The 72,089-nt window shown below is 40.4% G+C and overlaps 4 protein-coding genes across 4 annotated transcripts; all 4 read left to right on the top strand.

Moving 5' to 3' along the window:
• Positions 1–26,616: 26,616 nt before the first annotated feature.
• On the top strand, positions 26,617–28,563 carry jun (Jun proto-oncogene, AP-1 transcription factor subunit). Its single transcript, XM_079639820.1, has one exon. It carries the CDS (start codon positions 26,963–26,965, stop codon positions 27,887–27,889), a length of 927 nt encoding a protein of 308 aa, XP_079495946.1. The 5' UTR covers positions 26,617–26,962; the 3' UTR covers positions 27,890–28,563.
• Positions 28,564–31,325: 2,762 nt separating this feature from the next.
• Positions 31,326–35,864, top strand: caiap (CARD- and ANK-containing Inflammasome Adaptor Protein; the record flags this gene model as incomplete). Its single annotated transcript, XM_079584672.1, has 2 exons — positions 31,326–32,723; positions 34,142–35,864. The coding sequence occupies 2 exons, from the start codon at positions 31,326–31,328 to the stop codon at positions 34,991–34,993; spliced, it is 2,250 nt and encodes a 749-aa protein (XP_079440798.1). The 3' UTR covers positions 34,994–35,864.
• A 168-nt stretch (positions 35,865–36,032) lies between these two features.
• On the top strand, positions 36,033–42,728 carry LOC306983876 (uncharacterized protein). Its single transcript, XM_079584673.1, has 5 exons — positions 36,033–36,188; positions 36,349–36,389; positions 36,490–36,564; positions 40,255–40,441; positions 41,689–42,728. The coding sequence occupies exons 1-5, from the start codon at positions 36,122–36,124 to the stop codon at positions 42,111–42,113; spliced, it is 795 nt and encodes a 264-aa protein (XP_079440799.1). The 5' UTR covers positions 36,033–36,121; the 3' UTR covers positions 42,114–42,728.
• Positions 42,729–48,742: 6,014 nt separating this feature from the next.
• faslg (Fas ligand (TNF superfamily, member 6)) lies at positions 48,743–51,523 on the top strand. The gene is made up of 4 exons (XM_079583907.1): positions 48,743–49,160; positions 50,156–50,201; positions 50,303–50,359; positions 50,761–51,523. Exons 1-4 carry the CDS (start codon positions 48,864–48,866, stop codon positions 51,159–51,161), a joined length of 801 nt encoding a protein of 266 aa, XP_079440033.1. The 5' UTR covers positions 48,743–48,863; the 3' UTR covers positions 51,162–51,523.
• Positions 51,524–72,089: the final 20,566 nt, after the last annotated feature.

Below are 72,089 nucleotides of genomic sequence, written 5' to 3'. Positions count from 1 at the left end.
CTCCGGCACCTAGTCCGTCTGGGCCTTCGGGTCAACTGGGAGAAGAGCAAACTTTGCCCCGTGCAGAGGATCTCTTTTCTCGGTATGGAAATCGACTCGGTCGCCATGTGCGCGCAGCTTACGAGCGAGCGCGCGCAGTCACTGCTGACTTGCCTGAGACAAATCCAGAGCAAGAGTGCGGTTCCACTGAAACTTTTTCAGAGGCTCCTGGGGCATATGGCATCTGCAGCCGCGGTAACGCCGCTCGGATTGCTTCATATGAGACCGCTTCAGCACTGGCTTCACGATCGAGTCCCGAGGTGGGCATGGCACCAGGGCAAGCTCCGAGTACCAGTTACTCCGACCTGCCGTCAGACCTTCTCCCCGTGGACGAACCTCAGCTTTCTACGGGCCGGAGTGCCCTTAGAACGAGTTTCCAGGCATGTTGTTGTGTCAACGGATGCCTCCTCCACGGGCTGGGGTGCCATGTGCAATGGACATGCTGCCGCGGGCTCCTGGACAGGACCCCACCGCCTATGGCATGTCAATTGCCTCGAGTTGCTGGCAGTACGTCTCGCTCTGCACCGCTTCCGGGCGCTGCTCAAGAACCAGCACGTACTAGTCCGATCAGACAATACCGCGACAGTAGCGTACATCAACCGACAAGGTGGTCTACGCTCCCGCCGTATGTCGCAACTCGCCCGCCACCTCCTCTTATGGAGTCAGAAGCATCTGAGGTCGCTTCGAGCCATTTATATTCCGGGAGACCTGAACTGTGCAGCCGACGAGCTCTCACGGCTTCAGCCTCTTCCTGGAGAATGGAGACTCCATCCCCAGGCGGTCCAGCTGATTTGGGATCAGTTCGGGGACGCACAGGTAGACCTGTTTGCCTCCCACGACTCGTCCCACTGCGCCCAGTTTTACTCCCTGACCGAGGGCACGCTCGGCACGGACGCTCTGGCGCACAGCTGGCCCCGGGGCCTCCGCAAATATGCGTTTCCCCCAGTGAGCCTTCTTGCACAGACCCTGTGCAAGATCAGGGAGGACGAGGAGCAGGTCATATTGGTTGCGCCGCACTGGCCCACCCGAACCTGGTTCTCCGAACTTGTACTCCTCGCGACAGCACCTCCCTGGCCAATTCCTCTGAGGAAGGACCTCCTTTCTCAGGGACGGGGCACCCTTTGGCACCCTCGTCCCGATCTCTGGAACCTCCACGTGTGGCTCCTGGACGGGACGAGGCAGGTTTGAGTACCCTACCACCAGCGGTGGTGGCTACCATCACTTCCGCTAGAGCGTCGTCCACTAGACATGCCTACGCGTTGAAGTGGAACCTCTTCGTCTCTTGGTGCTCTTCTCACTCAGAAGACCCCAGATCATGCCCGATCAGTGTCGTGCTTTCCTTCCTGCAGGATGGGTTGGAGCGAAGGCTGTCTCCCTCCACCCTGAAAGTATATGTTGCCGCTATCGCCGCACATCACGACGCAGTTGATGGTAAGTCCGTGGGAAAGCACGACCTGGTCATCAGGTTCCTGAGAGGAGCGAGGAGACTACAGCCTCCTCGCCCTCCTCTCGTTCCCTCTTGGGACCTCTCAGTGGTACTAACTGCCCTGCAGAGTGCTCCCTTTGAGCCTCTGCAATCAGTGGAGCTTAAGTTCCTGTCAATTAAGACAGCGCTCCTGGTTGCTCTGGCCTCCATCAAGAGGGTAGGGGACCTGCACGCATTTTCTGTAGACGAAGCGTGCCTGGAATTCGGGCCGGCCTTTTCTCACGTGATCCTGAGACCCCGGCCTGGATATGTGCCCAAGGTTCCCACCACTCCCTTCCGGGACCAGGTGGTGAACCTGCAAGCGCTGCCCCTGGAGGAGGCAGACCCAGCCTTGGCATTGCTCTGTCCAGTACGCGCCCTCCGTGCTTACGTAGACAGAACGCAATGTTTCAGGACCTCAGACCAGCTCTTTGTCTGTTATGGTGGGAAGCTGAAGGGAAGGGCTCTCTCCAAGCAAAGGTTGTCTCACTGGATAGTGGACGCCATTGCTTTGGCTTACCAGCAGCAAGGTCGACCGTGCCCCCTTGGTGTGACGGCCCACTCCACCCGGAGTGTGGCCTCCTCTTGGGCTCTAGCGCATGGCGCCTCGCTAACAGACATCTGCAGAGCTGCAGGCTGGGCGACACCCAACACATTCGCCAGATTCTACAATCTCCGAGTGGAGCCAGTGTCCTCCCGAGTACTCGCTTCAACCAGCCGGTGCTAGGACCCGCTCAGGTGTCTTCGCTTGCTCGCCATTCCACTCCACGGACTGGATACGTGCGATATTCTCCTCAGGTGAGCCTGATAAGCCCTGAGTTCCTCCAGCGCTGTTGACGTCAACGCCAGAGTTATGCCTCCGGCAGCTTTCGCGTTGGCTAGGTGCCACCATGTGCATGGTTCCCCCGCTGGGCGACCCCCACGTGTGTATTTCCACTGTAAGCCTCCTTCGAGCATGTGTCTTCCCTTGGCAAGCCAGTCTGCCACCCCTGGGGTTGAAATACTCCACCCTACGGGCTGGACACCCCAGTGTTATCCGTATGCACCCCCCTCCGGGTCATATGTGTTTTCTTAAGTCCCCCCCCTTCGGGCGGGCACTGATTGCATATTTCCACTGTGATATGCTTCCCAGTGTACCTTGGTATTCCTGTGTTAAGTAGGAGTCCTTCGTCCGTGCTAGTCTCACGACAGGGAGCTCAGACTTACGCAGGGCACTGGAAGACAGCCGAGGTGGCGTGATTGGACTGGGAACCCCATTCGTCGTCATTTCGACGTAACTCGAAGTGACTACGAAAGGGAACGTCTCGGTTACGGATGTAACCCTCGTTCCCTGAGTAGGGAACGGAGACGTTACGTCTTCCTGCCACTTCCGCTGTACCGCTGGAACAGCCTGAGTTCAGCTTGGCTCCTTCAGCGAAGAAACATATCTGCATGTTGCCGGCTCACTTCCTTATATACCCACACTGTGGGGCGGAGTTACGCTATGCAAATTCAGCAGACCCATGGCATTTGCTTGCCATTGGCTCGTTTTATTAATATTCGAAGAGGATAGGCTTCTAAGCGAACCCCATTCGTCGTCATTTCGACGTAACGTCTCCGTTCCCTACTCAGGGAACGAGGGTTACATCCGTAACCGAGACGATTTATGAGCAGAGAGTTATGCAAACCATAAGCGGCACTCCTGTCACTCAATGCAAAACTGCACAACAACAGCCCAGAGAAAGAAAAATGCAGGCAATGTTCACTGAGAGATGGCTTTGATTGAAGATAAACCTGTTACCTCCCTTGTGAAATAGAAATGCACCCTAGCATAAAAAGAGTACTTTAGAAGCAATATGATTTAAAACAGAACAATTTTGTGATTTTAACATGTAAATGAAGCATTCTGGTGAACTCAAAAACATTTGCTTTAATAAAAAAACACACATTCACTGACACTGGGCATTGACAAATGTAACAGTTCAATTCGGTTTCGATTCACAAGCTTGACATTTGATTTGATTAATTCGGGGACGATCAGATACGGATGACATCTTTATAAAAAAAAAATTCAGTACACTACAAGTGCACATTTAATTTAACAAAGCATACTTCTTTTTCATAAGAGCTGTTACACTGTCACAAAAGCTTCTGATGCATTACTCTATGATCATAAGTTAAATGATATGCTCATGAGCAAGCCCAAAGAGACTTTTTACCCACTCAGTTTGAGACAAAAATCCGCTGAAAAGATATCAAATCTGTTAACAGCTGTAAGTACAAAACTCTATGCCAAAAGCATTATCATATGATCTACAATATTTAATAAATTAACACATAAGGGATAGAGGAGGATGTATAGAATATGTTCAAATCTTGCAGAAAATCTGTGAAACTTCCGCATGAGTTTGAATGCTGTATTCAACATCATGTTCTCTTCCAGAAAGAGTCCAAGCTGAGATGTCTTTAATCATCTTTACATTGAAGGCACACACACACACACACACACACACACACACACACACACACACACACACACACACACACACACACACACACACACACACACACACACACACACACACACACACACACACACACACACACACACACACACACACACACACACACAACAACAACAACAACAACAACAAGGCAATTTCTATTTCCAACTGCTGTGCCAAGCTGCAGACAGGCTGGTCAATGCGGAGCCCTGCTGCACGAGGCCCACAGCGACATCAGAGCGGAGAGAGGCACAGATCACATCACTAATGCACCGCTTAATACAGTCTTAGAATAACACATACATATACACATGCCAAGTTCATCACCACACACACGGCCTGTCTTGCAGCTGAATAGACACTCAAGCCTTTAATGCCCAAGGGTGATGCCAGGGGCCACTGCAGAGCCACACCTGTCCCTCTCTGCCCCTTATCTATTGTGTTCAGATTAACCAGACAGACGGCAGACGGACTGTCTGCACATACTGTACGAGCACATATACACTGTGTACCAGTTTGTTTTAATGTTGACTCTTATAATGACCATGAACAGTTGTTTATTTATCCACAGCCCTTTTCTGACACTTAGGTTGTTGCCACACTGTAAAAAGTGATCGGTTGACTTAACTTAAAAAAGTGAGGAAACCCGTTGCCTTAAAATTAAGAAACAAATTTCATGTGTAATTGAAAAAAATAAGTTATGTGAACTTGACAATTCCACATAACTTAACTTTTTCAATTACGCATGAAGTTTACTTCATATTTTAAGACGTATGTATTCAAAGGGATAGTTCACCCTAAAATTTTAATTATTTCATCATATACTCGTGCCCCCTCATGTCCTTCCAAACCTGTATGGCTCGTTTTCTTTTAATTTTCGTTTAATTTTTTAACTTTCTGTCCAAACAAGGAAAGTCACTGCATGGGGTTTAAAACAATACTGGATTGAACCCTATTGACTTTAACTGTAGACATTTTCAAATAAAAATTCAAATAATGTTTTTTATATAAATGGTCTGGATGAAGAGTAAGCTTCCATTTAATGTTCTATGTGGACATATTTAAACATCAAAATGTAATACGGCAAGGGTGGGTATACATATTTCTGTGTATGTCTGAGCATGACAATAGTTACATAATGTCCAATAAGCCAGCCAAAATCACTCCTGTGCCACACACAATAGATGGATCACATCCAGATCAGGTCGCTGCTGGGTTTCCAAGACACAACAGCACATAGCAACACTGATGAAGTCAAATTCTGGAAGAAACGAGGATGTGTTAAATGATATAGCTAGAAAGTTAGCCACTAAAAATGTTCACATTATTCACAACTCGCAATAGTGCTTTAGTAGCAGCGGTTAAAGGCACTGTTCTTCAAAATAAGGTTTTATGTCAGTAAAAATGTTTCAATCTGCAAGGTTAATGGAGTTTGTTTGTTTCTATGAATATAAGAAAACTTTTCAATGTATTTCTGTGCTGCATGAACCAGCCTTGAATGCTCATTAACAAACGAAGGTCTATTTTTGCACTGCACTATATATCCTTTGCATTCATGTTGATAATGTATTCTGGGAGATTAGTTACTGGTCTTAGTCAAAAGAGTTTTGTGTTGGGTTTTCCCCCATCCAATTATGTCATCTGCCAGGTGAATATGAGAAAGAAATGGTACAGGACAAGATTTAATATTTAGGATTAGAGTTAAACACCACTATATGTACAATAGTAAAAACAACTAGTAGTAGCTATATGTGTTTTGTTTAGCTGTGGTTGCCATGATACAAAAATCTATAGGCCTATCTTTTTGTTTATGCCTGTTGCCTACACACAGAAAGACAAAGCTAAGGATTGTTCTTCTGAGAAAGAGGTGAGAGGAGATCATTGTACAAGACTGAGAACTCTTTCAGTGTTTATAGGGACGTCCTCAGCCAGTATGTGTGTCTGTGTGTTGAATAAAAGTGTGCTCCTCACCTCAACACTGTTTTCAAGTTCACTTCCAGGAGACAAAGGCACTATTCTGCTGAGGAGGAGAAAAGAAGGGGGAGTGGAGGAACGAAAGAGGGGCTGAAGAGAAAGACAGTGGAACTTTCCAAATCATTTGAGTTTGGTATTTTGTTAGAAGGTGTTACATAGCTCAAAATATTTGTTGTTTCAGTCAGCATGGCAACCAGTGCACAGGCCAGCAGTTTGATAATGAGACTTAACATTGAAACTGCTGCCTCAGATTCTTACCCGCATACAAACAAAGTGAGAGGTTTCGGGACTCTTCTCGCACTGTTTCTTTTTCTCTTGTTTTTTCGATTTCACTGATGGCATGCTCCCATGACAAATGTTGATTGACAACGTCTCTCAGGTGAAGCCAGTGACCAGAAACGGTAAAGAGAACAGAACAAACATCCGTCACTCAATTATTAATCCTCTCTCTCGCTCTCTCTCTCTCTCTCTGGCCAATGCACAGACACGCACCCATCGAAAAAGAGTCTAAAGCCATTGAACCATACAATTCAGTCTAATCATTTAAGGGGCAACACAGGGCAACTATTATTGTTATGGTTTTGCAATAACGCAAAAGATCAACCACAATCTCAGGCTGGAATATTACAAAGCTAAATTAAAGACACAGTTCACTCATAAAAAGAAAAGTCTGTCATCATATACTCACCTTGATGTTGTTCCGAAAGCTGTGTGACTTTCTTCCCCCTGTAGAACAGAGAAGGTCATTTTTGCAAGAATATCCCAGCCAAAGCTGAGCATGTTTGTCAAAAAATGACATATATGTGATCTATACTAGTTGTGCGCAATACTCAAAAGGTTTCTGAAGTCATATGATATCTTTGCTTGAGGAACAGATCAAAATGTAGCCTGGGAAAACCCAGACCACTTCCGGCAAATTTAGATTTGCTCTGCAAGTGGGTCTGGCAAAGAGCCCATTGAAACCCATTTCCAATCCGTCGAAATCGCGGCACCAATCAGAAACGTTGGGGCGGGATTTACACGATGACGACAGAGCAGAGACGGTGACTGACGCAGATTTTGCACATTACATGGATGCCGCCGTGGAACATCACAACATCACTCGTTCGAATCAGCTATCGCGTCTGTTTCAAGCGATTTAAAATTGTCATTTTCGTTAACAAACAGAGAATTGCTGAGAGTCTCGAGATGTTTCTTCGTCGCTCTGCATACGTCATGTCATTCATCGCTCTGATTGGTTTTAGATCTATCCGACGTCCGTTGGTGACGCCCCTGTGGAAATGAATTGTCTATGGAGCTTTGCCAGACCCTTACTCAGTTACAACTGAGAGTGGTCTGGGTTTTCCCAGGCTAATCAAAATGTGTAACTCACTGAAAATCTTGACATCTGCCCTATAGTTCTTCTTGGCAAATTTACAAGAGAATTAGCATTTATTAGCTATTTGTTCAGATCTTTGTAACGAATTGGTTGAAACCCTGGATGATTCTATGTGATTTGTTCAAAAATGAGACTGATATGATTCTCGAATTCAACTCACCGACTCCGTGATCTGACTGCACTGGATCACTGCTTCACTGCTCAGTGAAGGGGAAGATTATTCAACTTTTTTTAATTAAAAAAAAACAAGCCTGTTGCGACATATCTGCAAAATGATATTACGTTGTTTCTTGCACATTTCACAACACATTCAAAGAGAAATGTCTAGTGAGTGGCACTAAAACTCACTCAGATTAATCTGAAATTCTGGCAATGTATTATTACCAGAGTTTTGTACGTACAGTATTGCAGCAATGGAGAAGTTAAATGTTGAGTGATCATTAAAGGTCTATCACATTTTAAAGTAGCATACATCCTATATTAATCCCTAAACCAAACTGATAGTGTTAACAAAAGCAAACACGAGTTAAAAATGCATTTGCTGAAACAACCGTGCCATTTCAGCTTTCTTTTATCGTGACTTGTGTTTTTAATGGGACTCGCACCAAAGTGCTTCACATCGCAAGAGCAGTACCAGGTGAGCTAACAAGCAAGTTTACTATTTGAAAAGCAACACTTATGGAGATGATACACTGCAAAAAATGATTTTCTTACTTAGTTTTTTTTGTCTTGTTTCCAGTCCAAATATCTAAAAATTCAACAACAAAAAATCAAGATGCATTTACTAGAATCTAGACGGACCCTAGCAGTTGCCAAATTTATGAGGGTAGTCAACTCTCTGTTGACTTTCGAGCTGGAAAAACCAAACTCTATTCGGGCCAATCACATCGTGTATGAGTCGGTGGGCAGGCTTAACATAATGACGACAGAGTTGTGATGGTTCTGCATGAATTCCCTGCTACTTGAAAACAAAGAATGGCTGCTGCTGGCAAACAGCGGTCTTTTGAATTGGCTTTGGCCGCGACTCTGGAAGACTTGGAGATAAGCTTTATTTTTGAGAAAAGAACAAAGAACGGCACTTAAGTCATTCTTAAAAAGGGAAGATGTGTTCGGAGATTTGCAGACCAGATACGGCAAAAGTTTATATCAACTAGCTCCACTGGTGGGAAAACGCATGAGACTCACTCAACCACAACCGTACGTTGCTCTGGTTGGTTGTAAAGATATCCTATTGCTTGCAGAAGGAATTTGAAAGACAGCATTTATCCAGCCCCTTGGATTGAGCCATGCCAATGGTGAGTTCCCAGACCCAACATCTTGATGTGGGTCTGGCTTGCCAGGCTAGTAAAATGCCATAAGATGTCTTGTTTTCTGGGGGAAAAATCTAAATGAAGTGAGTTTTTGCTTAAAACAATCAACATTATCTGCCAATGAGGCAAGAAAAATAATCTTAATTTAAATAGAAACAATATTATTTTTCTCACCCCATTGGCAGATCATTTAGCTTGTTTTAGGCAAAAACTCACTTCTAGCTGTTTACTCATCTAGTAAATGCATTTTTATTTTTAGAATTTTTAGATATTCGGACTGGAAACAAGACAAAAATACTAAGTAAGAAAATCTTTGTTTGCAGTGCATGCAATGCAAATGTCAAAATGTATTAACATAACGTACAATATGGTAAAAGTGTTTTGAGGTCATAATATTGTGCAAGTAACCATGTAAAAAATCTCGGACCTTTACCATGACTGTTCCCTGCTGGTGGAATGATCTGCCTAACTCAACCAGAGCTGCTGAGTCAGTAGCCATTTTTAAGAAACTACTGAAGACATATCTTTTTTCGGCAGCACTTGATCCAGTAATACTAACACTTTCTCCTCTATTCTATCTTTAAAAAAATAATAATATTGCGTTAGATTGAACTGCGAAGGGTCATAGCACTTACATACTGTTGTCCCACTGCTAGTTTAATTGCTTCTATTGTTCTCATTTGTAAGTCGCTTTGGATAAAAGCGTCTGCTAAATGTATAAATGTAAATGTAAAAATAAGTCTTTATCAATCAATAAAACTTGTTGATATTTTACTGCCACTATAGTGTTCATTTCAGCTGGAAACTGCAGTGAATTATAGGTACGTTTTTGGAGGAAAAGAGAAACCAGTAAAATATTCAAAATAAATAATTAAAACTGTCACATACAAAGATTCACCCTATATTCGATTCTCATATCTAGAATAAGCTTAATTTTACATAAAAAAGAATAAGGGGGAAAAAAATAGAAATGGAGAGGTTGAGACAACAATAAAAAGGCAGAAACTTAGATCCGAGAGGTTCTTCTGTTGCTATGCATGCATGTGTTTATGTATGTTAGAAACAGATACAGTGAAACAGGCATGAAATCTGATCACAGATCAATACTCAGCTCTGCTCCACAGAGACCAGAGAACATCAGATAGTGGCTTGTGGGGTGGAGTGGAGGGTGTCTTAATGCACTCAGCTTGCATTGCAGGAGGTGCCCACAAATGCTCACCCAAGTTCTTAAAAGCAAGTTTTCTGCTTTGGCTGATTGCCAGAATTGGTGTAGAGGTCTACTTCTAATATTTGAAACGTAATCATAAATAAAAGCAAATGAAAAACGAGAGTAAAAAGCTAAAGGTGAAAAGACCTTTAAATCTTGCCTCTATATTCAATGTGACTCACGTCAATTCACCCATCATCTAAAGCAGATGACGGACCAAACATTGTACAAAGCCATTTGGGCTAATTACATCATTAATTATTCATTAGTACTTGACCAGATCGAAGGCAAACCAGAGCTGTACACATTAGACAGAATAGAGGCATGATTAGCTGTAATCATTGAATGCTTAGTGTCACAGTAAGATATGATGGTGGTCTTTTGTAGCAGCCCTCTAACCAAAATCAATTACATAAGTGGACACACAGCATGTGTGTGTGTGTGATGGATACGGTGGACGGTTGTGTTATCTGATCACTCAAATGCCAATAATCATCTGTGAAAAGAAGCAGCGTGTAGTAGAAATATGAGAAGAATATGGCTTTTAAAATTATACTTTAAAAAAACATGGATTCTTTGGCAGTTGGAAAATAAGACTTATCGTCCAGAGGAAATGTAGACACCAAACCGAAACATCTAAACATTAAACTAAATGAAAAAAAAAAAAAAAAGCAAACTGCAGACAAGTATTAATACAGTTTTTGCCGTTTAGAGGCTGATGACTGGGAACTGAAAGGTGGTGTGTCCCATAAGGGACCATTCACGAGCTAACACCATTGTGTCCTTGGGGAAGGCACTTAAACCCAGGCTGTCCCAAAGAGACTCTGCCTGTATTACACTCAACACAGGCTCATTGGAAAAACGTGCTGTGTGTCCTCTACCTAAAACTCCAAAAGTGTATGCACTGTACATGCAAATCAGCAGTTTCCAGATGAAATGTTTAAACAATAGTTAAACACCAACACATTTTAATCCTTTTCAGACAAATTATGATTACAATACTAAGTTATGACCTTAAATCAAGTTTACCATAGCACATCATTTGTAAATGAATGCATTTTGAGTTTATCACCAACTATTACCAACTTCATATGTTTGACTTTTCTAATGTAAACTAGCTCGCTGCATGTTTTATCTCTCATTTGCTTTAATTAACACTTCTGGTTAGATTTAGATTAGGGTTTAGTGTTGGTGGTACATTATTTTCAAAGTGGGATAGAGCATATACTTTTTAGCGCCACTGACTGAAAATTTTATTTCTGAATTGCTGCGATATGTACAAAAACTTTGCAATATTCATGATAATTTGTTTAAAAAAATGAACTAAACGTGCTTTAAGAGCCGCTCACTGAACACTTTGAAAGTGTAGCGAAACGTGCAAGAAGCAACATTATCTTATTTTTATTTTTTATTTTACTTTATGTCCAATACTAATAAGTAATGTTACGATGTAGTTGGGTTTAAATTTGTGTCTTATCACTTGCTTCATAAGTTTACAAAAATTTGGCTTAAATGTAAACACTTCCAATCTTGAACCAGACTTGCTTGTGATGTTCAGTTTATTTGAATTCTCAAATGTGTTTGGTCATTATAGATTACATATTGAAAAAAATATTCATATTCAAGTTTGGACTGGGTTCCAAAAACAGCAGTGTGAATGGAAAACGGACTGAAACTTAAGTGGATCAAAAAGAGACCCGAGTCCATTTCCAAGGTCCATTACTCACTTTTAGCTGCACTAAGTTGGTTTGACCACCCAATTCAGTTAGTTTGGTTTATGTGAAAGCTGTTTAACCCTTAAATGCATACATTTACTACCCTCCTTATTCATTTATTAGTATTCCACAATCAATTCATAATACAATTATAAAAGAATGCCTGTTTTCCCATTCATTTTTGTAAAAATTGTTTAGGGTCGCTAACGACCCGAGATGTGCAACAGTGCAAGTATATTTTTCTGCACAACAATAGTTGAATCTTTGATGACTGAATAAGTGCAATTCACCTTTATTCCACAAGGTGTTCATGTCTGATACACAATGATGAAGTGACGTTTCACTCATAGTTACCGCAGACAGAAAACAAAAGAATAGGAAGTATCATCAGCAAAACTTGAAACGGCTCAGAGATTTACTGCAGAGCAAGTGCTGAACACAATCAAATATTAGTGTCAATGTCACTTGATGGTGAATGTGATTAATATTGATTTTGAAGATGTTTAAAATGATAGTTTTGAAAATATGTTTGAGATCGTGAATATGAGCCAGATGCTGAATATGGGAAATAAGCTCTGATGAGGACAGTGATGATGGTATAAAACATCTGCTCAAACTGAACCCTTCCAAGCTTCAAAAGGTAACAAAATATGATTTATTTTATTCTTCTGTAATTGTTACTCTAATATCAGGAGAGTTTTATAATATCCCGACAGGTAGAGATCCATCCGTGTTAGATATAGATCCGGGTCGCTAAAGACCCGAATATGTAATAATGATGGCCAAAACATCCATGCATTTAAGGGTTAAAAAACGTGGTTGCAGATCTGCTTGAAAAAGAGATCGATAACAATATGAAAGCGTTAATCTGGGGCTGATATGATATATATTCACAATTGATAAGAAAGCAGTTATATGATCTCCATTTTGATTCCCAATTCATGTGAAAACAATCAAGCTGGGTTTTGTCTAGTTCGCATTACTTGCATCTTTTGGCAAATGCTGTTTTGAGCATGGTAAGTTTTGGTAGCAAAACCAAAGGGACAAACACATGAGTAAAAACATGAAGTGCAAAACGCTTTCCATTTCTAGCGCTTTCCCCTCTTGAGTCATTACAGTGGTAAACAGCTGCCATGGTGAAAGTCAAACGCAGCACGATACAGAGCCAAAGAAATACAATGTGAAAAGAAACATGAGGGAGATGGGCAGGGGGGAAGGGCGTATAATCGAACTTGTGCACAAACCAAGATATCGAAAGTGTGAAAACAGCCTGAAAGGGTCAGAGTTGGGTATTTTAAAGAAAACTTAAGTAAAAACACTAAACAATGACCCAATTTTTAGGCCACTGGTTTCTGGAAAATCCCATTGTAGATTATAAACTATTTAAAGCAGTCCTGAAAGTCTTACTCATCAAATGTTGTCTATATCGGTTTCTCCATCTTGGTTGCTCGCCAGACTGAGGACGTGCATTGTCACTCTTGTATCACAGAGAGATATAACCGAAACACTCTTCTTGGGTCATGCACTTACCCCTCACGTCTTAAAGCCTGTAAATGTTTCCCACCGAAACTGAGAAACACGAACACAGAGACACACAAGTGCGAGAGAGAGAGAGAGAGAGAGAGAGAGAGAGAGAGAGAGAGAGAGAGAGAGAGAGAGAGAGAGAGAGAGAGAGAGATTTTCGCTCCGAGGTGGGGGTCTGTCGAAGTTGCCTGCCACCATACGGGGTTAAATGGTGTGGAACAGGTTTGGCGCAGAGCGACACATTGTTGGGCACCTGTGCAAACAGCACAGCCCATCTGAGCTCAGTGAGTCGCTGCTGCCTAATAGCTATCGATCATTCTCCTTCAGCAGACACACACACACACACACACACCTCTGTTAGAGGCTCTGACACAGGCTGGCAGTTAAAAAAAATCAAACAGGCCCTCTGAATTATACAGGCAGGAGGGGGGACGCCAGTCTGTCAGATGTCAGAATTAGGCCCAAATGAGCGTCTGGATCTCAGCTGGACTTTTCCAGCGCAGTGGGCCTCTAGTCCAAAGAGAACAAGGTAATGGGACTGGGGAGGAGGTCAGGTTAAGAGAACATTCACCTGTAAGCAGACGAACTGGAAGGGGGCCAGTCGCAGAGGTCGTCAGATTTAGATTTGAGCGTTTGGCAGCCTCACAAAGCTCCACATTGTGGCCAAAAGAACCTGTTGAGTGTGTGCGCATTTTAAATAGGCCCGTTGAAGTTTAACATGCCGCAAACATAAAGGGTGTGGTGGATTTCACGTAAATACTAGTGGACACATTCGGTTTCGAGAGCGAAATTAGTAAGACGCATAACAGACCAACATACAGACATGTACACTCAGACATTACCCACTCTGGAGTAAATCTATGGCAAAAGATTAAATACAAAGATTAGACCTGTAATGCAAACTGAGATTTCCACTATTTTGGCAGTAACTGACAGATATATAGGCCACCAAACAAACCTGTTTTTTATTTATAGCGTTCAAAGGTTTGGGGTCAGTAAGATTTTTGAAATGTTTTTTTTTTTAACTGCCCATCACAGCTGTATTTATTTGATTGAAAATACAGTAATACTTTGAAATATTTTGTTACAATAAAACCTATTTTAATATATTTTAAAATGTGATTTATTCCTGTGATGGCCAGTCTTCAGTGTCACATGATCCTTCAGAAATCATTCTAATATGATGATTTGATGCTCAAGAAACGTCTCTTAATATTACTATCAATGTTGAAAACCGATGTGCTGCTTTTTTTTTGTGGAAACCTTTTTATAATTCTTTGATGAATTAAAACTTCAGAAGAACAGCATTTATTTGAAATCGTTTTTTTGTGTGTGTGTTTTTTTATCAATATAAAAGTCTTTACTGTCACTTTTGATCAACTGAATATCCCCATGCTGAAAAAACAAACAAATAGTTTTTTTTTTTAAATAATTATGTATATTCTTAAAGGGTTATTTCATTATTTCCGTTACCGGAAGCTAGTGATTACAGTATAGGAAGTTAGAATTAAGAAACATTTTCTTGCAAAAACGCATGGCTTCAGGAGGCCTTTATTAACCCCCTGGAGCGGTATGTATTTGGATGGATGGATGTGCATTTTTGGGCTTCAAAATCTAAGGTACCATTCCCATAAAGCTTGGAAGAGCCAGGATATTTTTTAATATTACTCCGATTGTGTTTTGCTGAAAGAAGAAAGTCATATACACCTAGGATGGCTTGTGGGTGAGTAAATCATGCGATCATTTTTGGGTGAACTATCCCTTTAAAACGTGATGTTCCAAACCTGCTTGACTTAGTTTCCCCAAAGAAGATATTTTAAAGAATGCCTTTCTTATGAAAGGCATAAGAAATGAACATTATGAACATAATATGTAGACATTATGTAGAAATGTCTACATAATGAAAGTCAATGTGGTCCAAACCAACAGACGAAATAAACATTTTAAACCTCTTTTGTATCCACAGAAGAAAGCCAGTCACAGGTTTGGAATGACATACGAGTGAGTATTGATGACATATTTTTATTATGCTTTCAATTAAAAATATATTCTTAAATCTGAGTATCTTACGTACAGCTTTTGCTTATGTAATAAATAAATGAATCTTATTTTAAGGATATTCAATTATTTTTGTACAGGACAAAAATACTAATTAGGAAAACAATTGCTGTGTTTGACAGGTACAGTGACGGGTCTATTGCCCTGACGTTTCCTTGAGATTCAGACGGGCATAAAGCATTTCCCAGCGTAAGTTACAGCTCACTGAACCGAAACAATCAACGAGAAACAGAATTCCACAGTGTAAACCTGAGCCTCGATTAATCAAGATGTTTTAACGACAGCGCTAATAAACTCAGAAAACGCACTCCCGCTCACCTCCTCCACGCCTCCGGGGAGACTTCGGGAATCACAGTCTGTTTTATAGCTTTATTAATTAAAAAAGCCTGCTGAGATAACTCTCAACATGTCATCAAACAGAGATGAACGGCAGCTTGCAGACGCTTCACATTGGCGTTTTTTCGCCCTGATGGAGAAGGGCGCATGCTGATGGATGAAAAGTCCTGCTGTCAGACTATATTGATAATGTAACACCCCTGTCTGTGGCTATAAAGAGACATGAAGGTGACAAGCTGTAGCGCATCCATCCAGGCGATTCACACACACGCCAATGACCAAATGATTTGACATTATATTTCAACCTTTTATGTCCCGCAATGAATCAGAGATAAAAGGCTGAGCTGACGTTTAAATCTGCTTTTTACAATATCTTACTGACATCGGAAATTAAAAGTAGAGGTCTCAAGAATCCATTTCAAGATCTAAAATACGATCGGGAACACATGTCCGTGTTTAAAACACTTAAAACACATGCACGTCAGATCATATTTTAACCAGCGCAGGGAAGTCTGCAGGGTCTATAAACTATGAAAAGAAATGTACTCTCGGTTCACTTGATTTTCATTTTAGTGCTTCAAAAAAAGTCACGATAAAATAACTCACAGAGCAATAAGATCACTCCACTGAGGTAATACTGACCTTTAGATGTGGCGATTCTGCTCCAGATCTTTCTAAAATGGCACCACCATTAATGCGCTATAATTGGCCTGTTTTAAAAGGGTCAGACGACTCGGAGCAGGGCCGCTTGTAAGTTATGCTTCAGGGGTATCATCAAACTCTGAAATAAAGCAAACAACATATAGAGGGAATTAAAAAGTCATTTATTGCTAATCTAGTACTTGGTTAACAATGTGAGCACATAATCAATGGCCAAATAAGTGTGGGTTCAAATGGGAATATTATTGTACTGGTCTTTATGTTGTTAATGTTAATGAGGCAGCTTTGGCATAACCGAGGTTTTTCCATCATTCCGGGACATTACAATCGGTTCAGGGTCACGTCCGTGGTTAGCACAAAGGTTTGTTTCAACTGGGTGGAGGTGGCACATGTCACTTTGTGCGACTGGGAACATTTGTCGCAAGTAGCATAAACAATGGAAGTACTTTGACAAACTGAATGAGAGTGAATTGAGGTGCTAATGCTTAATTCATTTTGGTTCATTTGAGCCCTCTTTGCCCAAGTCAATCAGTTTGTCATGGCTTAATGAACCTGTAGCTATGTCTGCGTGTGTGTGTGTGTGTGTGTGTGTGTGTGTGTGTGTGTGTGTGTGTGTGCCTACTTTACTATATTTTGGGGACAAATTTGTACCCAGAAGTGACGAAAACGTATGTGTATGTTACAGCTCTAACCCAAGGCAAGAGAAAAATGCATATGTCCTTTATAATCTTGCATCTTCTGCAGATCATTTGCTCTTAACTTTCTACCCACCCTCATATGCTGTGAAATGTGACCGTGTTTAAAATTGCGCTTGTGATTCTTAAAGAATTTATGATTCAGCCTAGTATTTACACAGGAAACATTCAAAATATTCAGTCAAATAATGCGTAGACAAATGCAAGCACATGCAGGCCAGTAAACTTGACCACCACAGTTACAGATTAAAGGAAGTGTAAACGTAGGGATGTTGGCTCTGCCTCATCTCCTGTCACTTGTTGATAGAGACGTGCTTGCGGAGAGCAGAGAGCTGGATTGGCACGTCCTTCTGCACTCAAAGGAGTGCTGTGAGACATGCTGAGAAACAGCTGTCCCGTCTCCTTCATAACAGTGCCTTTAATTATGTCTGACCTACAGAGAAAAGAAGAAACCCGCCACGACCTCAGCAAAGCACAGCGCAGTCACTTTCCCCAATAACACCAATTGACCATTTCATAATTCAAATGAACGAGGTGGAATGGCGAAAGAATATTAAGACTGGTACGATGTTTTCACAACTGCTTTCCTGTTATTATTTTTGAGTTGTTGATAAAACTATGAAGAAAAAACACACCGTCCACAAGGACGCAGCTGGTTGAGAAAACAACCCGTAGAGGAACCTGCCTTTTTTTTTCCTCTCCGTCAACAGCTGAAACAACAGCAGTTCTTGGAGGGAAAGCCTTTGTGTTATTGGTAATCATTCTGACACCCAGCCAAGCAAAAGAAACTGAGCCATGCGTCATAAGGTTCCAACCTACAACCTCTCAGCCTACACACACCAGCAGCAATCTCCCTCAGCGCAAGACCATGGGCCCACAAAGACCCTCTCTGGAGAATTGACTCGCTTTGACTAAAAAGAGTCATTGTTTCTATATAAAACCGGGCAGTTCTTAAGTGATTACCACCACAGTGTGCACATACACATACACACTTAACAAATAAAGGTTCCAAAAGATGAATATCACAGTGATGCCATAGAAGAACCATTTTGGACATCCCAAAGAACCTTTAAGTGAACAAAGCACTTTCTTAACCTAAAGAACCCCTTTTGGCCAATGGAAAGGTCCAAGGGCAAAGGTTCTACATAGAACCATCAATGCCAATAAAGAACCTGTATGAGGGAAAACTAGGGCTTAGAGTGTGTTATTGAGCAAAAAACCATGCAGTTGGGAGTTGGTGGAGCGTTCACGCTGTGTGACAGAAAACGCTCAGGAAGTTCACTCCTCTCACGTGGGCACTGGGTTTTCTGGAAAGAACAAACCAACACAATGGAGCTCCACTAAAACTGTTTTCAAGGCAACGGATTTCCTGCTCTGTAGTTGTAGTAAGGATAGCCATACAGAGATTGTATATGAGCGCGAGTGTGTGCACGAGCAGATAATGAAATTGATACAAGGCTAGAGCCGAACAACTAAAAAGACAAACACAACATTCGGTCTTATCAGAGTTAGCCTGAGCATAAACAGTCTCTGTTGATAGGGAAAAGAACACAGGATGGCGTAGGTGGCAAAAAGAAGAGGAGAAAGAGGAAGAGAGTCCATATTCTGCACAAATACAATGGCATGGGTCACACCCCCACTTCAGTTCAGCTGGGCTGCAGAGAAGAATATGAACAAGAGGAGAAAAAACAGAATGTGTTTCTCCAACATGAGGGTCAATGGCAAATAAGAGTGGGTTACACTTTATTTTAAGTTAGTAATATTAATTAACTACATATACTTACTAAATAGTTACGGTTAGGGTTAGTTACTTGTAAGTAGGCATAATTTACTGTTATTACTAGTAAGTACATGTACTGTAGTAACGTGTATCTTCGTCACCTTAAAAGTTAAAATAAAGTGTTACCTAAGAGTAAACCACAATGTTAAATGTAATAAATATATTTCCTTACACCTTGAATACATCTGTATACACACCTTAATCATAAACAAAATGGAAATAGAAATATATTTTTCAAAGTATTTTTTTACAGATATAATGAATTATTATATGAATAAATCAACTTTTTGAGGGTTTGCATCATATTACATTTTACAACTGGAACTAACCTTTCTTTGTAAAACAAAATGATCGTATTATTAAATTGTCTGATATTTTAAGAGCCTAACTGTTTTTTGTTTAGTTTTTTTTTCCTGCATGTTGGTTGCACCACATGACATAATATTAAAATATGAATAGGCTGTAAAATAGTTTGTAAAAATATGACTATTAAAAAAATATGAATAAGTCTCTGTTTAAATGAAAAGGAACACAGAATAATATATGAATGTTCATTAATACATGATAAAAAGCTGTGTAAATACAGAACTTAGGATTCAGACAACCTCAGTGAAACCACAAAAACCTGGACGTCACAAAATAACCACAAAAGCGCCTTCCGCACATGGCAGAGAAAGATGTTATCATGAACCACATTAGTGTCTCACACTGCTGCCAACTATGTGGTGGGCACGATGGCTGGTAAACTTAAGATGTGGGTCTGTGTGAGTATTTTTTCAGCCCCTGGTGAAGAAGTATAATAAATACCCCAAGCACATCAATCCCAAGATTTCCAACAACTGTCCACCATATGTCCGCCTGCAGAACAATAAATTACATTTTTCTTAAAGGCTCTGTGCTACCCTTAAACTCAACAGAAGCACTAAAAAAATGCAAGTATATTTAAAGGAGACATCAAACATAATGCATGTTATGGATCAATTAGATGATGTTTTCTATTTTGCCACTGAGGGATCCATCTTTGCGTGCAAGTTTCTGTTGTCAGGGAGTTGCTTCATTTAAAGCACTAAGTAACAACACTGAACATGGAGGTGTAGTATAGAGTTCGTCTTATCTCCCTCTCCACCTGTTCCAGTTTGTTCTATTTTTTCTTCTTCTAAGGAAATGGTTATGAATGAAAAGCCACATGCCTTCACAATCAGCCTGCTTTATCAATCTTTCATTCACTGTAATTCAAAATTACAGGAGTTTATGAATAGATGAATGAGATGTATCAATATTTCAGTTGGTTTAAATTTACAGTTATGAACAAACACGCATCTCAAAACATCTCGGCCTTTGTCCCAATGGAATGTGTTATGAAACACTAAAAACTGAATGAGAGCGAGGTAAGATAAAGACAAAAACTTGAGGAGAGGCTCGACAAAACAATCCCAGGTGAAAAAATGGCTTTCCGGAACTGGTTGAGATTATCAGTCTCTTATTAACTAACTTGAAAATACATAAGTGCTCTACAAAGACAAAATATAAAAAAAATTTGTCAATTGACAATCAGTATTACCAAAGCATGAAGGTAAGATCTTACGGATTTTTGAATGAGGCGCTCGTTTTAAAATCTTCCTGGTCTGACATCTGTTATGACATCCGCTTCAAACATTACAATGCTCATGATAACTTTCGTTAACTTTACAATAAGTAAATCCATTTCACCAGCCAATTACTCTTTGACAGCGATGCCATAGAAATATACAGTTACCGCCAAAAAAAAAAAAAATTCTAAATTCAAAATATGGCTGCGCTGGTGCATAAGGTCAATACTATTTGTAGTAGGAAAAGAGCAAATCATCAAGTCAATATTTTTATATTTCCTGAAATGTCTTGAGCGGTTGCTAAGGTGTTGCTAGGGTGCTCAACAGGGTTGTTTTAGTATCACTGATATACTATTATAGTTTTTTTTTATTAAGATTATTTTCATGGTTGTTTTATGTTTTCATTTTAGTTAGTAATTTTGTTGTGTTTTGTCATTTTTACAGGTTTATTTTTTTACATCTATATAGTTTTAAGTCTTAATTGTATTAAGTCTTAGTTTATTTAGATTTAGTTATTTTATTACTTAAAATAAAATAAAATAAATCTAAACTAAAGGAAAATGAGAAATGTTGCCATGGCAAATAGCTAGAAAATATTTTTTATATTTTTTATTATTTATAATAAAACTATTTTTTGTATATATATATATATTTATTTATTTATTTATTTTATTGATATTCTATTTTATTTCTGTTAATGATTCATTTAATTCGAGATTTAGTTTTTAGTTAAAGGACAAGTTCGGTATTTTACACTTAAAGCCCTGTTTACAGATCGTATCTGATGAAATAGAACGGTTAAGATTAAAATTTGGACACATGCTGCTGTCGCGAGAATTTTAGGTTTATTTAGCTTTTGTGGACCTATTTAGCCAAACGTGTCACACCCGTGATTCTTCCGTTGAGAGCTTGAATAATAGACACTCCAGCGGCGGAGTAATATCGTACCTCACACAGCACATTCAATACAAGTCATGGAGTTGGACAAAAACTACGATAAAACCTGTTGGAATGCATCTTTTTCAGCGATTTTTTTTGGAACCGTATCAGTGAACACCCCTGACCACTCGGTGAGTTTCACGTCTTTGTAAACGAAAATTTAATGTGTTTTAGGAAGGAATCTTCCAGTGCACATATACAACCATTGTGGGGGTGAGGGGGGAAAGCGATATAAACCTAAAATTCTCGCGACAGCAGCATCTGTCCAAAGTTTAATCTTAACCGTTCTATTTCATCAGATACGATCTGTAAACAGGGCTTTAAGTGTAAAATACCGAACTTGTCCTTTAACTATATCAAAAAGTCACCAGGTCCATCCTAAAATGTATATCCATACGATATTCAACCATGATAAGTAATAAAACACCTCAATTCAACATCGAGTATATTTACACGACAATGATGTACTAAAAATTAAAAAGATTTTCTGCTTATATTGTCAAAATGATCTCCGTTCACACGATCCACGAAAACAATTAAAAAACTGAATTCTGCTGCTAGGCCAGTAGTTGGCGATGCCACATTGTAAAGAAACACTACGCACAATAGACTGAACGCATAATACACATGCGGATGACGTCACCGTTTTCACAAATTTGCGTTTTTGTAGTTTACACTGAGACTATAATGGTAGCGCTTTCAAAAACTTGCACTTTGAATCACGTTTTCAAAAGTTTGCGTCTTCAGGCCTCGCAAAATGCTGTTGTCGTGTAAATGAACGGCCAAAAAGCATAAAAAGTTCTCAGTTTTAGGTAGAAAACGGTGTCATTTAAACGGCCCCCGCATCATTCGCGTCTTTAGCACAACTCCATTTATAACACAGTCCTGACTTTAATTATGAGCAATAATAAGGCAAGCATCACTAAAAAGTAGGCAGTGAGGTGATTACTGAGCAGTGATCCATAAAAGAGCCTATTCTCTTCCACATTAAAAAACACACTCTATGACCCCCACAGGGTTACCTGTCCTGTGTACTCTTTCTCTCTGTCCAGCTAGCGCCAGTACTCTGATTTACTCTGACTGGGAGACAGGAGACGGCCGTTAGGATGGCTGTGGAGTCCTGACAATAGGCTTGGATACGACAGGATTACTCTGTGACCCTTGACCAGCCCTCCATTAGGACCCTGGTGATTTCTAACCATGGGCTCGAGGGCAATGAACTACAGAACACTAATTACAGACACACAGTGACAGGCCTGGGACCACAATGGGCTTTTATGAGGGATTGGACAGACTGGCATTAAAACAGAGAAGGGTGCAGCGGGGCAGGGGACATGACCGGGCAGCTGTTCCTCAAGCTTCCCCTCGCCTCAGATATGATTCACAAACTCAAATGCACAGCAGCAACACTGCACATGATATTATAGTAGAAGTTCTCGGAGATCATTTTCACTAACGTCGAAAACTGGGATGTAAGATAGCCCCACTATGACGCCAAACAGAGCAAGCGATGTGATACGAGAGAGTCATAAAAAGTAGCACGGGTGATATAAAAACATTCAGTATTTCTGTCAGGACCACTATCGTCAACTATGATTGACAATTAGCATACAGTTTGGATTGGCGGTATGGTTCCGTTCTGGGCGAGAACTCCCTGCACATCCATGAAGCCTTGCATGGATAAGAGCAGGGAGAGCAGCAATAACTCCCCTTGGGGTAAACGGAACAGAACCAACATGAATGTATTGCAGATATCATTAATTCAAGATTTTAAGTACGACATAATTCGAGAATTTTGATTCAAGGGGAATCAGAATGCCAAATCCTGACTGACGAGAGGAGGAGCTGGGGATGGAGGAGGGTAATTTGTCCTGAGAAACGCGATAGCTGCTGATAATACTGAAGGAGCATATATATGTATACGGTGATAGGTGTCGTATTCCTATAGGTAGATGTGGATCAGCTGATAGTCAGCTGATGCGAGCTTGACTTACGTGACCTGCCAGAACTAACGCTATGCTTGATATTCGTCGATTCCATCTGTACAGTTTTTGCTTACGCCCAGTGACGTTATGTTTAGGATGGGGTTAGGGGAGAACTTTCATGCATACTTTTTTTTTTTTTCAAAACAATAATGTTTTTCGTACAATTCATATTGTACAGCTTCATAGAAAATCCCCACCTTCAGTGTAAAAAAAAGTACCTTACATTAGTTTAAAAGTACCTTACATTAAATTTCAACTTAAATTACATTAAACTGACTTGAAAATTTGTTGAATCCTATAACTTATAAAAAAAGGTTGAAAATGTATTAACTTATGTTGATGAGTTAAAGCAATGTAAAAACATATGTTTTCATAACTTGTTGATGATGTCATTTTTTAGTGTTTACATTTTTAGATGGCAATCAAGTGTTCCAACTCGCCATGTAATATTAATTAAAAAAAATGAACAGTGTAAATATTACAGCATTATATTTCTAAGTAAATGATCCGCCAAAATGAAGACAATGGCTGAAAATACATATCAAATCTGAAATTTCAGATGCGTGAATAAAGAATTCAAGAATGCACCAAGCATGTAATTACTTAAGCACTACTCCTTTTGGATGTATTTTCTTACTAGGCGTGACCTAGGACAGAACGTAACTGGATGTCATACAAGGACGAACAAGTTCTAGTAAAACAAAACATTCCCGTTCTACTAATGTTAATGGAAAATGTGGCTGATTTAGATTCTGAAGCAAACACACCCTTTAACAATAATATATAAAAAAAGTTTTAACCTGTTTAACAACACAGCGAATTACAGCTGAGTGAACATGCATGTTTGTATGAATCCAGCGCAGTGTGTTCGGTTTTCACAAATCCAGCATGTGGCGGTGGGCAATTACTATACGGCCACGTCTTAACTGCGCAATATTTACACAAGACCCTCCTCATAGACGACGGACCACTGCTTAGACGGCCAGAGGTACTGCAAATAACGACAGGCCACATGTCAAAGAAAACAGCCCATGGATATCTGATATTAACCCAACAGCCATATTAAAGGTTATAGTATATACACTGATGTATAAATAATTGCTTTTTCCATGGGTGCAAGGGTAACGGTGAAGCCCGGTCCACACCAGCCTGGGTCGACCTGGGTGGCTCAGACACTGAAAGATATAACTAGTGATCGCATAAACATTCTCTTATACACATAAAGAATGTACATAAAGAACATTTATATTAGGCTTACTGTCATAGATACACTGCTCTACACTGAGATTGTATAACTATGAATACGGTTTATGTTAGGTGAAGCAGGTGATAGTGACAAACTGTCACTTTAAGCTGAAAGCCAGTGTAGTCTAGATGACACGTGAGATTTAAAAAGGAAACATACACCTGGATTTCGTAACACACTTAAAAATGTAACAAAGTGCACCAGTACGAAAGGTTATATGAGAATGCAAGGCGATCTAAAAAAGGAAAGAAGCAAACAGAAATAGTGTGTGGAACTGGTTTCATGGCAAACTGCCATCTTCTATGTTTGGTCTGGGTTGTGCTGCCCAAACAAGTTTCTATCAAGTACAAGAACACAGACGATTTCCTTTGTTGAAAGTAACTCTGGACATCCCCTATACTGCCTGCATCATATGTGGTGATCAGAAAGAGGATCAGGATGCTTCAGTCTGGTCATGACCTTTCATTTACAATAAAAGCCCTCGTCTGACCTTTGTGCTTCAAACGATCAAAGATTTGTAGAAATAGAAATCCAACAGAAATTCCAATTAAACTGACAGTAAATATTGCATAATCCATCCAAAACCCACATCTCAAGTGACTATACCATCTATTAACATTATGTTGTACAATTATTTAGACTCTTTATAAAAAGACTCTTGGAAACTGAAGTATAAATTGAGATATTGGATTTAAATAAAAAATTATTAAATAATAATTTAAATAAATAGGTATGAATTGACTCTTTCTTTACTTTGGTTAGTTCATATGCCTTAATTTGGTCATTATTGTATGTATGTAGGCTATTGTAATAATAATAGGCTAATAATAATAATATGTAGGCTATACTAATGTTATTTTTGTATCTTAGATTCGCTAAAGTAATGACTTATATATATATTAAAAAACTAACTTATGATTCTTAACTTACTGGTTTGATGTTTATTTGTCAATATACATTCAGAGAAAATTAGCAGCGATCATCATATATTTGTATAAAATAAATATGGTGTTAAACTAAAGAGAACAAGTATGAACTCAAATTTAAACATCTACCATGAAAAACTTTTTTATGTATTGCCAAAGCATTACCGGTGTATTAACGTCTATATTTTGTAATCAGTGACGCGCAATGTCATGTTTACGTGCACGAGCACTTGATCTGTCGCAACAAAGTGAAACGTGCCAGAGACTATCGACAAGTCCTGGTGGTCACGAAAAACGTGTCTTATGGATGTTATGTAGGTCTACTATTGTTCAGGCTTTTTTATTATATGTATGCTATTCCTACATCAAACGGTATAGTCATATTGTTTAAGGAAACAATTACAGAAAGGATACTGGACAAAAGTATGGTCTAACCATCCATCTCCACTGTCCACACATTAAATCCAAATAAATGTGTAAATACATCTTTATCTACGTGTAAGACTGGTGTAAATTGAGTTAAAAATATCCCAACCTAGCATGAACCCTTCTTAAAAGCACTTAACAACTGTCATGTTGAACTCGATTAGTTCGCGGTTGTGGTTTAAACAGTGACGTTTAACATGTGTGTGTGTAGTTTTGAGAGGATCCCTAGGGACGGTGGACCTTGTGGCACGCTGTCACTCCACGAGAAGACACGCCCCTTTTCAAAACCATTGGCTGTCTGACGGACGGAGCAAACGCACTTTGCCACAAAACAGCCCAGTTTCTTCGCGCCACACGAGTATATCTTACTAAAATATATAAACAATTAATATTTACTCGTACGATGAACCTGACAGTGTTTAACAGTTCACATGTCATGTTATTACGGACGGCTGACTCTTATGAGACGCACGAATGAAATTGCCCAACTCTCAAACACTCTTCATACACACTCATGCTGCCTCTTCTTCTTCTTCTTCTTCTTAAACTGAGACGTCGTGACGTGAAAGATTAAGTTATAAAAGTAACACGTTATACATGATTCGGCTTCTTTGTATCCCGCCACTGCCACAGTCTAAAACAGCTAAGCGGGTAACCAGATATTCAAAAACAATACGTAATCCCACAATGCACCGCTCCTTCGCCTTACAGCATTACCTCATCCCATCAGCCACCGCGAGAAGAAGAATCTTCTGGGTGGTCGTCTAGGCAACGCGCCTTATCTGAAACTGCGTTCCGCCCAGTCAAGCGCCTCCAGCCAATAAGAGGCCGCGCACATGACATCATCGCTATTTTTAGTGGGGCAGCGGTAGCAGATAAGGTTTGCCTCCACGCTGGAGAAGCTCAGAGTATACAGATCTCGCCACAGTGAAACATCTAGGCAACACACACTTGAACTAACATAAACAAGAACACTTTTGGGCTCCGCGCTGTTTAAACACCGGCATCTCAGAACAGCGCGGCGAAGGAAGAGCTTCTATCCGCGAGACGAAGAAGAAGAACAGCTCGGGACACTGAGCGATAACTTTACGCAGTAAGTTTCTCGCGGGACGGGGAGTTTACGGAGCGAGCTCTAAACTTTGCGACTCTTCTCGCTTTTGTCTCCGAGGACACTCGCTGAACTTCTGACAGACTGCTTTTAAACGAAAAAGTTTCGTTTTCTCTTCTATGTCTACCAAGATGGAAACTACTTTCTACGATGACTCTGTAAACAGCGCTTTCTCTCAGCATGACAGCGCCGCTTTTGGATACAACCACAAGGCTCTGAAACACAGCATGACGCTGAATCTGACCGACCCGGCCGGGAACCTGAAGCCCCACCTGAGGGCCAAAGCTAACGAGATCCTCACCTCGCCCGACGTGGGGCTGCTCAAACTGGCCTCGCCGGAGTTGGAGAGGCTCATCATCCAGTCCAGCAACGGCCTGATCACTACAACGCCGACTCCGACCCAGTTTCTGTGTCCCAAGAACGTGACCGACGAGCAGGAGGGCTTCGCGGAGGGCTTCGTGAGGGCGCTGGCCGAGCTGCATCACCAGCACATGCCCAATGTCACCTCGGCTCCCCAAACGACCATCAACAACACCATGGCACCCGTGGCATCTATAGCAGGTGGCGCGGTGTACAGCTCGTCCATGCGCCCCGATCCGCCGGTGTACGCGGACCTGAACACTTTTAATCCCGCCACCAACCCCGCGATGAGCTTCACGGGCGCGCCGCCGCCACACAGCGTCAACGCGCCGCTGCCCGTCCAGCACCCGCGGCTACAGGCGTTGAAAGAGGAGCCCCAGACGGTGCCGGAGATGCCCGGCGAGACCCCGCCTCTCTCTCCCATTGACATGGAGAGCCAGGAGCGGATTAAAGCCGAGAGGAAGCGCATGAGGAACCGAATCGCCGCATCCAAATGCCGGAAGAGGAAACTGGAGAGGATCTCCCGGCTGGAGGACAAAGTCAAGAACCTGAAGTCGCAGAACTCGGAGCTCGCGTCCACCGCCAACATGCTGCGCGATCAAGTGGCCCAACTCAAGCAGAAAGTCATGAACCACGTCAACAGCGGCTGCCAGCTCATGTTGACTCAGCAGCTGCAGACCTTCTGAGAAGAACCGGAGGACATTTGAGTTCACTTACGCGAGGGACAAACTGAGCCTGCGCGACTGCTGGCGTTAGCCCGCTGGGACCGGGACCGGGAGCGTCCGGCCGGCCGCGTGCCGTAAAAGGATGTTCTGACTGGACTTTAGAGGAGGGCTAAACTTCTCCAACTCGGTCCGACAGAGACAGCGACAGAGAGCATGAGACTCACTCTGTTACATGTTTTACTTTCTGACGAGAAAAGAGACTTATCCTTGTTCACTCCGAGCAGGTTGTGCATGGACCTGTACGCTTCAGAGGAGCGCTCAGTATTATAGGAGTAAAACAGGGGACACGAGTAGGGATATTCATGTCTGGCTCACCAAGCGAGAAGTTCTGTCCGCTAAACTCTTGCCTAAAAAGCTGCCTGACTTCTGAGTTACACATTGTACTTGTTTTGTTCTTAAACTGAATGGAATTGACTTTTTTCTTTGAGTTAGTCCAACTCCAGCAGTTTCTCTTTTTTTTCTGAAAAAAAGTTCATTAATGGGGTTTCACTCATTGTTATTTGTAAATAAGATCAACCAGGAGTACTTAAGTTTACCATTTGTAAGTAAAGTATACAATATAATTTTTTATGTTTGTTTTCTGAGCACATCAGAAACTAATCGATATTTATGAACTGTAATAAAGTATGTGAAACGAAAAACAATGTCTCTGTTTCTCTCTCTCGTGTCGTGTGTGTGTGTGTGTGTGTGTGTGTGTGTGTGTGTGTGTGTGTGTGTGTGTGTGTGTGTGTGTGTGTGTGTGTGTGTGTGTGTGTGTGTGTGTGTGTGTGTGTGTGTGTGTGTGTGGAAATGTCCACACTGAATAATGGAGCTGATGATGTCCAAAAGTTCTGTCAAAAACTATAATAATAAATATGAGAGCATGCATTCTGAACTGATTAAAATTTGAAATGAAAACCTCTTAGGACACACAATTAAAGCTTTTGAGACTTAAATTCTCAAAAGATTAAAGCAGCAATGATCACTTAAAACGTGTTTGTCAGGTGCAATAACGCTGAAACTAACAAATCATCTTCAAATAATTCAGTACTAAATTGTTAAAACGAAGTATGCATGACTTTTATCGCGTTATTGTGTCAACTGAAAACATAAAAGTTCTCAGTGGTTCATCATGATCAGGCAGTGTTCAGCAGCACACCAGCAGAGGGCGCACTCGGCCTACACTGGATCAATCTGAAGCCGCCACTTGTTTATTTTGTGATTCCAGTTTTTTTTAAGTCTGATCAGACTGTTAACTTCGGCGTGACTAAACGCCAATAGAAGACACACATCTTCTCACACATCACATTATACTATACATGGCATAATGCTTAAAATGGATATCACTGTTATATTATTTATGTGGGGAGTTTAATAAAAAAAAACGTTATGTATGTCACCACAAACGAGAAGTAAAAAAAAAAGTTAAAAAAAACAACAAAAAAAAACATCTTATTTCGTATTCAGGTCACCAACACAGATTAATATTTAGCATCTTTCAGATCCTCTTATTTCACCGCCCAAACTTGGCAAACGATGACATCATACCGGAAAACCGGTACCTACCCATATAAGGCAAGCGCGCGGTCGGAAGATCTACGTCATCTGAACTAGTGGGTGTGTATTACGGGAAGAGGAACTCCTCAGACTCTGCTCAGACTAATCTCCAGAAGACTGACACAGTGTTTACAGACCTTTAGTGCACTCTTTTGGAAGAAGGGGATTGATCATTGTCCTGACGCATTATCAAATTGAAGCTTTACTAAAATACACAACATATTACCATCAAAATATGAGCAGAATCTCTGAAAAGTGGCATTTTAGGCTAGGGCAGTATTGTGTGGTCATATACATACTGATTTGAAGTTCAACAAACCTACTTTTAGGATTGTTGAATTAGTCAATGAGTGACAATGACAACATCATAATAATTTAGTTTTAGCTTGATTTTAAAAACTTTTGACATGATATTTTTTTGTCCTCGTACTATATATTTTTTTAAAAGTGTAAGTCAATTAGCCTGTTAGCATGTGTGGTATTTGTGTCATAACATTTATAAATATGACAGTTTGCTCAGAAATGTTATGGAAATAATACTTCAAAAGAATATAGGCTATAGGCTACTTAACTGCAAACTGATTGTAACATTTTCTGACACTTAATCGTTTGTTAGATACAATTAATGAAAATGTATTATAGTTTAAACGTTTAGCTAATTGCATTCAATATAAATTCAGAGTTATTTTCTTGACCGACTTTATATGTAATTCAGAGTTACTTCTATTGTCTTTTAAATATGGAGAGTGTACTGCCAAATATACTGCAAAGCATTTATGGACTAAAATATGCTTTAATATAATTTCTACTGATACCTGTATGTCATGTATTTAAGTAATTACACAATTGTAATAATGAAGTAGCAATTTTTTCCTTTAAAATATAACTTCAAATGTAATATAACACAGTTAAAAGTATAATCAGGTATTTTACAATGTTAGTCAATACATAAAAATAGGTTTAAAATACTACAAAATAACTTTAAAATGTGACAAAATATTATTAAAACAAAATTTTAAAAATGAACTTAAAGGGACAGTTCACCCAAAAATGAAATGTCATAATTTGTCTCACCCTCATGTTGTTCCAAACCTGTATGAGTTTTTTTGTCCTGTTAAACATAAAATATATTTTGAGGAATGTGTGTAACCAAACAGTTGTTGGACCCCATTGACTTCCATAGTTTTATTTTCTCATATTGAAAGTCAATGGGGTCCATCAACTGTTTCTCCATCAACATTCTCCAAAATATCTTCTTTTATGTTCAACAGGAGAAAGAAACTCATACAGGTTTGGAACAACATGAGGGTGAGAAAATTATGACAGAATTTTCATTTTTGGGTGATCTGTCCCTTTAAGTGTGAAAATGTACTCTCTTTAAGTAAAGTGGCATTTATTTAATTTATTTGAAGTACACTACAAGTGTACATTAACAACAATTATGCACTCTTCGTTTTAGGGTAATGTCTGATTCAAGATCAAACTGAGAGGGCACTGTTGTAAACTCAAATACAAAAGACAATTCATGTCATGGTTACAGTATCCACGCAGCAGGTTTCTTGTAATAGAAAAATAGACCATGTGCACTTTATAAAAAATGTTATCAAAATAGGTTACCAATGTGCCTTTTTTACTTCATAGTTATATTAACACTTTATTTCAGAAAGTTACAAAACCTAATGCTGATTTTTTACTATTGTTTACTTCGTATTGTTGCTAAGAGACGACTTCTTTCCCTCAGTGATAAAGACGTAGAAAATCAGGTTCTTTCAGGTGCAGGTCTGCTTTGTCATGTCCACACGTTTCAGTTTACAGAAGCTCACTGCTTTCCTTCAGAGCGCTCAACCATCAAGAGGCTGACATGGGTTCAACCAGCTTTACCAATCCCTATGCGATCGAAGTCATTCGCATGAAGAAAAGCGAGCTGGTCAGTGGCATTTCAAATACAGAGGATTTGCTGGATCTCCTCATTGCGAACGGAGTTCTTCAACCCGACAGCCGAGCCATGATGTCCAGCATCACTGCGCAAGAGGAAAAGAACTCCAGGATGTTAAACGTCTTGATCGCGAGAGGAGAACGTGCCTGCCGAATCTTCTTCTACCCTTGTCTGAAAAGAGCAGAGCCTGACCTTTACCAGCACATGAGAACTTACGTGGGTGGGGTTAATGAGGGCATAAAAGACGCACGGAGACAGCTGATTGGATATCTGCTGGAGAAAGACAAACAAGGTCTTGTCAAATACTCCAAATCAAAAAAGGAACTTAATCCTGAAAGAATCCAGCCGACGTCTATACGGAACGAGGCTACGTCTTCAATAGAACAAAAACAAATCCCAAAATCTGATGGTGATCATGATGCCATCCTCAGAGCCATATCCTCAGGTGATCTCCATCTCCTCCAGGAGCTTATCAAAGGTTTGGATGTCAATAGTTCTCGCTCGTCCTCTGACACTCTGCTACATCTCGCTGCTGAATATGGGAAGGAGGCCGTTGTGTACTTTCTGCTCAGACAGGGGGCGAAACTGAACCTAAAGGACAGGGAGGGCCGGACTGCCCTGCACAGAGCTTCAGGACGGGGCCACACTGCGGTTGCTCTGGCCCTTGTGAAGGCCGGGGCCGACATCCATGCTACCGACCACACGTCAAAGACACCTTTGCATCTGGCTGCTCAAAATCAACACGAGAGTACGGTCAAAGCTCTAGTGCTCGAAGAGAAGAAAAGCCTCAAGAATCAGACAACTGTTCTGCACATGGCGGCCATTGAGGATGAGGCAAAACTGGCAGAGGTTCTTCTGAGGAACGGTGCTTTAGTAGATACCCGAGACGGTCAAAGGAAGACGGCTCTTTATCACGCCGTTCGCCACGGAAATGAGAAAGCGGCCGCTGTGCTGTTGAAGGCCGGAGCCCAAGTGGACTCTGTGATCGTGGATGCTGCCTTTGAGCTGAACAGAAAGTCTCTGTTGTCTCTGTTTTTGCGGTATGTCCAGATGTCCATGTCTCCGAACGAGATGAGCTCGGCTCTTTTTAAAGCGGTACGGAGGAACTTGGACGGGGTCGTGGCTGCGCTCATTGATCATGGTGCAGATGTTAATAGTTTTAATGAGCTTGGATACACACCTGTGCTTCTAGCCGCGGAGCTGGGGAATGCGGAGGCCTTCAAAGTGCTGGTCTCAAAAAAGGCCAGACTGGATGAGAGACTGCCAAACCAGATCTCTGCTCTTCACCTGGCCATCCAAACTGGCAGTATGCAAATAGCACAGGTAAATGGCTTAGCCTTTAAATTTAACACACACACAATGCTTTATCAGGGGTTTTCAACCTGGAGTCCATAAGGGGATGCCATTGAGAAGACAAAATAAAAAGTATTTTTAGGGCTGTCAAAGTTTACTTATTATTAGTAAAATATTTTACTGCAATATTTATAATATTAAATGTTTTATATTTATTTTATCATTTTATTCTGCTTTTTAAAGACTGGTCAGAAATCAAGAAACTAATTATTATCAGTGCTAGTAATTTACATGTAATCTGGATTATGTAAATAGATAAAACAAATTAAGTACTTATAATTACATTTTAAAATACTCGTAATCGGACTACAGTTACTTTTTGATTGATTACTTGATTACATGTTATGCTCACAATAGAAGTAAATTTTTCATTGATTCCACTTCATTGTTATATTCCAGGTTTGAATTGCACACACAGACCAGTAATGCCAGTACTGGTAACGCTTTACTTTAGGGTCCAATTCTCACTATTTACTATAGTTGGTTATTAGCATGCATACTACCAGGATATTGGCTGTTTATTAGTACTTATAAAGCACATATTAATGCCTTATTCTGCATAACCATATTCTACATCCCTTAATCCTCAATACCTAAACTTAACAACTACCTTACTAACTATTAATAAGCAGTAGGAGTTTGAGGCAAACGTAATTATAATGAGAATTGGAAGCTAACCTAAAGTGTGACCAATGTAATATATATAATTTTTTTTCGCTTTGTATTTTCAATATGGTACAAGGTTATCTTATTCAAATCAATGTGATGAACGAGTTCAAAAAGAACCTAAATAGTATTCAAAAAGTAGTCCTAAAATTTGTTATCTTTACCTTACTATAGTAAAAATCAAAAATGTATTGTTTGTGTCATGTAATTTGGACTCAGTCACTGACTACAATGTAATTAGCACAAATTATGATCATTTTATTCTACTGACAGCCTTGTAAAATCTTATCTGTCGGGCCCTGGACATCAAAAAGTAGAGAATTAGACTAATGAATTGGTCCTTAAAGGGATAGTTCACCCACAAATGAAAATTTTGTCATCACTTACTCACCCTCAAGTTGTTCCAAACCTGTATGAGTTTCTTTCTTCTGTTGAACAAAAAATAATGTTGGTAACCAGACAGTTGATTGTATACATTGACTTCCATAGAAAAAAAAAAACATGGAGGTCAATGGCTAACATCAACTGTCTGGTTACCAACATTCTTTAAAATACCTTCTCTTGTGTTCAACAGAAAAAAGAAACTCATAAAAGGTTTGGAACAACTTGGAAATCCGAAACTTAATAATCTACAGCAATAATCAAAACTACTCTTTGGGTCACTAAAGTACATTATAATATTTATTTTGATAATAAATCTGAAATCTTCTGTTCTAATCCAGATATTGTTGGATAAGGGCACAGACCCCAACATCAGTGGCCCCAAAGATCAGACCCCACTCCATCTAAGTGCATTACATAACCAGCCAGCGTTGATGGCGCTGTTGTTGCGTGTCGGGGCTCAGATTAACTCCATCACCCAGGATGGACTCACTCCCCTGCACCTCGCGAGCCAGAGCGGTCACACTGAAGCGGTCGCCCAGCTGCTGGAGGCCAAGGCTGACCTCTATGTCAAAGACAAACAGGGGAGAACAGCCCTGCATTGGGCAGCAGCACAAGGGGAGGCGGGCGTCATACAGCTACTGCTCGCTGCTGGGGCCGACCCCAACGCCTCTGAAAAAGAGAAAAAGACCCCACTGCACCTGGCTGCCACGCAGGGACACACCAAGGCGGTTTCGGCGCTGCTGGCCGGTAAAGCCAGAGTCGGAGCTAAGGACATGGATGGCTGCTCTCCACTGCATTACGCAGCTCGAAGCGGGAAGGAAAGAGCAGCTGGCGTTCTTCTAGCATCTGGTAAGAGCACGAATGTGGATGATAAGAACGTGTGGAGAAGGACTCCTCTGCATTTAGCGGCAGAACATGGCCATGAGCCGCTGGTGGGCCTTCTGCTGGAGAACGGTGCCAAGATCAACTCCCTGGATAACAATAAAGACACACCACTGCACTGCGCTTGCCGTGACGGGCATGTGGAAACAGTACAGAGACTAATAAACTGGACAAATGGAGAACGAGCCAACCTTCAGGCAACTAATAAAGTGAAGAAAACAGCCCTGCAGGTGGCAGTGTTAGAGGACACACCGGCTCACCAGAACATAACTACCCTGCTAAAGAAGAAGATGTTCCTTGTGAAATAATAAGAAAACTGTTTCATCATAAAATATGTTTGGCAGAAATGTTTGCTAAGCTGTATTATGAATCAACCAGCTAGCAGCTTTCACTCTTTTTGCGTCATCAGACTAATTTTACAAACATTATATTTAAAGTACAACAGAGACTGTCATAATATAGCTAAATGTATAGCCTACTAATATTATATAACGCTTAAAGTCAGCATGAAACAGAAGTTGTGATAGCCCTCTTCCCTATTTTGATGTATATCCAAGTGAAATGGCATCTTGAACAAGATTTTTTATTTGTATTTGATTGTCTATCGGGAGTTGATAGGTTGTGGTTTGCTTTTGCTGTGATGTCATGTCAGTGACAGGTTGTCCCACTCTCATGTCAGTAAACACGTCATCAGAGAAAAGAAGAGATCCAAGAGGAAGGGAATTATTCTGATTAAAGATTGCGAGGGTAAGTGCGTTAAAAAAAATAATGATGTGCATGGATAAAAATGTGTTTGTTTGTTTTTTATACTGCAATATTCCATAAAAACAAGAAGTGCCATTTTTGATTTAATGATGACTTAATGTTGCATGATAAAGCAATCCACAGTTTGATCAATAGGTGTCACTCAAGTCATGCATTTGGGAACCTTCACATGTAAAAACACCTACATGAGGCTATATGGTAAAAAAATGGCTATATGTTTTTTTTTTTCAGGTTATATAACGCACAATACTGTGGAAAAGCTCATGTAAATATGGGCTAGCTAGCTAGTTGTCACTCTTTTCACTCTAATGCATTTCTCAGGGTATATTTTCGAAGTCAATTTATGTAACTAAAATAAAAAAGATTACATCTTGCCTACAAAAAGCTACTGAACATTACTCCCATTAATGCTTAGAAAAAATAATCCACACAACCTTATGATGGTTTTGTTGAAACCATCCAAACGCCACTTTCAGAGAACTTTGAGAGTTTGACTCAAAACCTTATAGTTACTCAAACGGTTCTTGTGCCAACAACAACTGATGCAAACATAATACATTTTACATGTGGGATTAAAGGATTGATGTAGCTTGAAACAGCACGATCTCAAGTCATGTGACCGTCTGTCCACTCTTGTCATGTGACTCCGTGTTGACGGAAATGCTGCAGGAATGGCAAGAAACGAAGAGAAGCAGTTTGGAAGACTGAATCGACTGTGGCTCCAGAAAGAGAGAGAAGGTATGAGACGCATTCATGCTTTATTTAACCATGATGTGAATTCTCCCTAATGTGAAACGACGGAAATTGCCATCGCTATAAATGTCCGTGTAAGCTTCTGTGTTCCCACATTCGTTAGAACATTCAGTGTGATGGATAATATCTGTGTTTTTATTTCCAGAGGGTCGCATTAAAGATGTCAATGTGTCACGGCCAAAACTTGTGAGAAATCTATTTCGTTGTAATGCATCTCTTATCATTTCAATGAGCCCGCTCTCATAAATGACAACCTTACCTTTTTCATGGAACTTTTGTCATGCAGGCATCGTTGAATTCAGTGGCAGCAGTGACTAAGTGGATTCCGAGCATTAAGAAGGAAATAGAGTACTATCTGCAGGTACTGATCATACTATCAACACGTGAAAAGTAGCAAGATAGTACTACCATCTATCGGCGAATAACTTATCGGACGCTAACGTTAACTAACGCGCGCGCGCGCGCACACACATAGGCCAATAAATTTATTAGGTTTCCCATGTTCAACTGCTTAATAACGAAAATGTCTAATCAGCAACTCAGTGCATTTATGGTCATGGTTAAGGTGATCAGAATGAGGGGAGAAAGATGATTTAAGTGACTTGTTTGTCGGTGCCAGACGGGCTGATTCATAAACTGTTGATCTACAATCTAGGGTTTACAGAGAATGGTCTGTAAAAGAGAAACTAACCAGTGAGCAGCAGTTCTGTGGGTGAAAATGCCTTGTTGAAGGCAGATGTCAGAGGAGAATGTTACAACCGAGGTCTGATGCAGAAGAGCATCTCTGAACACACAACACATTGTGTTCAGAACTATCCCTTCTTAGTGGCATAGGTTCAATAAGGTGCTGGAAACATTCCTGATGGCATTCATGACTGCATCACGCAGTTGCTGCAGATTCTACATGCCTAAATGCAGTGAGTTGCTGCCATGTGATTGGCTGATTATATATTTGCATTAAAGCAATTTTTACAGGTGTGCCTAATAAAGTGGCCGTTATATATTATAAAATTGTGTAGCTTTATTTCAGAGGTAGCATTGCACCTTTCAACAACTGTAACATGTACAGAATGTGCACATTAATAACAACAATTAAAAAATGATAAATTATCCATAAATAATTATTAATCAAATATCAAATTGATTGTAAATACTATTATCAGAATTAGATTTAGATTTATTGCCAAATGCCAAGAAAGTATGTGTACACACACACACACACACACACACACAAAATAAATTGGTATACAGCTCCTCTCTGGGCTTTGGTCTTTATGCCTGGGGGCTGTTCCATAAAACAAGATTAGAATACAAGCCAGACTTATTTTGGTTAGTCAGACTTATTGTCGGTTGATTCTGTTTCATAAAGCAAACTTAAAATAGTTTAAACTCAGTTACCCTGGCAACTTATGCTGGGAAACTAGCCTGGTCCAGGGCAGGCTAACTGTCAGGCTAAGCCTCAGTTGTTGCACAGATCCTCTAACACTGACCAATAGGAACACAATTACTGACAATCTCTCATACCATTATTTGACTTTATTAAGCACTATAAGTCCAAAAATAAATATACAGTAAAGAAAATCAACTTAAATAAGACAATGATAAATTAGACAATATAGACCTACAAACATATATATGTCGGGGTTTATATACATATATATATATATATATATATATATATATATATACATATATATCCTACAGGTTTTCTTTTCTTACTGGCTGAATATTTTGTGATTTAATTAGATAGTTTTAAAAATGTATGAAACAGAACATTTAAAATAAATAATTACAAAATCACAGTATACATTTAAACTGGTAAGATGAATCTGAGCTTAGTAATTGCTATATTAACCTACACTTGATTTACCCCATTACAATAGTCCCTTTACGGTTATTTATATCATAAAAATACACTAAATTGTAGGTTTAAAATTCTAAATAAGGCACATCTAATGTCCAACAACAAATGTTTTAGCATATATATATTTTATGTACTTTATTATGTCTTTCAATTCAAATACATTTAACAATTATACAAATGGACAGTTCCTTTAAAGACATTATATTTCCCCCCAATAAATCTTATTTTTGCTTCTACTTTTTTCTTTTGTGATAATACCCACCAACACATAAAAACAATTAGAACAACAACCATTAAGTACATAGTTAGACACTTTTACATATGAAAAAAAATTGAAAAAAATCAAACATTCACATATTTATATCAAACTCTTATAATGACACATAATTCATAATGAGTTATTAAATTAATATTATTTAAATATCAAATATTAAATAAGTAAATAAATAAAATAACAAATAACTAGAATTAAGGGAGGGAAGGTTATTTAGTTATAGGCTAATATGTATTCCTTTATTTTATGGAATATTCTTTGATTTTAGAGTTGCACATATCTTTTCAAAATGTATACTTTTGCTCATAATTTCATGTTATCCTCTCCATAATGCACTGTATAAACTAAATAACCAAACCTTCTTGCTTTCTCCAAAAAAAAAAAAAAAAAAAAGATTGCTTTAAAAGCTGTAATTCCTAGCATTCTAATTAAATAAGTATAAGTCATCTTTTTTAAGTAGCTTAGGTCCTAAACCCAAAACTATATTTTGTATCTTTATTATATTTGGTTTCTTAAAAAAAAATATTCCCTGAATTAGGCCTACTTCTGTTCAATTGTTATATTATAAGTATAAAATTAGTTTAATGAGATATAAGTTCACTGCAACTGATCCAACATCCTAAAGATAAATTATTATAATCAGAAGATATTTCTGGTGTTATAAAATATCGCATAGCCTATTCATTTTCAAAGCAAAATGTATATTAGTCAGAATTATTGCGCTCCTATTTGGCGCGCATGCGCGCAGTAGCGCTCGTTCAATGTGAAGTTTTCAACAAAATTTAACTATTTGCACGACTTTCTAAGATTTTCAGATGGAGAATATTCCTGTGAAATGTACGTTTTGCAAACACCATGTCTCAAACGCATAAAACAGCACAAAATATATGCAGTTTGATGGTGGATCGATTTGATCTATGATCGACCTCCAGGGCTGCTTAAGAAACGCGTGCACACGCAGTTATCTAGACTAGATAAACCTGGATCAAATTAGTGGGATTGCGTGAACTTGAATTACCTTTTATGAAACCGCTTTAGCCCCAACTTATTTGTTAGGTTTATTCAAGTCGGGTTTTGGAGTTTAATCCCCGCTTTTCTAAGCGTCTTTTATGGAACAACCCCCTGGTCTCTCCTCTTTCCCTGAGGGCTCAACTATTTCCCTCTGCTCTAATGTAAGAGCCCTTTTCCTGTCACTTTAGAAAACATCCTGTAACAAACATTAGATTGATTTGGAATTGAGCAGTACCAGTCAAAAAAAATCTGAACATGCTTGATGAGTTTTGAAAATAAACTTCTAATCAAGGTTAATATAAATCATATCATTTGAGCTGGGCTGACTCACTGACCTGCCCGCGTTCACATTGTGCAAGATGAGAGGGACTGACAACCTCAGATTTTCATACTGGTCTTGCTCAGGAGGCGTTTAAAAGACGTCCAATAGCCGTCCAAACACAGCCCTGACGTCTAGGCTTAAACAAGACAAAATTTGGGCTGTCAATGAAAATCTAATAGACGTCTAACCATAGAAAATGTCAAAACATTATACCAAACACCTTGTAATTACTGTTGACTTTGCTTAGGCTACATGTTGGAATATCATAGGCCTACATCTTGCAAGTAATTTTGGTAAAAATGACGTGTAACCAAATTCAAGGTTATTTTGGCTAGAAGTGGGTTACTCATAGCTGGCCTATATCTATAATTAACCAAGATGGTAAAATGATTGCTATTGCTCGCTGGGTGCACACACTTTGCATGTCATGTACAAACCAAAGAGATAAAGAGATGGTCTGTTTGATCACAAGAGTCACATTTGGTTTAGAAAGAATGTGATCCTTTCATTTGTTGATACCTAAAAACAGTTGCGATCTGAAAAGCCTGGAAGTCAACATCTTTGCACTTGTATTTTGCAGCAGTCGCAGTTATCTCACTACCCAGAGAGGAAGATAGACGAGTTCCGTCTGCATATTGAAGGACTCGAGAGAGAATACAAGCGCTACCTAAAGAAACTGCGCTCCCTAGACCCTTCCTGCAAACACAAGCCTTGGGAACCTCGAGCATACACCAAGAGGAGGCAGGAGCCAAGTCATCAACACACCTGTCAGTGCATGCTTTCAAATTACTAGTCTTGTGAAACAGTTCACTTATTTCAACATTCAAACTTAATGGCTTTTTACTGATCAGATAGCTATCTGATTTTATTTACACTTGACCTCATAAATGTGTCTCCACAAAACAGATATAAATCTGATCTTTAATTCCCACGCTATTTGAAAATGACACTGTGTTGAGCCTTCAGGATGTGACGGTGAATGTTGCATTTAATTTGTGGCAGTTTGTGCATCTGCTTGCTGAAGAAAGATGGATTGGCACCCTTTTTTTAGGAACTAGTGGAAATACATTTTTGTGGTAATCAGCATTATTGCAATCAATATATTTATCAACACAAATATTGTCGATTTGGCCTAATGTGTGTACCGAAACTGTAATATTCCATTAAAAACAGTCCTCTTTGTAGCCACCATCTTGTTTAAGATATTTAGAACTACTCAGATTTAAAAAAAATTAAAATAACCATTTACTAAACTGCATTTTTAGCATTAATTTGTGGTATTTTTTCTTTAGTTTGACACCTTCTGTGTAATAAATCAGCATGCACAAACAGAGACGTGCACAAAAATAGCAATGCACCAAGAGAAATAAATCTAAATAATGCACAGTTTAAGTAATATGCATCTAGAAAACACTGAAACTAATGTTATATTTAGTGTAAACTGAGCTCATTCATATTAATGGCTGCATGTACATGAACAATAATATGCTAATATTCACATTTTGTGAACACATTCATCTGATTGCTAATATGGTTTATAGAAATGTGAATGAGACAGCTGGCATATGCATGTATTAAACAGACATAATTTCACGACAAAGGGCATCCTGGGTGATAACAGTTATAGATGGTTGTGAAAAATCTAGCTGTGAAAAGTCTTTTAAACTAGCTTTTGTATAAGCAGTAAGTATTTAAATAAATATAATGACCTACATTTTGCTATTTGTAAAAATCTTGTGTGTGGTTGAAATTACATTAACAAGAACTAAATTGATAAAGAGTTAATTAAATGACTAAAATTTATTGTAATAAAGAGCATCTCCAATATTTCCACAAGACAATGCCAGGGGAAAAAGTCATGTCTTAGTGTATGGAATATGCTGATTATATGTACACACTACACAGGAATTATCTAGTAGCTGTGGATCATGTAAACGTCAGAATAAAATCTTAACTTGAATATAGATTTGAATTGGATGTAAGTGTAGTTATTGTTCTGTCTTCTCTTTCTCAGCCAAAAAGCCGTGCCTCCGGAGCCCAAGCGGCCCCAGCAGAGAAGAAGAGGATGTTATTGAGGACACCAGCCCAGAGGCAGCAGGAAACCACACATCTCTCACTAATGTTCAAGAGCTCCCCACCCCGTCAGCTCCTGTTACCACCCAAGCCTTTGATCCCCCATCCCAGGACCTCCCGCTGTGCTTCGATCGGGCCCGGCTCGCGGTGGCAGTGGCAGGTTCACGCGTGGCTCTCGCAGGGCAGCAGCAGGACACCGGTACACTGACACGAGTGCTGTTCTCCGGCCTGCCCAACCTCCACAGCCTCCCGCTAGCACAGGCAGCAGCAAAAGAGCGAACACGGTGGCCTTCTAATGCCGAGACAAAAACCGAACATTTGCTAGGACTCGGCTGCTACTCGTCATCCTCTGACGAGGAAATATAGCTCAGTGAAATTTCATCACCCTCATTTGACGACGAAACATTCGGAGTTTTTACATAATTTTTGTGGTTGTTAAATACATGGAGACATTTAACATTTGATATTCATAATGTCATGTAAACAAATTTCAAATTTGGTGCATGAAAGTGAAACTTGAAAGTAAAGCATTTTCAAATGAAACCTGAAAGCTGTAAATCACCTGTGTTTATATTAGTCTTAACCTAGTTTATTCCAGCTGTGAATGTGTTAAGCAGCGTTAGAGTCTCATGAAGAGAAAGGAAATGGTTGAGGTGTGGTTAGAGTAGAATTCTGAATGGGAAATTTGTGATTACTTAATGGCATAAACAGAAAGTCTGAAGGGATGTTTACTTTTTACAGAAGTTTATCTCAGAAGTACATCTCCTTCGGTGTCTGTATGGTTTCAATTTCAACCGCACGATTTTATACAGCTCGATGCCATCGTTTAAGTTTAAGTTAGATGCTTTTTAAGTTGCACGGCGAACATTTTATTATCGTTCTTTACTAAATCGATCGTGTTCTGGCGCTTTGAAGAGTGCAGAAAACAAACACTGATCTGAAGAACTGAGAATGCTTAATCATTAACGCACCGTGAAGTCAACTCAAGAACCGTGCACAATAACAAAAATCCTCTTTGTTGAACTTGAAAGTGCGCCGAACCATTTAACAGCCTTTACGTGAGAGAATTTGCCATAGTTTTACAAACCCCAAAGTTTCAGATTGACATATGTTGAAGTCTGGCATATGATAATGCATTCACCGACCACAGCAGGCCTGATTAAAAAAAACGATTGCGAGACTATTAAACCCTCAGTGCACACAAGGATGCTGAGTCAGAGAGATACAGAGAAAGATGTCTGCGTTCACCAAAAAAATATGCCATTTTTCCTACAGTTTGGTAACAAAACTAGGGCTTTGCACTGCGGCCCACGATTCGACCCCAAAACCCCTCATACATCAGCAACAAGAATTGCTTAGCAGCACTTCTGGGAAACTGAGCAAGAACAGACCGTTGTTACTAGGCAGCAGTGGTGATGTCTTACTCATTCAGAATGTCATAGTGTGACTACTAGCACCTTTAGCTACATTTGCTCACACAATAGACAGGGTTTCCCATACCTGTGAGCTGAAGTAAGGAAACTGATACAACTACAGCTGACGTCAGTTGTCAAATAAGCAAATATTTCCTACATGGAATTTACGATAAAAGATTTTTCAGCTGTCTTCTCATGCATGGCATTAAAATGTCTTGGAAAAGGCTTTGCTTGCAGTATAAGTTTCGCATTTCCTACAATGACTGGGCATGACTTGCATATTGAATAATTTAAATTAGGTTATTATACCAGCCTTGTTTAATTCAGAAGATGTATTATATATAGTTGCTTTTACATTTAACTTAATGTAAATAAATATGAATACATCTAAACCACATAGCATTTGGAAATCCTCAAAATGTATTAAAATAAAGAAAAATTTACTAAGCAGTGTCACTTTAGTAGTTTTCATCAAGGTTACACTATTTTGATGGTCCACTTTAGAAATTCTACTAACTATAAGTGATTTTGGCATGTAGTTGCAAAGTTACTTATAGTCCATAGAATGTCTGTTGGGGAGAAATAAAATAAAGTGTTAGCAGATATTAAGCAGACCGTCTACTAATACTCTAATGACTGGTACTGTAGTTGACATGTAGTTGCAAAGTTACTTGTGGTTAGTAGAATGTCTAAAGTGGACCATTGAAATGAAGTGTTACCTTAATATTTTAATATATTTTTCTGTTTCTATCTTTGTAGTTAACGTCAATTTTGAACACATTGCAGTTATAAATCTAGGCTACATCACAATAACTGTTGTGGCAAAAATGGGTAGAAAATGTTTCACCAAATTCCCTGACAAAGTAAACATCAAACCTTTCCAACATGGTACATTTTTTAAATACTGGCTTTCGCATCATGTACGCTACATGATCACAAAATTCCATTTGATGTTTTTTTTTGCGGCATCTTCACTCAAATGTCTGATTAAATCAGAACTTGATCCACTTTTGCTCATGACGGTAAAGCACATCTCCGCTGATGCAACATCTGCAGCTGCTCAAATGAAAACCCGGGAATGACAAGTTACACATACAGGGACTTGGGAAGAGGGAACAATTTTGGGGTGGGGGTGGGATGGGTGGGGTGGTGGTTGTGTGGGGGGGGGGGGGGGGGGGGGGGGCTTATTTATCATGAATAGCATGAGAAGTGGGTAGCCTATATGAGAGTGAGGCCAAGCAACTGACAGAAAAGGCAGATTTTTCCAGGAAGGCATAGCGGCCTATGACTTGCAACAGGGTATGTAGCAGGGTGAGGGGTTAAGGTGAAGCCTTTTCCTGCCTCGCTTGGTTTTAACCACAGTGTTCACTTCACTGTCATAGCATCACCATTCTCATGCAGACCCCTGAGAATGTATGCTGCAAGATCGAAAGCGCACGCACATAATCATATGCGTTGACAGACTGTTTCATGTGGCAGCTCCTGCTCTTTAGTGGTATGTGAGAATGGGTTTACTGAAACACATTTTCTGCTGCATCACTGTTTACAAACACTCGAGCAAAACTCTAGATGTTCTAGATGCAGTTAAATGGTTTGCATTTAATTGTTGAAACTAAATGGTTCAGGGTTTGGCACATTTTCATTTTAAATTAATTTAATACAAAGCCCCTACTCGTAGTGTAAATGGTAATGGAAAAAATATGAGATAGAAGTAAAAAATTATATTTCAATGTTTTTGCGTTTGTTTGCGAAACATTTGCCTTCCCCCAAGAAACATTGAGTTCTCTCTAGTTTTGCGGTCCCCAGAGAAACTGGAAAGTTTCTGTTCAATTGAAAACTTTTTGCGTTCGCTCTCAAAAGCATTGAAATATATATTTTCCTATAGTTTTACCAGATTTAGTGAACTCAAAACTTTTGCACATGAGTTTTTAAAGTAAACGCCAAGTTTCCCAGAAGCAGTGTTGGGGAAAGTTACTTTTAAAAGTAACGTGTTAAATTATTTCTTCTAACTATAAGTAACTTTGGAACTACATCTCTCTCATTAGAGTATTAGTAGACTGTCTGATGTTAGAGTTAGTAGAATAAGTTGGGGGGGGCTCAAAGCTCTACCCCCGGGCAGCACGCCAAATACGCATTAAACTTTACCCCCTCTAATTGTATGTAAGTGTGAACTCGTTAAATGCAAACTGGCGATGACAAGGTACAGTACATATCCAGGGACTTAGTGGGAAAAAGGAACAATTTGGCAAATTAGCAAAAAAGGTACAATACTGCAGCAAGGTTTGTTGTAATGGGAAGAAGGAGGCAGGAACCGGCGAACATACAAACATAATAATAAAACCAACAAGCACAAAACGATAGCCTCTCACGGACGACTGCCGCACACACATAATAAAACAAACAAAACACGACGTAAAATCCAGGCCTGGTCCTCTCTTGTCCTTCACTGCCGTCGCTCCTCCTTTTATGCTTCCGCTCCTCCGTGAGAGATATGAGACCGGTGCGTCGCACAGGTATTGCTCATTATCAATCACGCCACCGGCCTCGCGCGGTTCTCTCACGGCCCTCAGCCTCGTCCTGCTTGCCACATACCCCCATCGCCCTTCGCAGGCCAGTGGGTACCCTCGAGCGGTCTACTCGCCCCCCTGTCATGGCGGCCACGGCACCTGGGGTGTAAGGACAGACAAGGCGAGAGAATAGGACGAGGAGCGATAGAGGGGAGAGAGGAGAGAAGAAAAATAAAAAATGATTGGACACACTGCCGCTCGGTCCTCAACCAACTGAAAGACTCTCACGCGCGGTGCCGTGCGATGGTACTGGACATCCGTTGGGGGACAGTGATGGCTCCTCCGGTCGAGGGCAGCCGGCAGCAAGTCCCCCGTTCCCCATCAAGGTGGATGGCAGCAGGCTCCGGCGAACAGGAGAAGCCATCAGTCCCTCTCGGACAGCAGCCTCTACTCAGGAGCACTGATCTCTCCGTCCCATCTGTTCTTCAATCGCTCCAGCACCCCCGCCTCGGCAGCCATCAGCATCCCCTTCAGCAGCGAGGGCTCTCCGACAGCGTGTCCCGCCTTCCTCGCGGGTTTCGGCAGTTTTTGGAGAACGCAAAAAAACATTTGTGAGTTTCTCTGTGATCGCAAACGTTTTGCAAGTGAATGCACAAGCATAGAAATATCATTTTTCCTCCAATTTTTTTTTTACATATGTCCCCTTGGGGCTCCATATATTTATTTACTGCTCTTAACAATGCATATAAAAATACCTGTTTGTCACCAATTCTATTAATTGTTTTACCATTTTTGATATCTAATAGATTTTTTTTTATAGTCTATATATAGCAGTGGGACAAATTAATTGTTAGATAAGCTAAACAAATATTCCAGTTATGCATAATAACATCACACATCAGATGTAGCTCAGCAACTCAATGAGAATGAGGGATGGGTTTGACAGTGAAGACTTGCTGCTAAATGGGGTTTCTATTCTCAGTCAACCTTTGTACATTACATGATGGCAGACAGGATGCTAGTGGTCTTTAAAGAGATCTGTGGCCCTTCTGAAGAACTCTTTCTAGGTCACAGGCCCCTTATGCAAATCACATGCCACACTGACCTATGGAAAAGCCTGAGACCTATTAAAGCAAGTTTTGCACTTATGGACGGATAGATGGATGCGTGAATGAATGCATGAAATAAGACATTAAAAGTTGAATATTATCCTTATCCTTTGATCAAAGTTTTGGCTTTTTTTCAAATGATCAAACCAAACTTTTGCAGAGGAAAGGCATAGGTCACCCAAAAACGACAAATTATTCTATGGACCAAACAATGTATTTCACAGAGGTCTTTTCCATTCAATGAATTAGGGCTGCAGGCTCCAAAATGGGGAAAAAAGCACCGTAAAAAGTTTAAGTTGAAATGACTTAAACACCCAAGTTGATTGTACTTTATTAAGGCAGCACTTTTTTTTACAGTGATATAACTTAATTTGTGAACCTCTTTGACCAGATTGAGTCTGTGAGTTGAATTTGGATTTGTGAGCAAATTAGTCTAATTCAGTCTGGTTTGTTGAAAAGATCCCACTCATTTACTGATCCTGTTCTCAATGAATTGGACTAAATTATTTATGAATTAAAGTTCAAATAATTGATTTAAAGATCCAGACCCAGTGTTTATAGCTGAGTTAATAGCTTAATGAAGGTGAAGATTTATTAGTGAAAAACCATGTCTGTCACACAAAGTTATTGCATGGCTTCATACGATTTGGAGTACAGCACATAAGTAAATGACTATTGTGCTTTTTTGCCATTTTTGACAATGAGCTAAAGTTTTGAACTATCCTTTAGTGGAAAATATATAAAATTGACCTTTTGTGTTCCACAGAAAGAAGAAAAAATTTGGAAAGTTTGGAAGGACATAAGGCTGGATGTAAATGTAGGCTACAAAACAGAATTGTCATCGGTGAACTGTAAATCTTGGTAACGCTTTAGATCACAGCCTGGAAAGTACTGCGTAATTAAGACAAATTTACAGCGTAACTTTCTGTAATTATAGTGTGCCTATGAAGTACTTGCCAGTATAAGGGAACAATATGGGGAATACAGGGGTAACAACCAGGAGAATTAAAAATATATTTATACTGTAAGTATTATAGAACTAAGGGGTAGCCTACTTATTCTACTATCAAGGTTTCTGAGTCAGTGATATTAGATTGTGTATGTATTTTTATTGTACTTACCCTGTTACTACATGGAATAAGAGGGTAACAAGCACCACTTTAATTTACGGCCCGCAATGTCACACTTACCCTGTAACTACATGGAAGAAGAGGGTAACAAGCACCACTACATGAAACAAGAGTGTCTTTCACCAATATTTAAGCAAAAGTTGCAATTGTTTTAGTTTTCAGTGCACTTTTGTTAAAAAGGTTACTGTATAAATGCATAGATATGTACCCTGTATTGGTACACCATTATTACAAAAAGGTACGCAGTGTATGTTCTTGCTAAATTGGTCCCAAATGTGATTGTTGTATCATAATAGTAGAATAAGGACCCCTTAGTAATACTTACAGTATATTTTTATTATTATTATTATTCTAGTTGTTACCCCTTTATTCCCCAAACTTTACATGTTGTTCCCTTATACTTACACATAAGTACTTTATAGGTACACTATAATTACAGAAGGTACGCTGTTAAATCGCTTTAATTACATAGTACTTTCCGAGCTGTAATGTTTAATTGTAAATCTTTTATTTTGTTATGCAAAGGTTATTAATAACTGCGAGATTATGCAACAATTATTTCCTGCAAGTGCACAGAAGACTCGAGATGAATAGTTTCCTGTCCGTGATGTCACCATCATGTGCCTTTCAGATATGACTTTATGCACATTGGTTCACCACAAATGCATGCGGATGCTGATACATTGATTAAAATGTTAATAATAGTGAATACATAAGTGTGCAGGAGTGTCCTATACCTGAGTGTGCATGACAGAAGGAAGGAATTGATCAGAGGCAGAGAGTGATTGAGATAGATAGACCGTTTGTGTGTGTGTGTGTGTGTGTGTGTGTGTAGGTGGGTGGGAAGTCTAAACCGCACTGCAGGACCTTTACAAAAACTGATGTTCAGCAAACCTTTTTAAGACATACTCTCTTGTCGCTCACACCTTCACACACGCTTCTGAGCTCTGCAAACATGAGCAATAACTTCGGTCCCCCGTCCCAACCAGTGTTCACGGTAGACTCTGGCGGAGGTCAGCCTAAACAACATCAGTACTACGAGCAGCGGATGCCCAGGCACACAGAGCCACCCATGGTTCCCTGCTGGACGTTCCCCCCTGCCCGAGCAGAGATGAAGAGAAAGAGCTGGGGAGGCTTGAATGCTGGGATGGCCTGGGTACTGACTTTGATACTCCTGCTGGTTTTTGCTGCCCTGGGACTGGGAGCCTATCAGATCCTGAGGTTACAGACTGAAGTGGAGCGCCTGACACAGGTGAGAGCTACTGGGCAGTGCATCACATTATCTGATATATATATTTATTTATTTTTTTTATTTATTTATTTTTTTGTGTGTCTGTTTATATAAATGCGTTTTATATAAATACAGTGGCCCAAAATGTATTCTGGTGCATCAAAATGAATGAATGTTTTTATCATGAAATGTCCTACGATTAAATGATTTATGAAATTTAATGAAATTTCAAGAAAGATAGCACAAGCCCTTAACCTTGTAAAACAATAGATGCAAAATTCAAAATAGATTTTTTTTTTTTTTTTTTTTTTTTATATGGTTACTTTCTGGTTACCAGATGTTAGTGGATCATGTTCATAGTTACTTTTATAAACTACACCTGGTTTCCAGGACCCCTGGAAATTAGTTCTGCAAATTTTTCCATATTAATTTAACACAATTTTTAAAGGGTCCAAATACTTCACTGTATACTAGTGCACATATATACTGAAACACCACATTTTTTAGATAAAGATTTGAAGCCTTAATTATTGACACATCTCGAAGCGAATTTTGCAATATTAATTTAACACGATTTTTAAAGTGTCCAAATACTTCACTGTATACTAGCGCACATATATGCTGAAACACCAAATTTTTTAGATAAAGATTTGAAGCCTTAATTATTGACACACCTCGAAAGCAGCCAAGCGCTCCATTATGTGTTTGTTATGTCATTTGAATCTCTTTGATGTGCATGGGAGTATAATTTTTCAGTTTCCATTCTGACATGATCACGCGACTGAGTAGGACAGAATCACAAGAGAGAGAGAGAAAAAAACTTGTGGTCACTGGTCAGAGGCTATACACAGGATATCCTCTACTTCAACTAGCAGTCTAACACCATCTTCTCTGTCTCATAACTAAGAGTCGATTAACTTTAGCCGTATCTATTTGAGGCAAATGACTTATGAATGCACAATAATGCAAATCTGTGACAATACTAAGCAGTTTGTGACCCATATTTTCAATTACAGGAAAGGCCCACACAAATACAGAGAATCGCTCTACAGAGACAAGTTGGTGAGTTCTGTGACCAATTTGGCATTTATCAGAGCTTCATCCTGTGTTAAATCTTATCTGGTGAACATGATGACCTGATGACATACTTTATTGTTCAACAGGCCTGAATCCTGCTGAGCTCAACAAGAACACACAAAAATCTGCTGCACACTTAATAGGTACGATTTGGATTCCGAAATTTGTCCTCACAGTAAACCTCTGGTTTCACTTTATTTCGATAGTCCTCTTTATGCATTCTACTAACTTTGCAACTACACATTAACCAACTCTCATTCATTTGTAACTACTTGTTAACTAAACTCTCATTAGAGTATTAATAGAATGTTAGGTTAGGGTTCGTGTTTGTTGAATAAGTTGGCGTAGTTGCAAAGCTACTTAGTCAGTTGAATGTATTTTGGGGGACCATCAAAATAAAGTGGAATAATCTAATGACTGCTAATGACATTTAGTTTAAAAGTTACTTATAGTTAGAATGTCTAAAGTGGACTATCTAAATTAAGTGTTACCAATTTTTTTTAATACAAAGCAATATGTCACCTGCAACTTTTTTCTAAAACAGGCGTCAAGAGCGCATCATCTGGCGCTCTGAACTGGGACGAGAATCTCGGCGAGGCCTTCACACATGGTATCAAGTACAGAAACGGTGGCCTTCAGGTCAACGAGAGCGGTTTGTACTTTATTTACTCCCGAGTGGAGTTTCTTTCACCCACGTGCAAGTCCTCAGACCTTCATGGTCACGCAATAAATCGGAAGAGAAACGGCCGTAACCGCATTATCATGGAAGATCACACAGAGGGCTTCTGTACGCCTGGGAGCAACCAGCCGTGGACGACGGGAAGCCAACTAGGCTTCCTTCAGCAACTCAGGCAGTCCGACTGGCTGTCTGTCAATGTCTCACACCCCCATCTGCTCAACAAAAATTATCACAACAATTATTTTGGCCTCTTCAAGATCCACTGATCATAGAGGACATCTGAGTGGTGCTTAGGAAGGGCATGATTGTCAGTTCAAATGAAGAGGTCGGCGGTCTTTGGACTATAATCAACCCTGAGATCCTTTCCGCAATCTGTCCGCTTGCTATTGTCAAATCATAATTGATTTTCAATATATCAGTTACCTGTGGCCATTAAGCTTGGAAAGTTGTGCAGAAGTTTTTCAGATTGAATGAACACTAATATGCTTCTGTATCAGGAGAAGGTAGATTAAATAAAAATATTTATTGTCCTTAAACTCTGATTGTATATTAATGTGATCAATGGTCATATTGACTGAGTAATATATAAATAATGCCTATAATAAAACATTCAATAAAAAAACTTTTAAAAAAAACTGCTGTTGATTTCACACTGAATGTGAACCGAGAGAAGATGTCTCACACTCTTTGAGAAAAATAATATTGTGTGATGGGGTGTTTCCATTCCCACTAATATTTCCATGTTATAGTGGGCTGGTTGTCATAGTAAATTATGCTGATTTTTGGTTGAAAGTTTCCAGAGCTATATTTATTTTGGAAATCTAAATAATGTTCCTTCATTTTCTGTATTATTGGGTATTTCATTAAACATATGGACAACGTAATAGTGCTAGTTTGTTATACTAAATTAGGAACATAGAATTATATTGCATACATGAACGTAACTCAAAGGAGTTTCTAGTCAGCTGTTTTTAAATATCCTCAATGGACCACAAGGCAACTTTTTGCAGGGTTGCGGTTTCATTCCTCGTCATTTCTGCACAGACCCTCAGGTTTGCTTCATTGCAGTGTTGCTGAGCCACACTTAAAGATTTAGGGGTTTTTGTGCAAGTATAACTGTGGCAGTACACTCTGTGCTTCTTCACTTCTCATGCTTCCTTCCTGTGTTTAGGTATTGTGTTTACAGGGGTCAAAAAGCTTTGATGAGAAATGAAAATGAAAACCTGCTTTCATCACTCATTCATTAAATTACTCACGAGACAAAGTGTAAATTTATCACTGTAGCTCTTAGTATGTGCTCGGTTGAGTATGTCTGACCATCCAATGAAACTGTGTGTTATGCAGTACTGTGTGTTTTTTTGTCTTGTAAATCTATTACACCTCAATATTCCACTTACTATGAGGGTGAGTGGAAACAAGGCCTACTCATTCACCTCCTCCAACTCTTTTGTACAGGGACAAACAGACACACACCCACAAAATGCAAATACCACAGGAAGTGACCACTGGATAATCAACACCCATGATTCATCCACTCTCTCTCAAACTCTGCATCAAACTAAGTCAAAGAGACAGTATTAGCACATAAATGGATAATTCATATATATATATATATATATATATATATATATATATATAGGCCTATATATATATATATATATTACTGGTGGCAAATAAAACGCATGTACTGTCTTTCTGTGTGCCCTTGGTATGACCAAACAAACCTGTAAATACCTAAGTAATTACATGAATAAAGTCCTTGGGTGTGCAAGAACAACTGAAGGTACATAATTTAGCTCAAGTTTCCAAACGAATAACTAGGGCTCACCACCCAGCATCACGTCATCATAAACGGCAAAACTACTCACTCTAGTCTGTAGACTTCACTAATGGCCTTGTGGAAGGGCCCTTTGTGACGGAGACCAGTTTCTTAGTTTAATTTGAAGAAGAAAAGAGTGACCAAAAGTGACCAAAGGTGCAAAATAGATGACAGCCTTCTGAAGCCATTTATTTACCACATCATACTTAAAAAATTCACATTTTCTAGGACAGTTTCAAAAGATTTTAGAAGTTCTGACTGCAAAAAAGGGCTGATTTGGCCCTGTAATAATACAGATGTGAGGGCTTTTATACGCTTCTGCTCATGCCATTATCAAAGGCTTTGCAGAAAAGGGGGTCACTTTACTCAGACACAAATGAATGCTAAATTATCTTGTACTGAACAATCCAAAGAGGCTGTATTGGTTAAAACGAGGTTGTTTAAGTATTTACAACTGGGTTGAGCTCTTGGGCTGGAGTGGACTCTAAGTTGAGCTCTGGGGCTGGAGCGGATTCTGGGTTGAGCTATGGAGCTGGAGCTGACTCTGGGTTGAGCTCTGGGGCTGGAGGGGACTCTGGGTTGTGCTCTGGGGCTGGAGCGGATTCTTGGTTGAGCTATGGAGCTGGAGCTGACTCTGTGTTGAGCTCTGGGGCTGGAGCGGATTCTGGGTTGAGCTATGGAGCTGGAGCTGACTCTGGGTTGAGCTCTGGGGCTGGAGTGGATTCTGGGTTGAGCTCTGGGGCTGGAGTGGACTCTGGGTTATGCTCTGGGGCTGGAGCGGATTCTGGGTTGAGCTATGGAGCTGGAGCTGACTCTGGGTTGTGCTCTGGGGCTGGAGTGGACTCTGGGTTATGCTCTGGGGCTGGAGCGGATTCTGGGTTGAGCTATGGAGCTGGAGCTGACTCTGTGTTGAGCTCTGGGGCTGGAGCGGATTCTGGGTTGAGCTATGGAGCTGGAGCTGACTCTGGGTTGTGCTCTGGGGCTGGAGTGGATTCTGGGTTGAGCTCTGGGGCTGGAGTGGACTCTGGGTTATGCTCTGGGGCTGGAGCGGATTCTTGGTTGAGCTATGGAGCTGGAGCTGACTCTGTGTTGAGCTCTGGGGCTGGAGTGGACTCTGGGTTGAGCTCTGGGGCTGGAGTGGACTCTGGGTTGAGCTATGGAGCTGGAGCTGACTCTGGGTTGAGCTATGGAGCTGGAGCGGACTCTGGGTTGAGCTCTGGGGCTGGAGTGGACTCTGGGTTGAACTCTGGGGCTGGAGTGGACTCTGGGTTATGCTCTGGGGCTGGAGCGGATTCTTGGTTGAGCTATGGAGCTGGAGCTGACTCTGTGTTGAGCTCTGGGGCTGGAGTGGACTCTGGGTTGAGCTCTGGGGCTGGAGTGGACTCTGGGTTATGCTCTGGGGCTGGAGCGGATTCTTGGTTGAGCTCTGGAGCTGGAGCTGACTCTGTGTTGAGCTCTGGGGCTGGAGTGGACTCTGGGTTGAGCTCTGGGGCTGGAGTGGACTCTGGGTTGAGCTATGGAGCTGGAGCTGACTCTGGGTTGAGCTCTGGGGCTGGAGGGGACTCTGGGTTGATCTCTGGGGCTGGAATGGACTCTGGGTTGAGCTCTGGGGCTGGAGTGGACTCTGGGTTGAGCTCTGGGACTGGAGTGGACTCTGGGTTGAGCTCTGGGGCTGGAGTGGAGTCTGGATTGAGCTCTGGGGCTGGAGTGGACTCTGGGTTGAGCTCTGGGACTGGAGTGGACTCTGGGTTGAGCTCTGGGACTGGAGGGGACTCTGGATTGAGCTCTGGGGCTGGAATGGACTCTGGGTTGAGCTCTGGGGCTGGAGTGGACTCTGGGTTGAGCTCTGGGACTGGAGTGGACTCTGGGTTGAGCTCTGGGGCTGGAGTGGACTCTGGGTTGAGCTCTGGGACTGGAGTGGACTCTGGGTTGATTTCTGGGGCTGGAGTGGAGTCTGGATTGAGCTCTGGGGCTGGAGTGGAGTCTGGATTGAGCTCTGGGACTGGAGTGGACTCTGGGTTGATCTCTGGGACTGGAGCGGACTCTGAGTTGAGCTCTAGGCGGCTGCATATATGGAAAAAAAACACCTAACCCTAAAAAAATTCTAGCAAAATGTTTATCAGCTGTTTTTTTGTGGTATTCGGTGTCCTTAATAACATACTAAAAGTTTACCAAAGTTTGACCACTAGAAAGGTGTAATTTTCAAGATGACGTCCAAGATGGGCAGGAAGCCCTTAAAATATCCTAACTCCTTCATTTTTTTGACCTAGATAAGTAATCTTGGTGTCTAACCCCATGTTTTCTTGGTCTATGAATCCATTGGACTTGTCTAAATTGCACTGACATGATTACATACTTATGGAATACATGATTTTGTGAGATTACTGTAAGGTTTTATCTTTGTTTGGGGTGAACCAGAGATGTAAACGATTTAGCCTATGTCATGTAACTCCTACTCAGTACGTGTACTGGTATGTGTCCTACTCAGGACACATACCCTTTTTTTGCTAAAACACAGACTTGAAATTCAATGTAAAAGTTATTGAACCCAAAAGTAACTAAAATTGGAGTTGTATAACTTTGATCATAAACAACTAACTGAATTAGCCCGAACAGAGGTGTGTGAACCCTCTAAAATGGTCACTCATTTCAATTTGAATAAGGTAATACATATATAATGCATCCTCTATAGATGTTTTTGAGTATATAGATGGCATTATACCTCAGGTTAGATACACCTTTGGGGGAAAGGCGTATCAGTATCGGGTCCTTCCATTTGGTCTAGCTCTGGCTCCGCAGAAGTTCTCCAAGTGCATGGATGCAGCTCTGGCCTCCTTGAGGGCACCCGTGTGCTAAATTATCTAGACAACTGGCTCATTCTTGCTCATTCCAGATAGTTGTTTTGTCGTCACAGGGACGTCCTTCTCCACCACCTCCGGTCTCTTGGTCTCAGGTTGAATGCTCAGAAGAGTGTCTTAACCCCTTCTCAGCAGACCACTTTCCTGGTTGTCCAACTCGATTCTCTTTCGATGCAGGCCCGTCTGGCCCCTGCTCGAGTTTCCAGTCTCCGTGCGTGCTTGGCCCGCTTCAGGCTCGGCCATTATGTAGCAGTGGGCATATTTCGCAGGCTTCTGGGGCTCATGGCAGCAGCCTCTCCTGTGCTGCCCTTGGGTCTCCTTTATATGAGACCATTCCTGTGGTGGATGAAACTCAGGGGCATCCGCTCTTCTGGGTCTGCCTGCTGAGAGTGTTGCGCAGTTGCCTTCGCTCTTTGGAGGTGGAAAGTTTTGTCTGCCTCGACAGGCATGCAAGGCCTCCTCCTTTGGGCTCAAGACAGGTTTCTTTTGCTGAGTACAGTTCACGTTCCAGGGGACCTGAACATTGCAGCAGACTTTCTGTCGAGACAGAAGCTCAAGTCGGGGGAATGGATGTCTAAACAGTGGCTCAAATTTGGAGCATGTTCGGCGAGGCGGACCTCTTTGCGTCGTAGAGCTCGACACAGTGCCCCCTGTGTTTTTCCCTGTCTCATCCGACGCCTCTGTGGATAGATGCCCTCGCTCATCCGTGGCTGGAGTTGAAACTGTATGCATTCCCCCCGGTCAAGCTAATCCCTGCAGTTCTTTGCAGAGTGAGGGAGTGTGGAATCCGCTTCCTTCTGGTAGCCCCATTCTGGCCATCCTAGACGTGGTTCTCGAAACTGAGCTCCCTGGTGGAGGGGTCCCCTTGGCAGATTCCTATCATCTGCGGTCTCAGCTCTAGGGCAGGATTTGGCGTCCTCGACCCGAGATATGGAGGCTGTGGGTGTGGCCGATAAGAGGCAATCAGTGACGTCTGGTCTTCCCACTGATGTTCGGGAGACCATTGATAACACTTGTGCGCCTTCTGTTGACTGCTGTGGAAGGTTTTTGAGTCTTGGTGTTCGGCTCATGCAGTGGACCCAGTCATCTGCCCGGTCACTTCAGTGCTGGAATTCCTGCAGGATAAATTTGTGGCTGGAACATCTGCTACCACCTTTATAGGGTTTAAAGTTTATGTCGCGGCTATCGCTGTCTCGGGAGTCAGACGATGTCCCCTTAGGTAGACACCGTCTGGTCTCCTCGTTTAAGCGTGGAGTTAGACGCTTGATGCCTGCACATCCTATTAGTGTCCCCACCTGGGATTTATCAGTTGTTCTGGAGGGGCTATTAGAGCCTTCCTTTGAACCCTTGGAGTCAGCTCCGGACCGGATTCTGACTCTCAAGGGGGCACTTTTGTTAGCGTTGGCCTCTCTCAAGCGCGTGGGGGATCTGCAGGCTCTTTCTGTGAGTGAGCCTTGTATGGAATTTTTCCCAGATCTTGTGAAGGTGTTTCTATGGCCTAGACCTGGTTATGTTCCCAAAGTTTTGTCCACGTCATTCCGCTCTCAAGCAGCGCCGCTGAGGAGGCGGCCGTGCCATCAGCCAATGAATTGGCGTGATTCGATACGTGTTCAGACAATCAGCACATGCCTTCACGTGGCAGCCCTGTTTTGACTAATTTTACAGTACCACACAGTTCTAATGAATTTATTATTTTTTGGAATGATTATGAACCACAGAAACCACCAACACTAGGCAAAACGATGTGAGAAAGGAGAAATATGCAATTACTTAAGGGAAATTGTACTTATTTTTCACATAAATATGCTTGTAACCAATTGCTTTAATATATAATTGTACTTGTGATCACTTATCTATCATGAAAATATGCTAATTAGAATATTTCATGGCCCAAACATGTATCAGACACCAGTATTCCTGGAGAAATACAAAGAAGTAATGGTCATTTTAAGGACCTGACGGCTGCCATTTTTAAAAAATGGGGCCTTTCTTGGAGTCAAACTTTGGTAAACTTTTAGTATGTTTTTAAGTACATTTGATACTACTGTAAACCAATGAGAAACCTTTTATTATAATTTTTTGGGGGTCAAGCCATATTTGCAGCTGACTACTCTGGGACTGGAGTGGACTCAAGGCTGAGCTCTGGGGCAGAACTTTTTTGAAGACAAACCCCCATATCTTACACTACTAATATAATATTTACACATCATGTGTCTGTGTCTCTGAAAGTGGTGAACAATGTTATGTCTTTCATGCGTGTTCAACCTCACAACTTCATGGGAACACATATTCACCACATCCTCACCACACAGAGGAGACAGCAGCCATATCACCCTGTAGCCCAAGACTGGTTGCCCACTGAAGCTAAGCAGGGCTGAGCCTGGTTAGTACCTGGATGGGAGACCTCCTGAGAAAAATAAGGTTGCTGCTGGAAGATGTGTTAGTGAGGCCAGCAGGTGGTTCTCACCCTGTGGTCTGTATGGGTTCTAACGCCCCAGTATAGTGACAGGGACACTATACTGTCAAAGAGCACCATCTTTCGGATGAGACGTTAAACCGACGTCCTGACTCTCTGTGGTCATTAAAAAATCCCAGGATGTCCTTCGAAAAAGAGTAGGGGTGTAACCCCGGCATCCTGGGCAAATTTGCCCCTTGGCCTCTGTCCATCATGGCCTAATCATCCCCATATACTGATTGGCTTCATCACGGTCTCCTTTCCACCAGTAAGCTGATGTGTGGTGGGTGTTCTGGCACAATATGGCTGCCATATTGGCACCAATATGTGCACCATATTTGCATCATCCAGGATGCTGCACATTGGTGGTGGTTGAGGAGATTCCCTCCTCCATGTAAAGTGCTTTATAAATGTAATGAATTATTATTAATTATTATTATTAACATACTTTCATTTAACTAAATCCCAGTGAGTAGATTAACAGGAATTTGTTCATAAAGACTGATTAAAGATTAGAAAGACTATGCTTATACTTAGATATATGCAAATTAGATACCTATGCAATTATTAAGATTGAGATGTTATTTGCCCGGTTCCAAAGATTAGGCTTAACTCCCAAAGTAAAATGTATGTTTGAGCTGTTTTAACTGAAATCAACTTGTACAGGCATATCTTAAAATATGTCAGTGCCATTGTTTTGTCTCAAGATGCACATCAGTAATGTTATTTTCTAAGGCAGATTTATAAAAGCTACTTAAATGTCCTAATTTAACTTCTCCTTCTCTTTGCTTGATCGAAGCTCTGTCTGTGAAACCATGCCATTATGACCTAATGGCTTCAAATTCGTTTTTTTAAGAACTTTAAAGCTGCAGTCCGTCGTTTTTCCTCTTTGTCGCCATCTCTGTTAGAAATCTGCAATTGCAGTTATTCGCGGAATTATTAACTGTGCGTGGGTAGTAAATCGGCATGAAACAGCGCGGATGAACACAATGTATTGAGGAGAACCTGTCGCGTCGCTGTGGATACTGTACTGTCATCAGCAATCTCAGAGTATACTTTTTGAAAGTGTCAACATTAGAATTTTCATCGGAAAATGTCATCTGAACAAGTAAGTAACATTCACTTTTGTTCTGACCAAATTCGGGGGGTGGGGGGAAGCATTGCAGTAGCTATATCATGCTGATTAAATCTAACGATTGCTTATATCACGTCAAAACGTAAAAAATATATTTTTTCTGTAGCCAATGTGAAGTCCGAAGTCTTTGGGTTTTACAACTGGTGAATCTCCAGTTGTCACTGGTGATTGTGGCTTTAAACTTTCGGGATCCGCCATACCAAAGTGCTAAGCTAAACCTCCACCTCCATCATCCACACACGCTAGCCGGGGACTCCTTCTATCTGTGTACAGAAGTGACGTAATGACGCAAAGACATGCTCGAAATTCCCGCGGAAATCCACCAGTACCACTGGAATTAAAATCATTATTACAAGCTTACCGTTTTGAATCGAGGTAAGGCAAGCAGATCGTTTTGAACACTGGCTGGTTACGTTTTATTTTTTAAATGTCTTTTTTGATATTTTTAAACCCAAAAAAGTGCCGGACTGCAGCTTTAAAGTGTTATTGCTTGTAAGAAGATAAAGTGGCTTTTTATAGGGATATTTCACCCAAAATATGAAAATTCTGAGATAATTCACTCACCCTCATATCATTCCAAACCTGTAAATATTTAAGATATTTTAAACAATGCTGATACCAAACAGTTTTTGTTACCTTATACTTCCATTGTATGGACAAAACCACACATCTTAAAAAAACCTTTATGTTCCACAGAAAAAAAGAAAGACATCCAGGTTTGTATGAACACCATGAGGGTAAGTAAATGTTGACATAATTATATTTTGTGTGAACTATCCCTTTAATAAACAGAGTTACAATATAACTGTCTTTGTTAAAAGCTGCAGCATAATGCAGAATAACAATCTGACCCTCAATTATGTAAGAGATGTCCATGATTCAAATCAAAGACCACAACCGCCCAACCATTTCTAACTGCTGTGGAAATGTTTCGAACTTCTTAAGATTTCCCCTCTTGAACATATAAGGGTAACATAATAAAAAAGGTTATCGGGTGTCATTCAGTTCCAACCTCTCTCCCAATACCTCACCACCATTCTTTTTATCATTCGACAGGGAAATTACGTCTCAACAATGGGTGTGATTCTCAAAATCATTGACGGTTAAGGTTTGCACAATAAAATTGTGTCGGAAAAATAGCACAGTCATAACACAGTTTCCCAAATATGATGCTTATCACACATCGTTTTTTAGCAATTAATATGAGTCGAACTGGTTTCGGTGGTCTTTGCAAACACACAGCTATCTTTTAAGATTATAGTTTTAAGATTACCACAACGGCATTGGAAATATTTGTACGATTGTTGCAAATGGTGACCCCATTAAATAATAAAAACATGGTACAACTTGTCCCAAGTAAAAAAACAAGGGGTTTATGTTGAGTGACCTGGCATAAAAACAAATTTTTTTCCCGTTCATCTGAGCATAATTTCAAAGAAAGGATACGAATAATAGAAAACTTTTTGGGCTATACTTTTAAACTGCTTAGTAATGACAGGACGATTTCTTGTAAACACTTATTTAGTGCACTATGTAATCACAATTTGCAGTTACTATAATGTTTGATATGTTGTTAAAACATTTTATGTACATTTATACAGAAAAAGAATATGTGTCAATACAAAATAGGCTACATCCAAATTCAAGCTTTAAACAGGGGGGCTCAGAACTCTTCCATTTACTAACATAGCTTGTCCCATGACAATGCATACAGTAATTGAAGCCCTTCATATGAATATCACTCGTCTTCCTGCTTCATTGTATCAGAAAAAAGTCAGAAAAAGAAAATAATCAATCATGCCAATTGTAACGTCTACACTCTAAAAAATGCTGGGTTGTTTCAACCCAATTTTGGGTAAAATATGGACAAACCCAAACGTTGGGTTAAAAATGTAATTTAAAAATTCAACCCAACGGCTGGATTTGTCCATATTTTACCCAAAATTGGGTTGAAACAACCCAGCATTTTTTAGAGTGTAGTGTGTGTAAACTATACAAAAAGAGCAGAATGCATAATAAATATACTTTTTATTATCTCCAGGAAAAACAAACACTACACATCCCATGTAACTTCAATACGAGACCCTGACTTATTACCATGGTGTTTTGATTTTCCTGTTTGCCTGACTGCCTGCCCGTGTTCCCTATTAGTTTCTATTGTTCGTAATTAATTATGCACTGAATGTATTTCCCCAAGTGCAACATGTTCTTGGATCAACATCTTTGTTGATCTTGGAACAACATTCCAATGTCAAGTTTCAAAGTTATGTCAGGCTTACAGCCAGGGTTAGGTACTTCTACATCAGTGTTATTCACTGAATAAATAATTTCCCTTTGATTTTAGGGATACAATGGGTATGGTTAGGTTTAGGGGTAGGGATAAGGAAAGGGCAAATTTTTCGTACAGGAATGTTCTTTCTGGATTTGGAATATGTCGATAGGAACATGTCTGTCTTGGCAAAATCACGGTGACCTTAATTACGCACCTTCAAAATACATAAAGCAACGTTAACGGGTTAGTTCACCCAAAAATGAAAATTCTGTCAGTAATTACTCACCCCCATGTTGTTTCAACCCCGAAGACTTTTGTTCATCTTCGGAACACAAATTAAGATATTTTTTATTAAATCTCAGGGCTGGATCACTCCTCCATAGGCTTCTATGGGATTGAAACTTGCCAGCCCAGAAAGTTCAGACAATGTTTAAAATAGTCCAAGTGACTAGTGGCTCAGCCTTAAGTTTTATCAAGCAACGAGAATACTTTTTGTGTGCAAAAAAACAAACAAAAACAGCGGGGGTGGGGGGTCTGGGTTCAATCCCATATAAGCCTGGAGGAGTGATCCAGCTCTCAGATTTAATCAAAAATATCTTAATTTGTGTTCCGAAGATGAACGAAAGTCTTACGGGGTTGGAACAACATGGGGGTGAGTAATTAATGACAGAATTTTCATTTTTGGGTGAACTAACTCTTTAAAGAAGCATCGCTTGTGAAAGTGTATTCATTAATATCATCCTTTACAGGTCTGAAATGTACAAGTCCATCATTGTTCTAGACCGAGGTATAAGAAAGACTGTTCACTATTAATTGTTTTACGATGCATATGTGAGTGTTATGTCTGTAAACTGTAGCCTTTTAGCGTTAATGGTCTGTTCTGAGCCCATGGTTAGCATAAAGATGCCGCAATTAGCGTTCACGCTGGTGATGCTGAGATGAGTGAAGTACAGAGTATGTAATTATGTATGTGTATGGATCCTAGCGGCACTGTTCTGTATGTGCTGGAGTTTCTGGATGCTCTTGCCAGGGATTCCAATGAGAAGATCGTTACAATAGTCCAGTCTTGAGGAGACAAAGGCGTGAACGAGTTTCTCAGCATCAAGTAGGGTGAGTGTGGGACGGAATCTGGCTATATTCCTGATGTGATGAAAAGATGTTTTGCAGAGATATTTAATGTGGGCCTCAAAGGTTAAGTGGGTCAAACCTGACGCCGAGATTGGTGACTAATGGTGATGGGGGAATGTACTGGCCAGAGAATGTAATTTATGGTGGATGATCTGGTCTGATGAGGGGAACCAATGAGGTTGGCTTCTGTCTTTGAGCTGTTCAGCTGGAGAAAGTTGTGATTCATGCACGCCCTTATCTCTACCAGACAGGCAGTGAGTGTAGGTAGAGTTGTGGATAATGACGACGACGAGGATGATGATGATGATGAATGAGTGTCAGTTTTCATGTATAGTTGTGTATCATCTGCGTAATGGAAAGAAATTTCCAAGCGACTGATGACTTTTCCAAGGGGGAGCATGTAGAGAATTAATAAGATAGGTCCTAGAACTGAGCCCTGTGGTACCCCGCAACCAACCACATGTGAACGGGACCTTGAGCTTCCCATGGCCACAAATTCAGATCTGGCTGTGTCAGACCACGACCAGTGTAAATGGTGTTATTAAGTCCAAAGTGATACAGTCGTTTGAGAAGTATACAGTGGTCAATGGTGTCGAACGCTGCAGAAAGATCCAGGAGGACAAGGAGTGAAGGTGAACCAGCATCAGCTGTCATTAGCAGGTAATTTGTAACTCTCACTAAGGCTGTTTCCGTGCTGTGGGCAGGACGGAAGCCAGACTGAAACTTTTCAAAGATGTTGTTGTGTTTGAGGTTGTCCTGAAGGTGCCTGGCAACTACTTTCTCCAAAACCTTATAAAGAAATGGCAGGTTGGAAATGGGCCTATAATTAGCAAGAGTTTGAGGATCAAGGGTAGGTTTCTTGAGTAATGGTATGATTATAGCCATTTTTAGGTCAGACGGTACGTGACCAGATGAAGTGATTGAAGATATTTTATGCATTTCATGTTCTTCTTTATTTGTTAATTCTGTGTTAACGCTGATTCACTGATAGTGTGAGGATATATATGATGTCATGGGTATGTAGTTGAGTACATACATGTTGTGAATGAAATTGGAGTGTTTGGGTCATTGACAAATAAAGCTTCAAAAAAAACTTTTTTTATCCTTTCAAAACTGATGTAATGCATATTTTTGAGTCATTTGAGTTACATATTTTTGTGTTTAAACAAGTGTCAGTTGTTAAATAACATTTAAAAGTGTTTAAATTAATTTCTTGTACAGTTTTTATGTCGGGAGGCACAACCAAATAGTGAGTATGGGGCAAAAAAAAGCAGTAGAGACGGAAGAGAAAGCAGGCAGCAGCGTCTATAGAGGCTTTCTCACTGGAAGAACCTTTTCATAGTTCCTAGAACTATTCGCAGAAGTACCTGGATTTTGGCATATTGCACTCTGGCTGGTGTTCTCGGTGCCGTCAAAATAAAGGTCCGCCGCAATAATTCCCTACAAACCTACTACTTGTCTGACCTTCAAATTTTGATACAGAATTTTATCACTTCGGGGTGGATACGCGAAACCGAAATTATCCCGACAACACTTTATCTGTAGAGTGGTAAAGGGATCCTCCATAGGGAGAGGCTAGTTGGCACTTCAGCACTGCGTTGTCATCGGGTCCAGGCGAAGGTCCTTCGTCAGATTTGGATACGGCCTGGATCCGGCTGGCTGCGGGAAAACCTTGGGATAAACAAAGACACTAAAAGACACAATTGTCTGTCAGGATTATGCAAAGACCGATTTTCACAAAACTCAGCAGAGGGGTGTAACATGGGTCAAGGAAGAACAGTAAATTCTGACCATTATCCGTCCAGTGGAACTAGCTAGCTACAGTGGCCGATTCAGAAGGTTGTGTGTGATGTGTGTGTGTGTTCTTCTGTGCCGCCACTACATTCACATTCACGTGTGTGTGTGTGTGTGTGTGTGTGTGTGTGTGTGTGTGTGTGTGTGTGTGTGTGTGTGTGTGTGTGTGTGTGTGTGTGTGTGTGTGTGTGTGTGTGTGTGTGTGTGTGTGTGTGTGTGTGTGTGTGTGTGTGCGTGCGGTGCGGTGCGGTGCATGCACAGTATAGGTGCATGCACCGCACCGTTTAAAACAAGCTTAATTTGTGGACAGTTAGTGTTCCTACAAATGTTAATTTAAATTGAGTGACTTATTCAAAACTTCAAGTTTCCAACATGAAACAAAAACACTTTTAGCTAGGTCTGTCATGTGAATTTGTGGTGCACTTTTTGTGGGGAAGTTTTGGTTATCCATGCCAAATAGTATACAAGCATGTTTCAGATAATGACACAGTTGAATGCACTTCAATGCACTGACCAATGCATATACTGTATGTTTACAGATGATTCACAACAGCTCAGGGAAGATCAAGGTGTTATGCAACAGTTTAGGGAAGATTGAGGTGTTATGCAACACCTCAGGGAAGATCAAGGTGAAATGCAACAGCTCAGGGAAGATCAAGGTGATATGCAACAGCTCAGGGAAGGTCAGGAGGACCCACACCCTGTCGTGGAAGGTCAGGAGAAGAAGATGTTTAATGATGGCCAGAAATACCATTTACTCAGGAACCACAACAAGCTTTCTAAACACTTAATTAGTCCATCATAATTCCTTGCTGGCTGCAATGGGGCATTGAAGCACGGGTGGTTGGAAGAATATGGCTGGTGGTTGGTATACAGTTCCATGCTTGATGGTGCCTGTGTGTGCTGTGCCCTGTTTTTTAATGCCTATAAGAGAGAAAGCAGATGGGAGTGTTAGTCAATGCTCCGTTCAAAAAATGGCACAAGAAATGAATGGTGATAGGCAGCCATTCAACAAAAGCATATCACTTAGCTGTTGTTCGAAAATGCTGAGTTGTTTCTCCAGTCAGTTGAAAAACCTCAGACCCAAATCTTGGTCCTTATTGACAGTAGAAGGAAGCTAATGTCAAAGAAAACAGGCACATACTCAAGTCTGTAACAGAGAGTGTACCATGCAGTCGCACAGTGCACTTAGAGAAGCAGCATTCTACTGGCAATCCTGGAAACTTCTTGGCCTTGATGAAACTATTTGCTAACCATGATGAGAAGCTGAAGCATGGAATGGCCAAAACTCAGAAACCCAAACCCAAAATCAGATAATTGACGTGATAGGAAAGTGAATGATTCAGGCCCAGATTGTGGACGTGGTCAAAAATGCACAGATCTATACAGACATGGCTGATTAGGTGACATCCTATAATGTAGAGCTGATGCCATTGTGTGTAAGGTTTGTGGACAAATAATTAAATATCAGGGAGGAATTGCTGGAGATTTGCTCTCTGCCACGAATCACAGGCAGCTACATTGCAACAGCAATTAAGTATGTGCTGAGTCACCTCAACATAGAGACTGGTGATTGCAGAGGCCATGGGTATGACGGTGCCAGCAACATGAGCACAGAAAATGTCGGTGCCCAGGCTCTGATCAAGAAGGACCCACCTAAGACAGTGTACATGCACTGTAATGGGCATTGCCTGAAACTTGTCATTGCGCACTCCTGTGCTCTTCCAGTTGTGCGCATTATGATTGACAAGATGAAGTCTGCCGTTATATTCTTCACCTACAGCCCGAAGAGGGAACACCTACTCGTGAAGGTTGTCATAAGAATGCACACTCTACCGGACTGAGCACTGATTGACATGTATCGCACAAGATGGGCAGAAAGACGCCTACAGCCACTTAAATAGTACCTTCGTCTTTATTGTTAAGGCTCTAGAAGTCATCGCACTTGGTCTCCATACATGCGATTACAGCCAAGATGTCACCACTGGATGGCAGGGCAAGTACAAATCAGAAGCCTACAGTCTCTTGTCTGGGCTCCAAAACTTCGGTTTCATCCTGACCTTCCTCGCCGTCTATCAAGTTTTGATCTGATTTGATTTGACCCAACAGGCATCACAGTGAAGCTGCAAAGAACCTCAGTTGACATTGTAGAGGCAGTTAGCAAGATGAGGTCAAGAATATCTACAAGGAGCTACGCGAGACAATTTACGATGCCTTCTACCAGATCTACGAGCAAGCAATCAGGATGGCTGCTCAGGTCAATGTGCAGTCTACCAGTTAACCACGGGCTGCTGGAAGGTAGACACACAGAGAAAATGTACCTTCTAAAACTGTGAAGGACTACTATCATCGCAACATGGCTATACTTTTCCTAGACCATGTCTTGGAGTTCAAATACAGATTTAGTCCTCTCTCTGTAACCGTATCAAGGCTCCTGGGTCTAATTTTGTCTATAAAGTGCAACTCAGATGTGACAGTGGAAGTCTCTGAAGTAGTCCAACTTTACCAAGATGACTTAGGGTGCTTTCACGCCTGCCTCATTTAGTTCAGTTTAATCGCACTAGAGTTCTTTTTCCCCCTTGGTGCGGTTCGTTTGGGCAGGTGTGAATGCAGCAATCGCACTGGTGCACACCAAAAGCCGAACAAAAAAACATACGCTTTCAAACGGACTCTGGAGCGGTTTGTTTGTGGTAAGAACGTGATACGACCTCGAACAGACACAACTGCTAAAGAACTGCGCATTTTTGGACTAAAACAGGCTGCCGTAGTCAGCGGCGCGTGCATTATGTCACTGTTTAGCAACATTAATGCACGGGTCACCTCCTCCTGAAGTGACTCGCCGCGTGCATTGCATAAAATATTATTTTCAAGCCGCATCCTCACTTCATTCTCAAATGTTATTGTTTGCCTAAAATGGCGTAGACAAACTATATAATACACTATGACTAGGGATACAATCAGCCCACGCAGTCGTTTCTCCATAGTAAAAAGCGGCGTGTTGTCTGTCGGATTTTCCTCCTTTGTTTACTTCTGGGAGTTCTGTTGGAATTTTCCCGCACGTTAAGTCTGACAATCGAAGTGCAGTTATAAAAATACGTTCAAGACCCATCTGGCCAACGAGTGATGTGGATGTTGTCACGTGACTGCATTTTGGTTCGTTTCATCAACTGATTCGGACCAGAGCAATCAGTGTGTTGTGAAAAGGAACCGAAACGCCTGAAAAATGCTACAAAGTATATTTTTTCTCCCTTGGTCCGGACCAAATGAACTGAACCACAGATGTGAAAGCACCCTTACCTCCACCAGAGCTGATTGGCCAGGAACTGAAAGTGGCAAAACAAGTCATCAGAATAAAGGCCAACTTCATGTGCTGAGGCAATCAAAGAATGTGATGTGCTGATGTACCCAAACGTCTTCAAGCTTCTCAAAATAGCTTGCACTCTTATTGCCAGTCACCTCAAATACAGCAACAAGCGAAAAGGCATTGACAGAGAGACAAGAGGCGATGCTGATGAGATAAGTTATAATTAATATTTCAGTAAAGTTCCTTAAATCTATTCTGTGTGTGTGTGTGTGTGTGTGTGTGTGTGTGTGTGTGTGTGTGTGTGTGTGTGTGTGTGTGTGTGTGTGTGTGTGTGTGTGTGTGTGTGTGTGTGTGTGTGTGTGTGTGTGTGTGTGTGTGTGTGTGTGTGTGTGTGTGTGTGTGTGTTTGTGTGTGTGTGTTGGAAAAAACTGCAAAAAGGTCCACTCCAGCTGGTGATCGTGACAGTATCATACTGGGCTAATGTTCACGGTGCAAAAAATGGCCCTCTATGAGTTTTTGTTTTTTATAGATTTATAACATACAATACAGTTAAGCAATATTACATACGCAAGAGTTTTTTTCTATCATTTCATATTTCTGTATGCAAAATTTTGTAGTGTAATACCATTCATGCCACTTATGAGCTATATTAAACAGTGTAAATGTGTAAATACTGTACACCATAATGCCACTTCAGATACAGCTTCTCTGCCACTTCTGCAGTGCGAAGATGGATTTGATGATACTTGGATTTGTTCAGTAGTAACAGCTTTATAGTATCTTATTATTCATCAATTGAATATCATGTAATTGAATGAGCTAATTAAATTTGAGAATTTGACAAAAGATAATGCATACATTTAATAAGGTTAAAAAAGATTAAAAAAGAAAGGTTAGAAAAGTTCACTGCTTAAGTGACATCTGCAGTGCAATGAGGATGCAAATAATGGAAATAAATGAATAATCAATTAACAATAACATCATAAACAGACATTCGGCAGTGTATGAGTAAGACATATCAGATTGGACACCTGATAAACAGTGTTGGTTTGTCGCTTTGGGGGGCAGCAATGGTTGCATGATGTGGAAAACAGTGGATTTTTATCTCAAAAAATTAATCTGCAAAACTTGCATGCAGAGTAAATCTAACGTGTTTTAGCAAGTTAGCCACAAACGAAAAAACACAAGCCAATGGGTGAGACGCATGTAAAAAGGTGTTAAAACAGAGGCCATGAGATGAAACAGACTTAAAGATACAATATAACAATCACAAACATTTACACGAATGCATTGAGACCTTGAAACCATTTGAAAATCAATATTACTGCTTAATAATTCAAACAATAATTGACACAAAAATAAAGAAAAGTTCTTATGCTTCTTCAGCTGTAAGAAAAGTTCAGCATCAACCACATAATTTTACTAAAGTGTGGTTTATAGATGTCAGAGATGCTTGAGAATGCAGAAATGTTTGATGTTTGAGAAAACATGCCAGTGCTTGTGCTGAGACCATTACCTGAAACAGGAAATCTGTCTGACTGAGCTGATATGAGAAATATTACGAACCAACTGATGCAGTAAAGGTCATTACAAACCACTCTAGAGACCACAGTAAGGAAACTTTGAATAAAAATTGCTCACCAAAAGCAGTTTAAAGATGGTAATGGAGTGGCAACAGTTACTACCACTCCTCCATTTTGGTTGGCCAGTCAACATTTCAAGATTGCTCATATATGTTGAATTTGCAAAGCACAAAACCATAATATTTCTGCCATATCCTTACAACCAGAGTATAACACATGCTATTTCAAATATAGCAATACAGTTCAATTCACAGTTTATATCACTTCACTTTACAAACAGACTGCCTGTGCATTAGTTTTGAGAACTTTTTCAGTGAGCCTTTCTGTAAGATACATTACACCAGTAACAAATGACTTTATGGCGGAGTTATTGAATAACTCAACTGATTTGTTCAGAAACTCTGATTCAAGAACCAAACACCTGTTGTTTTGAATTGATAAAGTAACTAGCAACTGTCTAAATATTAATTACTCAGGATTGATTTCTTGTTTATTGAACTTTTGTGGATCAACCAGTGTGATTGTGAGTGTCATACACACACCGGACATATTATTAGGTACATCTGTTTAATTGCTTTTTAACATACATATAATCAGCCAATCACATGGCAGCAACTCAATACATTTTGGCTTTTAGACATGGTCAAGAAGATCTGCTGAAGTTCAAACCGAGCATCAGAATGGCGAAGAAAAGTGATTTAAGCGACTTAGAACGTGGCATGGTTGCTGGTGCCAGACTGTTTCAGAAACTGCTGATCTACTGGGATTTTCACACACAACCCTCTCTAGGGTTTACAGAGAATGGCCCGAGAGAAAACATACAGTGAGTGGCAGTACTGTGGGTGAAAATGCCTTGTTGATGCCAGAGGAGAATGGCCAGACTGGTTCAAACTAGAAGAAAGGCAACAGTAACTCAAATAACCACTCGTTACAACCGAGATCTGCAGAAAAGCATCTCTGAACAACACATCGAACATTGAAGCAGATGATATACAACAGCAGAAGACACACCGGGTGCCACTCCTGTCAGCTAAGAACAGGACAATTGGACAATAGGATAGGAGATTAGAAAAATTGTACAAAAGATGATTTGAAAAACGTTGACTGGTCTGAAGAGTCTCGATTTCTGCTGCGACATTCAGATGGTGGGGACAGAACTCCTGCCATCCTGCCTTGCATCAATGGTTCAAGCTGCAGCTGGTGTAATGGTGTGGGCAGTGCTTAATTTGCAAATTAATAATTGGTGATAAATCAGAGCATCATTCACAAGTCTCTGCATGGCCCTAAGTACAGCCTAGCGTATTATATTGTAATGTATAACTGCGTTGAGACCAAATATCATTTAGTCGATCAGTGATTATCTCTTTCACAGATGATGTTATTTCTTCCATTGCATTGATTTCTGATTCTACAGTTCCCTTTTCTCTGGACCTCTTTTGATCAAAAACACCATCAGCTTTACTTGTGGATATTAAAAATGACATTTTTGACATTTTATTGATATTAACTTATTTTTATTAGAATACTAGTGCTAACGGTCTAATCAGATTCAACGAACTATGTTGTGCTACCGTCAGACCCGGAGATCGGCTGAATGGATTAGAAAACGGTAAAACTGTTTAACTCTAGGGGAGTTGGAAAATGAGCCTATTTCCAAAAAAAGTGGTGTGTTCCTTTAAGCTGATGATCTGAATCAGGTGTGTTAAATAAGGGAGACATACAAAATGTGCAGAATGGTCACCAGGACCAGGATTAAGAACCACTGCTTTAGGCTGCTTGCACATTTCACCAGTCGAATACTAATTCTATCCCTTTTCTTTCTTTACTCTTTATATGAAGCTGAGGAGTCTGTACAGGCCCAGGAATACGAGACTGGTGCATTCAAGAGGTTTTATCTTGAAGTTCAATAAAAAACATGATTTACACATTCCGAGTTGAAGGATTTTTTTTTATAGTAGCTCATGATTTGACCCACTGGAATCTTTAAAGAAATTAATTGGGCCCCATTTTCCCCCACTGTGGATTTGATAAAATGTCAACAGATAAAAAAATTTAACCTGACAGCATGTGCAAGAAATCTTATAATGGGCCATGGTTGGATCTTCCAACTGGACAGTGATTCAAAATCAAACATAAAAATCAAAACAAAAATGGGTCACTGAGCACAAAACCAAGCATCTGCAATGGCCATCCCAGTCCCTGACCTGAACCCTATAGAAAATGAGTGGGCTGAACTGAAGAGAAGCTCCAACATGGATCTAGGAATCTGAAGGATCTGGAGAGATTCTATATGGAGGAATGGTCTCTGATCTCTTGTCAGGTGTTCTCCAAACTCATCAGGCATTATAGGAGAAAACTCAGAGCTGTTACCTTGGAAAACATTTACCGGTATGTTGATCTTAAAAACATTTATTACATAATGTGATTTTTTTCTTACACTTTCTTTCACTTTTCTCTTTGATCATATTTACCAAGGGGGCAAATAATTCTGACCAGCACTGTATATATAGTGCAGTTCATCCTATACATAGATTGCACTGTCAGAGCAGATTCACACATTTAAAAACAATGTGAGAATATTAATAGACTAACATTATAAAAATGATTAAAAAAAAATCATGGTTGGGCTTATAATATGTATAATTAAACCAGCTGTTACAAGTGTGTGTGTGTGTGTGTGTGTGTGTGTGTGTGTGTGTGTGTGTGTGTGTGTGTGTGTGTGTGTGTGTGTGTGTGTGTGTGTGTGTGTGTGTGTGTGTGTGTGTTTTAAATCAGATATCCTATTAGTCAGTTATGATACTGACAAAAACATGCTTCATTTTGAAACGGATATTACTGAAAATAAT

Source organism: Phoxinus phoxinus (assembly GCF_949152265.1).
Source record: "Phoxinus phoxinus genome assembly, chromosome: 16".
Classification (NCBI taxonomy): Eukaryota; Metazoa; Chordata; class Actinopteri; order Cypriniformes; family Leuciscidae; genus Phoxinus; species Phoxinus phoxinus.
The sequence above is the reverse complement of the archived record's forward strand: the minus strand, read 5'-3'. Positions and strand labels throughout refer to the sequence as shown.

What these genes read in the sequence shown, in the direction of transcription:
- faslg (XM_079583907.1), top strand. Translation starts at nt 48,864, where the DNA reads ATGAGCAATAACTTCGGTCCCCCGTCCCAACCAGTGTTCACGGTAGAC. An exon ending in AAGTGGAGCGCCTGACACAG is followed by an intron (nt 49,161 to 50,155) that starts GTGAGAGCTACT and finishes TTTCAATTACAG; the next exon opens with GAAAGGCCCACACAAATACA. An exon ending in ATCTGCTGCACACTTAATAG is followed by an intron (nt 50,360 to 50,760) that starts GTACGATTTGGA and finishes TTTCTAAAACAG; the next exon opens with GCGTCAAGAGCGCATCATCT.
- jun (XM_079639820.1), top strand. Translation starts at nt 26,963, where the DNA reads ATGTCTACCAAGATGGAAACTACTTTCTACGATGACTCTGTAAACAGC.
- LOC306983876 (XM_079584673.1), top strand. Translation starts at nt 36,122, where the DNA reads ATGGCAAGAAACGAAGAGAAGCAGTTTGGAAGACTGAATCGACTGTGG. An exon ending in AAATAGAGTACTATCTGCAG is followed by an intron (nt 36,565 to 40,254) that starts GTACTGATCATA and finishes TGTATTTTGCAG; the next exon opens with CAGTCGCAGTTATCTCACTA. An exon ending in GCCAAGTCATCAACACACCT is followed by an intron (nt 40,442 to 41,688) that starts GTCAGTGCATGC and finishes TCTCTTTCTCAG; the next exon opens with CCAAAAAGCCGTGCCTCCGG.